The 72089-nt window shown below is 38.6% G+C and overlaps 1 protein-coding gene and 2 long non-coding RNA genes across 6 annotated transcripts; 1 reads left to right on the forward strand and 2 right to left on the reverse strand.

Moving 5' to 3' along the window:
• Positions 1 to 4384: 4384 nt before the first annotated feature.
• Positions 4385 to 36282, forward strand: LOC111588984 (uncharacterized). 4 transcript variants are annotated; one of them, XR_008604262.1, is made up of 5 exons: positions 4385 to 4692; positions 32754 to 32854; positions 33878 to 35822; positions 35886 to 36043; positions 36143 to 36282. It is a non-coding gene; the product is annotated as an uncharacterized LOC111588984 (long non-coding RNA). The 4 variants fall into 4 exon arrangements; XR_008604264.1 differs by lacking the exon at positions 4385 to 4692 and adding an exon at positions 31763 to 31846; XR_002748234.3 differs by lacking the exons at positions 32754 to 32854; positions 33878 to 35822; positions 35886 to 36043; positions 36143 to 36282 and adding an exon at positions 5442 to 5791 and having other exon boundaries at positions 4401 to 4522; positions 4612 to 4692.
• Positions 36283 to 36733: 451 nt separating this feature from the next.
• LOC129350760 (uncharacterized) lies at positions 36734 to 43609 on the reverse strand. Its single transcript, XR_008604265.1, has 3 exons — positions 43211 to 43609; positions 36903 to 37632; positions 36734 to 36854 (listed from the first exon to the last, which is right to left on the reverse strand). It is a non-coding gene; the product is annotated as an uncharacterized LOC129350760 (long non-coding RNA).
• An 18233-nt stretch (positions 43610 to 61842) lies between these two features.
• On the reverse strand, positions 61843 to 62703 carry LOC129350802 (paraneoplastic antigen Ma1 homolog). Its single transcript, XM_055018362.1, has one exon. The coding sequence runs from the start codon at positions 62701 to 62703 to the stop codon at positions 61843 to 61845; it is 861 nt and encodes a 286-aa protein (XP_054874337.1).
• Positions 62704 to 72089: the final 9386 nt, after the last annotated feature.

A 72089-nucleotide genomic window follows, 5' to 3' on the forward strand; every position in this document is an offset into this window, starting at 1 on the left:
TCATTAGTACGCAATCCACATTTTTAACAGCAGCCACCTACTCCACACCGGCAGAAAATTCTCTTCTTCTCTGCTTTAATCCATCTTCCTGCCTCCACCGCTGCTGCTGCTGCTGCTGCTTTTCCTTTGCTTCTTCGCCTTCTTTCTACCGTTTCCAGCCTCCCTTCTTATCATTCCTGCTCCACGAAGGAAACAAAGAGTGGCAGCGTTTTGGTACATCCCAGATCATGAATGAAATTCATCCAAATGTAAAATGTGTTTAGGATGCTGCAGTGGAATCATGTGAGATTTATTCATGCGCACTGCTTGAAGATTTGTGCATTTTTGTACCTCGAAAACAACATTTTGTTCATCAAATGACAAAACTGTCCCTTTATGTCTTGTTGCAGAAATGAAAACTTACATGACTACTACTTTTTACTACTTTACCACTGAAACACAAGTTAAAAACAACAGTTGTGCTGTCAATTCAGACATATTTACATGTCAGGAATAAATTTAGATGCAATAGAAAGTCCTGGTTCCTTTTCTTTTAAACATACTAATAAAAACTAATTATAGTCATATAGAGGTAAATGACTGTATTTTTCCTGATATCAGGATTTTGCAGGCAGCACCGATCAAGAATTGAATCTAAATTTGCCTGTTTAACTCCAACAAACCCGACTAGATATTTAAATAAACATGTTTTTAGAGGGTTGCTGCATCATTTTTTCTGCATTTAAAGCTTGTTAAAAGTACAATAATGCACTGTTTGCTGTCATTTATGCACCTTTTCTCATAAATTTTCCGGTACAGAAGCGATGCTCCTGTTTTTCTGAGTACATAACCTGCTTTTTGATAACTTGCCTCCTGCTGGGTTTGTATTCCGACCTCCAGCAGCTGAACAACAGACCATCTTATGTTGAATTTTTAAACTTAGCAGCGTAACGACCCTTTACTGTTACAGGCTGAAAATGGTAAATTGACTATGTGCTCGTGTGCAGTGTTTCCGGGCTTAATGTGGCGGTGGTGTAATGTAGCAGAGAAAATAAGTGAACTGATGTATCGCCGGCAGCTTCATCGGCCTGGAAGTACCTGGAAATATCTGACGAGAGCACAGGCGACAGGAAAAGACAGAAAATGTCGGAGAAAAGAAAGAGAAATGACAAGGAGACAAATGTGAAAGGACATTGTCTGCACCTCGCTTACTCCGGGTTTTCTCTGGAAGTGTGAGGAGCTGAGGAAAGGTGGTGAGGAGACGATAATGACTGAGACAGTCAGAAAAGTCCACAAATCCCGACGGAGCGTCTCTTCGCATTTGTTCCCGGAAGCCACTCATGCCAATCATGCCTGTCCAGCATCCTCTCAGGGTCTGCAGCCGTCTTGTTCTGCCGTTTTCTCTCAACCCCACTGTACCTGAAAACAGCTGGCAGCAAAACACAATTTACTATGAATCAGCCGTCACACAAACCCGACTTCCTGCTCAGGTTTCACTTTCTCAGGGAGTCCAAGGGAGAGTTTTCTACACTGGAGGAATTTATGCATCACTCTGAACAAAATGTGATCATCAGTTTTCTTTAATCCAGTTTAATCACCTAAGAATCACATTCCTATACAACTAAAATGCATTTTGTCTTTAAGAAAACTTATTTTCTGACATATAATGTGACAAATGAAAGTATAATCAACAAAACTTTTGCATTTTTTTTATTGTAAACTAATAATATATTAGACAAGATGGAAAAAGCTTCAGATATGTTGTGAAAAGTCATATTTTAATCCAATATGAGGTATTTTCATGCATGCTGCTGGAACATTTATGCATTTTGATACCATGAAAACAATATTATTGTTTCTCAAATGACAAAAGTGTACCTTTATGTCTTGTTGCAGAAATGTAAACTTCCATTACTACTGATTTTTACTACTTTACCACTGAAATATGAGTTAAAAACAACAGCTGTGTTATGAATTCAGACAGATTATGTGACAAATGAATATCTGATCAACATTACTTTGGCATTTTCTGCATTGCAAACCTATAATATATTAGGATGGAAGAAGCTCCTGGCAGGTGGACTGAGAACATGCAGTCATTTTACAGACTGGATTCTCAGGTTTTCTTGTTTTCTTGTACCTGTCATGCCTTGCTCAGGGGCGCCGTGCTGCAGAGCCACGGCGACTCTTCTTCACTTTCTCTGCTGGAAACGCTGCACATTCTGAGTCTGTGAGTTCTCCTTTGTAGTCATTAAACTTCTGCTACCTCAAAAAAAAAAAAAAGTACAATTCAGCTCCACAACTTCACACCTCTGCCGGCCCCTAAACATTCCTCCTGCAGCTCCTCGCCTTCCACTCCGTCAGCAGTCGGTTAGGATTGTAGTCTGCCGGCTCAGAACTAAAGGCATTAGCATTTAAATTCGAGTGCCTGCAGGTATCATAGATCAGAGTCTTGGATCTGCCTGTTTTGGAAGTTTGGGAGAGACTTGTTCATTTCACATCGACAGCAACGTCTCCAAGGCCGTCGAACAACACGAATAAAGCTGGGAGGATTTATAATAATGTGTGTCGCATGTGGACCCGGGGACGTTGTTTCAAGGTGTCGACATACATCTGAGCTCTCAGATCCAACATTCACTATCAGGTTTTTACTCGTTTCTATGCAGAACTGCTGCAGCACTGAGGTCATAAAATGATATTTCCCTGGAGAGCGCTATTTACTGTGATCACGGCACGAGCACTGAGCAACCATGGTGAATGAAGAGGATCCTCAGGGGCGTCATGGTCGCTGCATGATAGTTAGCGGTGGCTGTAAACACATTAGAATAAAAACAAGGAGAGAAACATGACGCTTCGTTAACTAGACCCAAAGTTACCGTCAGACGAGGCTGCGAGGCTGAAACCCGCTTTGATCACAGAGACTTCTGGGCTGCAGAGTTTCAACAGATCCAGATAAAGTTGACAGATCTTTTAAGGGTTTGTGTCGCACAAACATCAGAGCTTTGGTCCTTTTAATATCAGTGGCATTCAGTTAAAAAATCCACTATTTTCTCCAGTCAGTGCTGCAGACTAATATCTGCAGTTGCATCATTCACTAAAGTAGGGGAGGGTATAATTCTAGAAAATGCCGGTAATGAGTTCAAATTAACCTCATCTCCATAAAAACTCAATTTTTCACCTTTATTTTGTATTTAGAGTCCTCTTCTCTTGGCTACCGGTGTATATGTGCATTTCAACAACACACTGACAGCTTATTATCAAAATCATGTCAGCTATTATGTAGCCAAACTGAATGACTTGTGAATGTCTAAGATTTGAAGGAAAACTCTCCACTTGATAGACCATAAACAACAATAAGTTACCAATTTACCCACTCACAACCCCCCTAATTCTCCATGGATTACATTGCTTGCATTGTTGTAAGTCACAAGTGACTGTTTAACCGTCTCATCCATTATCTGTACACTGCTTTATCCTCATTAGGGCCATGGGGGACTATCTTCTAGCTGCAAGGCGACAGTACTAACCAGCACTCCACTGTGCAGCTCCTGTGTTTAACCAACATTGTCTAAACATTATGTCAATACCATAAACAAGCTACTATATTTTTGTATCCAGGCAGATCACACATCATCACTCTAGCTTTGCAGCATGATTGACATCGACAGACATAAATAAGTAATAAGAAGGAGGTTAATCTGCTGCATATAGAAGACTCAGTATTTTGGATTGACAACGCGAAAGGTGGACACATGTTGATGAGGATACAGCAGATGACCTAGAGACCAAGAGAATGACAGATGAAGGGATAAATGCCAGAGATACCTCAGTATCAGTACCTAGAACAAGCCATGTCTTCAGGATGTTCAACACTGAAGATGCTTCCTGCTGAACAGTTTGGTGACCACCTTAAGGTCCTCTTAGGAGGACCAAGGACAGGTCTACAGGGACACTGAGAGACTTTCATTTAGCCATGGAGCATCTCCCCTTATATTAGGTCTTGGCTGAATGAACGTAGCCTTTCGTGTGCCAGACATGTCTTTTTGTGATTGTTTTGTGGCTCTTTGTGGTTATTTTGTGGCTTTTTGTAGTTTTGTGTGTATTAGTGGTTGCTTTGTCCCTCTTTCTGGTTGTTTTGTGTAGCCAGGTGTAAAAAAACACACACACACAGTTATTTGAGTACAATCACAGAAGAGAGACTGTTTATTTTCTTTATCTTTATTTGTTTTGCATCGGTAAAGTGTTAGATGTCCTATTGCATATGAATGCACCGCTCAGCTCACGTGGTCCCACGTGGCGTACCTAGCTCTCAGCAGCCAATCAGAGGCTACGCAGGCCACGCTCAGCCTGTCGGCTCAGAGGCGAAGTGCAGGCGCGCTGCTCTTCCGGTCCCTTCTAGAAGCGAGGGCAGCTACATGCTAAGAGGAAGAGAAAACCAGGAGAAAACCTCAGAGTTTACCTGTGAAAAGGAAAAAAACAGTTGGAGCACTTACCCACTGGAGGTCCGGAGCCAAGTGACTGAACGAAGGAGAGAGTTACGTCGGTAAGACGAGTCAATTATCCGGCGGAGAAAAAAACCTTGTTGACGCTTACCGTCGTCGTCTATGCTAATGCTAGCTCTGTGCCTAACAGGCTAACCACTTGGCTTTCACCCAGAGAGCCGCGGCAAGGTCCGACATCGGCGTGCTCCGCCTTGATACACAGAGAGCAACGGTGAGAAATGTGCCTTTTTAGCTGCTCTGGTGCTATTTTCCTCTTGTTTTCGCGGGTGTTGAAAGAAAGCAGTGGTGATATTACGGTTATAAGAGTGAACTGAAGTGAATAATGGTGCAATACTTCTGGACATATGCACATTGTGTTTATTATTTTATGCTGATGTGTATGTAATTAAAGGGGAAGTGTTTTATTTTCCTAATGCCAATTTAAAGGGAAGAGAGAGTAATTTGGTATGTTGTGATGAGTGTAAAACAATATGTTATTTTGTACTATATGATTTATTGAAAACATTTATGTTATTTCAGCTGAGTTTAGAGTAACTAGAGGGTAATTTTTGGTGCAGTTCTCTCACATGAATAGGCCTATAGTGTAAGAGTAGTTTAAGCACACTTCTTTAATACCTCTGTGTCTAACTCAAGATGTGTACTGTTATGTTTTTTGCACATGGTTCTGATATGGTTATGATTAATGATATTTTGAATGTTAATGGTTACTTACCATAAGTATTATTGAAACACTGTTCGTATGAACAGGTAAATGTGTGAGCACTTTCGTGTTTAGTCCTCATAAATGATACTCTTAAGACTGAACGTTGTACAACTGAGACAGAGATTTAAGATTTGAATAGAAATGAAGATTCATGTCAGAATTAGATGTAATGGTGTGCATCTTTTGACATTTGATATCCCTGACGATGCATCTGAGAAAAGACGGTGTTGGATGTAAATTGTGTGACCTGTCTACAGGTCAGGTTTTTTGGAGGACTGAAGAGTCTGAGGTTCAGGACAAACTTCCTGCTGTAACAGATGGCGAGCCAACCACCCTGAAGAAAGATCAGCACCGAGAAGATATCCACGTACCCACTCATTCACACACACATTATACATTTACATTACACTACAAAGACCTCTGGAATCAGGTGAACTTGCAATAATCCTACAACAGGAAAACCTGCAACAACTCCTATTTTACTTAAGGGCCCCAACGGACAATTTTTTGTTTCAAGTGTGCACACTGGGTTTTTCTTATTGTCTTACTGTTTGGGTTATTATTTTGTATTCTGTACAAATCCGACAACTTGTTTTATCCACTGTTAAAAATTATACGAGTGGCTACTCAACTATTACCCCTGCGATTGCCTCATTATTGTTGCTCAGTACAGTGGCTCCTCCCGAATTTAGTGTCTTCTGATTCTGGTCCAGGTATTATAAATAGTCCAAGTAATTATTACACTGTAATTCACTTTTATATCCCTAAAGTTGGTTACATTTGCATCTATTAGTGGACGAAAGCAGAAGGTGCGTCCTCCTGAACAGTTTGGTGACAACCTTAAGGTTCCATTAGGAGGACCAAGGACAGGTCTACAGGGACACTGAGAGACTTTCATTTGGCCATGGAGCATCTCCTCTTATATTAGGTCTTGGCTGAATGAACGTAGCCTTTTGTGTGCCAGACATGTCTTTTTGTGATTGTTTTGTGGCTCTTTGTGGTTGTTTTATTATCATTTAGTGTCTCTTTGTGATCATTTTGTATCCATATGTGGTTGTTTTGTGTCTTTATGCGGCTGTTTGCATCTCTTAGTGGTTGTTTTGTGTCCTTTTGTAGTTTTTTGCATCTATTAATGGTTGTTTTGCATCTACTTGTGGTCGTTTTGTGTCTATTTGTGGTTATTTTGTGTATTTGTGATTGTTTGCGTCTACTAGTGGTTGGTTTACGTCTGTTTGTGGTTGTTTTGTGGCTTTTTGTAGTTTTGTGTCTATTAGTGGTTGCTTTGTCCTTCTTTCTGGTTGTTTTGCATCTATTAGTGGACGAAAGCGGAAGGTGCGTCCTCCTGAACAGTTTGGAGACAACCTTAAGGTTCCATTAGGAGGACCAAGGACAGGTCTACAGGGACACTGAGAGACTTTAGTTTGGCCATGGAGCATCACCCCTGACATTTGACTGAATGAGCCTTTCATGTCAGAAATGCAAGGATGCTTGCTGAATGTTCTCTGGAAAAATAACAATTTTGAGCACAGTTGTGGTATTTCATAAAATGTTAGTAGCCGCAAGAAGCAAAATTACACAGAAATAAAAGTGAGGATCTCTTCTTTTTCTACAATAAAGATTGATTTAAACTCATTAATGGGTGTTTTTCCTCCCAAAAAGCATTTATAGCCTCCCTCTAACTGAAGGACTTTAGTGAGGCTGATTCCTTCTTTACTCCATCGGTCCTGTTTGTTCATCCAACCTCCAGAACATCCCGGTTCAGATGATAAAAAGCTGCAGCGGCATCGAGACATCAAGATTCATGTGATAAAAGATGTGCTGTTGTGTTTTGTGGAAGCAGCCTTGAGTGAGTTATTGCTGTATATTTGGTATTTATATTAAGTATTCACATTTACCAGCTCTATGTATAACATCCTTGACACATAAACTTGTTAATCGAGGTTACCGATGTGATGCCAGGGTTTTTCCTGATTCAGAATGGACCTTCAGGGGGTAAATATACTCCACAATAAGCATCTTGAGCCACATATAGAAAAGGCAATGACCTGTGTGAACTTACTGCACAGGCTGGACATATTTTCTTGTTTTTTATGAATGTTTGACCACAGCAAACATCTGCAATGTCTGTAAATGAAACCCAAAAGGACAAAACTGGTTCAAAAATGTATATGTAATATTTTTTTATTTGAAAAAACTGTCAAAACACAAAACTGAAGTCAGATAGGGAGGTTTGGAGACTAATGGAAGATAATTTTGCTGATTTTATTATACAAATAAAGCCTCTTGGTTGGTATTAATATTAGAATACAGCAAGTAAACAACATCTCATTTTGGTAAACACACTTTTATTGAATTTCAGGTGTTTAAACCAATATGCTCAACAAATTTTATCCCTGTTTAGATATATTTATTATTTTTTTTAATACCTAAAGAGAAATAGACTGCAAGGCAATGCAAGTTTATTGATGTAACACATTTTAAAAACAAGATAATTCAAATTTACATAAAATATTTTAAAAAGCCTGAAGATAAACTGTAAAAGGAACAACATAAGCAATATTATGGTTGAATGTATTTTACGACATAAAAGAGTTAAATATGAAATACAAAAATCAGATAAAAGCAGTAAATGTTACAGTGCAGGTTTTCAGGTCCGAGCACATAATTTCAAATCAAATAATGCTGAGTTTGATGTTATTATTCATTGAAAAGTCAAACGTATGTAATTCCATAAATATCAAAGCTTATATCACTGTGTGTTTATGTGCATGTGTTGGTTACTCCAAAGAACTTCTAGGGCCTAAAATAAATTTTGTTTTGATGGAACATTTGCACTAAAGCTATTAAAATGGCTAATTTAATGAAGAAACCAGTGAATAATGGAAGATTTGTACCTGAAATCCACATTTGGTGCATCAAACTGGTCCAAACATGACATGAAAACCTACTTTTCAGATTTGATTTTCATTTTTACTCCGACTTAAATGTCCTCTATGCAGGAAAAACCTTGAATTCAGTGTTGCAGGCAGTTTCTTTCATAAGAGGTTGGACTAAAAAAAAGAAGCTTTTTCCTTTTTTTTTTTTTTTTTTTTTCTCAGTGCTGACTCATTGAATCAATGTCCGTTTGCAGGTTTCTTCTTGGAGTTTCCTTTTAAGGCGGTCTTTAGTCGAGCATCATTGAGCCGTCACAGATCAGCCTCGCTCCTGTCGCGTCAGCTTTAATCATTTTCATGCCGAACCACAATAAACTGTCTGAGGTAATTGGGGTAACATATGCGGGTTTTGTTTTAAGGTTGTGGAATCAAGGCCCTGTGCTGACGGATGCTTATTGGCAGCCTGTCTCCTCACCTGCTGAGTCAATCAATCTGGCTCAGTCTCTCTGTTAACAAGTCCTGTTTGTGGTGCTAAAAGAGAGAAGGGGGAAAAATAAAGGGAACTGTGGAACAAAACCGGTGTTCCAGTTAACTGAGCTGCACACAACCAATATGAGCCTGCAAATTAAGAGCAGAGAACATGATAGAAACTGTAAAAGTGACTGTATTTTTCTGCTATATACAGGTAGACTGAAAAACACTGCAGAGCTCTAGGGCTCTTCTGCCTCTGCTATTTATGAAATTATAAAAAGTCATTGCTAAGTCATTTTATAAGTAAATGTGGCAAATTCTGGTACAAAAAACAGCAAAACAAGCAAAGAGCTATTTGGTCCAAGAATATTTTTTGTTCCTATTAGCTTAATATGTTCCATAGTGTGCTTTTTTGTAATTGTATGTTGTTCTGCAATGTTTTGCTTTACCAATGAATCAAAAACATGACTTCTTCCTCTTTCCCTAAATAAAATCTGAGTTGAAGGGTTTCTGTTTAGGAGACTCAGCTGCCAGGAAAAGAGCAAGGCAGAATCCAAGTGTAGAAACACAAGTAGGTTGATTACAAAAAAGACAAACCTTAGTCAAGAAAAAGTACATGGTAATCAAGGCAAAAATAAGTCCAGAGGTGAAGACACGAATCCAAAAACATCATATTGAAAAACAAAGACATGAGGGAAGCAAATAGATTAAAAAGAAACTAAAGTGGATGAAGGTTGCAAGGATTCAGGCAGGAGAACACAAGTTAAATGAACAGTAAAGGGTGGAAGTAACACACAATCGTTAAAAGAGGAGGGAAACGGTCAAAGGGGAGGAAGTAAAGATACAAGTGTCAAATGATGAGGGAAACAGACAAGGTAGAAGCAAAGACAATTGTCAAAAGGGGAAGGCAACAGACAAAGGATGGAAATATAGATGAAAGTGTCAAAAGAGGAGAGAAACAAAGTAAAGCATCAAAAGAGGAGGGAAACAGACAGAGGCAGGAAGTAAAATTCAAGCGACACACAAGGAAATAGGATATCAAAATAAGATGTTTCTGAAGTAGGACTTTCAGAGAGCGTTTCAAGTGTTGCAGGAGCTCTGGGAGCAGAGGATTGCTGCACAAGGAGACTACAACCAAAGTGTACAACATTGATTTTTTTCGTAATAACAATGCAATATTTTTCAAGGAAACCTCGGGTCCTGGTCTTCATATGGATGTTATTTTGAAGCATACCACATACCCAAACACTGTTCCAGACCGAGAACACTCCACTACGACAATGTGCCCCAGTACACCTCAAAAACCGCTCAAGAACAGCTCAAGGAACACAACCAAAAGCCAAAGGCACTGACACAGCCTCCAAATTCCCTGAATTCCAATTTAGTGGATCATCAGTGTGATGCTTCGGAACAAATCCAATCAATTGAGGCCACTGCAACCCACAACACCCAAAAGATCTGCTAACTACCCAATGGATGCCACCAGAGATCCCGTATCTTTAACCAGACCTGTCAGAACTGTCTTGGTTGCATGAAGAACACCTACTCAAATGTTATGCTGGTGGTTTTAATGTTGTGGCTGACCGGCGTATGTAGAACTCCAAAATAAACCCATGTCCCACTGTGAATAGAGGCAGATTTCAGTGACAATACGAAAACTCCTTTTGTCACAAGGAAGAAATTAAGCTAACCTCAGACATTTTAAAATCAATCCATCTGCTCCAGCAGGAGAAGCTATGTTCAACACCCCCCCTGCAGTGACACATGTAGCCAAATGCCTCATCACTCTGCATCACCCTCACACATTCAGATCTGCTGCACGTCTTATCACTCTGCCCACAGATATGCATGAATGTGTGGCAGCCGTCAGACCCACACTTCACTAATACATGCAGGACTACAAAGCTGACACCTTCACAGCCACACTGTTCACCAACTGTGTGGTTTCCAGCTGTCGGCCAACATGTTCCTGCTCTGTCATTAAGAAAGTGTAACCACATCACACATGGAGGCTCTCACCGTCCACCGAAACACGAAACAAAAGCATCCATGGTCCAGATTTAATTGGAGAAATGAGAGAAATCATACTATGTGACCTCATTCATTATTTCAGATGAGCACTAATATCCATCTTTTTAATCAAGACAAAGAAGTGAAGGATGATATTTAGCTCCATTGAGAGCCAATTAAATCAGTCATAATGGCACAAAGTGGAAGAGCACGGCACCATTATTAGCTGTATTACCAATTTAAAAGCAGAACTCTGGTCTTTACCAACACATTCTTTAAAAATTGCCATTGAAGCTCTCAGAAGCTCTCATGGAATTGTCCATTCACCCACATTTAATAACAGCAGTGAGCACAGCCCTGGACAATATCACGTCAGATAATTCACCATCACATCACCGTACTTTAATCAGCTCACTTGTAGCTTGAGCTGTAGGATATTTGCTCTTATGTCAAAGTTAGAGTCCATTAACAGGTTAGGTTTACTATATTAAAATTAAATGCCATCTCCCCAACATCTTCTGCTCTGAAACAGCAACATATCATCCCAACAAAAAACGACTACAAAGAGACGCAAATTACGCACAAGGGGAAGCAAAATGACTACAAAGAGGCACAAAACGACCACAAAGACCCACAGAATATCTCCGTGCTTCACTGTCAGGACGATGCATCCACTGTGGTAGTCCTGGTCAGGTTCACACCAAACATCCATCTGACACCAACTAGTTCATCTCCATCTGACCAAAGAATGTTCTCCAACATCCATCAGGCTTCTTCTCATGTTCTTCAGCAAACTTTCATCTGGAAGTTCTGAGCAGCAACCAGGTTTAGTTCTTCTCATTGTCTCACCACAGATTTGTGTTTTCCGGCTAGTTCTACTCCTGATAATACAGTTATTTTCTGTTGAAGTGCTTGAAGTACTGGTCATAATTTCACTGAGTTGATCATATACTACCTATAGTATTTATATTTTACTGCCACAGTGGTTGAACTTTAAAGATCTAGAGTCGACTCACTATCACTGATATGAAGTTGGCCAACAGGAAGTTGTGAATTGTAACATAAGGAAAGATGTTCAACCAAAATCCAGTGAAATTTGCTGGATTTTGGTTGATTTTTTGTGAATGTTGTTAAGAAGCATTTTTAACATTTCTTTTTTCCACCAAAAAATGTTCAAAGATTTCCCAAAAATGTTGAAAATGTGGACATCAAAGTTTCACTGTGAAAGTATATTTTTTTCCACATATTCAAACTTTAAAACAAATCAATTTTGACTCACAAGACGACACCAGGGTTAAAACTTTTCACTCCACAAACTTATTTATTGGCAGCACTTTACACTTTTCCCGGAAGCTGTGTGATTCTATGGTGCATAGGATATTTCATTTTAGTTTTTTTCCTTGTTTGTTTTCAGAGATAGATTTGATCTTGAATTTCGCCCTTTTAATTTCCACTGACTGCCCGAGGATTCCAGTAATTGATTGGTGTATTTTATGATGCAATCAGGGCCGGCTGATGCACAGGCCTCATTAACGAGACTGACAGAAGTGATCAGGACAACAAACAAGGAGCCGATAACTGATCCTAAATCAGTCAGGATATCCTCAGAAATGTGTTTGTTTTATTAAACTTCTCACCTTTAGCCAAAGTCACGGCGATGTTGAGATGTGTTATGGTGTTCAATGACTGATTCCTCGTCTCGGTTTCTAACTCATGGGCTGAGAAAGCTGCTGTCACGAGGCGTTTGGTTTATTCACGGCTGCTGCTGGATCTTTTTCGGGGGTGGTAAAATCATCAGCTGTTGGGCATTTGACATTTATCGGGAGAAACACTTGAGATGTTGACCTTTATGTGGAATCATTAGCCAGAATGAGACAACAGTTTTAGCCCGGGCCTTTTCTTTGTTCTTCGTCTTCTGAAGTCTTTTTCTATTGAATCTCCTCAGCTTCTCATTTTCACTTGTCTTCTGCTCCGTAGCCTTTCTCTAATGTTTTATAGATACAGTCTATGAAAAGAAAGATTCACCTTCCTTTGATATTTTCCACCTTTTATTGCTTTTCAACATTGAATTGATGTACTGTAGTTTTTTCAACAAGAATTTACAAAAAAATAATGCAGATTTCTACAAAATAATTCTAATTATTTGAAATTTTCACATGTAAAAGAAGTGATTGCATAAATATTTACCCACGTCAAGCATTGATCCTGTTGGTCTCAATTGGTCTCATACTTCACATCATGATGCTGCCACCACCGTGCTTCACATCATGATGCTGCCACCACCATGCTTTAGTCATGATGCTGCCACCACCATGCTTCACATCATGATGCTGCCACCACTGTGCTTCACATCATGATGCTGCCACCACCGTGCTTCACATCATGATGTTGCCACAACCGTGCTTCACATCATGATGCTGCCACCACCATGCTTCACATCATGATGCTGCCACCACCGTGCTTCACATCATGATGCTGCCACCACCATGCTTCAGTCATGATGCCGCCACCACCATGCTTCACATCATGATGCTGCCACCACCATGCTTCACATCATGATGCTGCCACCACCGTGCTTCACATCATGATGCCGCCACCACCGTGCTTCACATCATGATGTTGCCACCATGCTTCACATCATGATGCTGCCACCACCGTGCTTCATATCATGATGCTGCCACCACCATGCTTCACATCATGATGCTGCCACCACCGTGCTTCATATCATGATGCCGCCACCACCGTGCTTCACATCATGATGTTGCCACCATGCTTCACATCATGATGCTGCCACCACCGTGCTTCATCATGATGCTGCCACCACCGTGCTTCAATCATGATGCCGCCACCACCGTGCTTCATCATGATGCTGCCACCACCATGCTTCACATCATGATGCTGCCACCACCGTGCTTCACATCATGATGCTGCCACCACCGTGCTTCATCATGATGCTGCCACCACCGTGCTTCACATCATGATGTTGCCACCATGCTTCACATCATGATGCTGCCACCACCGTGCTTCACATCATGATGCTGCCACCACCATGCTTCACATCATGATGCTGCCACCACCGTGCTTCACATCATGATGTTGCCACCATGCTTCACATCATGATGCTGCCACCACCGTGCTTCACATCATGATGCTGCCACCACCATGCTTCACATCATGATGCTGCCACCACCGTGCTTCACATCATGATGCTGCCACCACCGTGCTTCATCATGATGCTGCCACCACCATGCTTCACATCATGATGCTGCCACCACCGTGCTTCACATCATGATGCTGCCACCACCGTGCTTCACATCATGATGCTGCCACCACCATGCTTCACATCATGATGCTGCCACCACCGTGCTTCACATCATGATGTTGCCACCATGCTTCACATCATGATGTTGCCACCATGCTTCACATCATGATGCTGCCACCACCGTGCTTCATCATGATGCTACCACCATCATACTTCACAGTGGGGATGGTGTGTTTGTGTTGATGTTCAGTATTTGATGTCCATCAAACATATCATCTAGTCTGATTGACATAAAACTCCATCCTGGTCTCCTCAGACCAAAGAACCTTCTTCCAGGTGTCTTCAGAGTCTCCACATGTCTTCTGGTGAACTCTAGTCCAGATTTAATTTGAGTTTTTTTGAATAAAGTCTTTTTCTTTACCATTCTACCATAAAAGTCACAGTTGTCTCCGTGGCCTCCCTCACTAGTCTCTTTCTTGCATGGTCACTCAAAAAAGTGAAAACTTCCATAAAGGATGAACACTTTTTTGAAGGATCTGGATTATTTCCCTGTTATTTGGTCTCCTTTCTTTTCCCCATAGCTCTGTTGTCTCAGTGTTTCAGGTCAGTGTTGATAAAACACATTTCAGCTTGGATTCCTTCTGATTCACTAATTAACCAGGAGAATGTTCATACAAGCAGTCTGTGTTGTAGTTCCAGTAGAAGTAATGAAGAAGGGGTCAGGCAGCTTCTTAGTAGCTGGTGCTTTTGATTTAAACTAATTTGCAGCTTCGATGAAAGCTCTGACGTGTGTGATTAGCATCAAGGACGATTTTCAGCAGCCTAGCGGTGTAGCATCATGGTGGCTATACGTGGTTCTGAACCGTGCCAAATAGCTGATCGGTAATGAAAGAAATGTTTTATTTTTTTAAAAAAAATAGGTTCACTGATGACTCATCAGATTAATTTCATGCCTTTTAATGGCAGGCCACTGAAGGTAACACTGCTGCTCTATTAGCTGGTGGCGTCTGAATATGAATCCCAGCATCAGGGGGTCTAAGGTCTAAATATAATCACTGGCAGAACACATCGACGTAGGAGTGTCAAGGCTTCACCACACTTTAAATGTACATACATTTACATCCAAGGCCAGTCAGGATGCGTTCTATATGATGGCAGCTAGTCTTAGTGTCTTTAATGCATTCAGTATATTATTATTATAGATTTATATAGAATTGCATTATCAAAAAGCCTTCAGTTAATCAGACAGTACATAGTTTCTAAGAACACACAACCAATACATGTTTCAGTATTTAAAATGTTTAACCATCTGAAACTCAAACAGTTTCCAGTATATTTGAAAGGCAAATTTAAAAAATGCAAATGTTCTATTGTTTATCGGAGCCAGAAACTGTAAAAACAACAAAAATTGTTGGATTTTCCGCTTTCCTTTTCCACTTACAGGCCTTGAATTAATCATATGTGATGCATCCTTCTGTCAGAAAACGTCACTGCATCAAAGCTTAAAATCATGATGAGAATCATGTGTTCTGTGTTTCACACTTTGCCTTTTATGTTTGGTGAAAAAGAGAGTTCAGCCTTGAAACAAATTCCTTGAACTCGTTGGTTTTAGAACTGAAACGTCTTCAAGAAATACAATCAAGTTTGATTTCCTTTGTTTTAGCACTAGAGTGAGTTTAAAACTAGTCAAAGTGACCATAACACCTCAGTCATTACTGGTCACCTGTTGGTTTTTAGAAATAATTGTACGATTTTATTGCGTGTTTGTTAAGCTTCACATGGTGCCAACCTGAATTTGTGATCTCTAAACTCCTTGTGAGCCTGACGACTGATCCTGAATTGTGACCACATTTGCTATTTATGCTGTTAAGTGTGTAAATCCCTCCCATCTCACACTGTCAATGTCTTGTTTTAAAACAGGATTGAGACCATCCTAATTTGTTTAACCCTCGTGTCGTCCTGTGGGTCAAAATTGACCCGTTTTAAAGTTTGAAAATGTGAAAAAAAAAATTTCTCACAGTGAAACTTCTGATGTCCACATTTTCAACATTTTTGGGAAATCTGAACATTTTTTGGTGGAAAAAAAGAAATGTTAAAAATGTTTCTTAAGAAGAACGTTAACAAAAAATCAACCAAAATCCAGTGAGTTTCACTGGATTTTGGTTGATTTTTATGTGAATGTTCTTAAAGAAAATATTAGAAGTTTAACTGATATATATGGAATCACTTTAGATATTTTTAGGATTTTTTGGAAGATTTTTACTCATTTTTTGAAAATATTTACAAGAATTTTCTTGCCAAATTTGGGGGATTTTTTTAAAAAATAAAACTTTTAAGGCAAACTTTTAAGGAATTATTGGAATTCTCTTCCTGAAGGTTTCGCAAATTTTGAGAAATTTGGGAAATTTTTTTTGCTGAATGTTTGGATTTTTTTCAGACAAGAAAACTATGTTTTTTGGTGCCTGTAAATGAGGACAACAGGACGGTTAAGATAAACTGGGATGAATCAAGACAGGGTTCGTATGTTCAAGAGGTGTGTGTAACTGCTGCTTCTGTTGATGAAAACATAAAAAAAGAACCGGGCTTCAGTCTGAGTTGTTCCCCAACAGTTAGAAAACAAACTGACCCTATTAGAGACACGTAAAGACAAATTTTATCCACTTTACTTTATATAAGAATGCACTTAACAAACACTTTACCTGCAGTAATGACCTTTAACAGCCTTGTGGTTCTACAGCAGTTTGTGAAAATAGCACTCAGTTCCTCGCTGAGTTTTCTGTGAAGCAGTTTGTTTGAACTCGCAGCATTAACGTTTGAAATCACAGGCAGCGCTTAAAGCCTCAAACCCTCCTGCTTCCTCCTTCTTCTCTGCTGGACTCCCAGTCCTCACTCTGCTCCCTCTTCTTCAATTAACCACCTCGTATTCCTGGACTGTGAGCCGCTTAATTGCAGAGTTGAACTAATCATTATGAAAGAAAAACAAATGCTCCATTATATTTTCCAGATGCTGGGTAATTTTAATCAGCGCACATGAAAGAATAATATCTTGGTGGAGCTGGATAATGAATAAATGAGGATTTTTCATCTCTTAATGTGTGTGCAGCCGTGTGTGTGCTAACGCTCCCTAAGGAAACAGCTTTAGAGAGTGAGTTTATGTGTGGCCAAGCGCTGAGAACGTGCACGTTTAGCCGGGTGTGTGTTCGTATTTATGCAGCGTTTATGTGCCTGAGCCTGTGTGTCCTAAATTATTGCCCAACTTGATTATTGCATTCTTACTAAACTACATATTTCCCCACAGGCTGTTTCTGATGCCCGCATAATGATGGCTGTTTTGCACATTTGGGAGATGACTGGATGTGACTGCGAGTAGGCTGGTGCATGCTGGGATATGAATGGGTGTGATTTGGACAGAAGGCGGTGGGAGTTAGTGTCTAGTTGTTTTTCATGCTCCATTGCTTCGTTTGAGCCTCGCTTAGATCTCATGACGGCGAGTCGCGCTGCTAGACGAGGTGATTATCGCTTCGCGTGTAAACTGGGGATTCTTTATTTATTCAAGATTCCACTCAAGAAGTCTGCTTTATCATTGACAGGATGTTAACCCTCCTGTTGTCCTCATTTACGGACACCAAAAATATTGTTTCCCTGTCTGAAAAAAATCCAAAAAATCAGCCAAAAAAATTCCCAAAATTTCTGAAAATTTGCAAAACTTTCAGGAAGAAAATTCCAATAATTCCTTAAAAGTTTTATTTTTTAAAAAATCCCCCAAATTTGGCAAGAAAATCCTTGTAAATATTTTCAAAAAATTTGTAAAAATCTTCAAAAAAAATCCTAAAAATATCTAAAGTGATTCCATATATATCAGTAAAACTTCTAATATTTTCTTTAAGAACATTAAAAAAAATCAGTCAAAATCCAATGAAATTCACTGGATTTTGGTTGATTTTTTTCTGAATGTTCTTAAGAAACATTTTTAACATCTCTTTTTTTCCACCAAAAAATGGTCAAAGATTTCCCAAAAATGTTGAAAATGTGGACATCAGAAGTTTCACTATGAAAATCTATATTTTTCCCACATTTTCAAACTTTAAAACAGATCAATTTTGACCCGCAGGACGACACCAGGGTTAAATGAAGCATCGTAGATCACAAACACACATGCAATAAAGGATTTCAGTCGTTTCTTCTGCTGCTTGTTTGTCTCGTGGAGGCAGCAGGCCGGCAGGACATTCATCTGTCCATCCACGTCCTGCAGCTCTTCCTGGTGGATCCCGAGGCGCTCCCAGACCAGATGGGATATGTAATCCCTCCAGTGTGTTCCGGGTTTGCCCTGCGGTCTCCTCTCAGCTGGATGTGCACAGAATACCTTCAGAGCGAAGCATCCGGGAAGCATCACAATCAGACCCCGGACCACCTCAGTCGACTGTTTTCATCTCAAGAGGCGGCGGTTCTAAGAGGACGAAGTGGGAAAGATCACCAAGGTGCTGCTGGAAAACGCCGTCCACACGAAGATAGGACTGTAGAGGTGGATTTACAGCACAGGTAAGGGTCTGGAAGGTCAAGTTAAGTGGAGGAAATCACAAAAATAATGTTTATATCAGGCATTTTAAAGGTCACACGTTCTATAAAAGATTTTATACTTAAAGAACAGCAGAGATTTCTGCAGAGTTTAAGAAAGGAGTCAATTTATTTTAACCTCCAAACCAACCAAATGGCATCATCTTTACTAAATCATCAGTTACACCATTTATCAACTAGAAACTGGAAAAACATAAACAAAAGTCAGATTTTTAACTTTCTTCTGGGCCTTGAACTAATTCTGCACGACACAAATGAAGCCAATCTTTGGTTCTTTGGCGGTTCTACTCTGGACTCCTAACAGATGTTTCCTAGAGCTTTACCTGCTGGAAAGTACACAGACTGAGTGCAGGCATTCAACATGTGTGAGCATCACTGTCATGAGTCAGGATGGTACATGATACTGTGCTATCATCTAAATTATATACTAAACTATCGACACTTTTATTACATGTGCAATGCACACCAAAATAGAGTTCTAGTTTAACATCTTGAAGTGTCTGAGGAACAACATTGAGAATAAACCACCAGAATGGTGGCACTATGCCATGACTAGGAGCTGTTTTATTGGCCACATCAACACAATCAACAACCTAAACCAGCCTTCTCTCCAGATGTGGCTCCCTGCGACGTTTCCTCTTCCCCAAAATTAAATTTAAATTGGAGAATCTCAGGTTAGGAGGTTCAGCGTTTGATGCGTTTACCAGAAACATAATTCAGGAGGCTACAGTGGTTGTCTTTTTGTTAGGAACAGGCTTGTAACTTTTTAATCAGCCCAGACAGATCAACACGTCCTGAGCTTCCCCTTTAATGTCCAATTCCACCTCAGTAATCTGGAGCAACAATCTGAACTGCTGCTGCATTACAACCCACCTGCTGCTCTCTTATTACACAACCTCCTCAGTCAACAAACCCGGATACGTTCTACTGATGTTTCATCAGTTCTACGGCCTCCGTCTAACAGGTGCTGATTTACAAGAACAAATAATCCATTTCAGCGGTGCCACTAACAATTATTTTCCAATCTGTTATTTTTATTTGGCATCTTTACTGAGAAATTCTGGAATCCCCGCGGAGCCGTGGTACAGTAGAGGCAGATCTGAGTAATGCACAGATAATATGCTGACAGTACGGGGATGAATAAGCCTTTTGGCAAAGCGATGACAGTAAAATGTTTGTAGACGGCAGTCAAGAAAACATCTCGCCTACTCTCTCTGCTGTCAGATGAGCCCTGCTGATTCACTCCAGAAATGAAAAACAGAGGATTCAGTGTTTTAGGAACACATTTTTAGAAAGAAACTGCATGATTGTACACCCAAAACAAAGATATTTTCCATATACTGGGACTTTGTGCTGCTGTGGTTGGTGTTTCTGCAGCTGCACGTCATTATGTGGACATCAGAGGTCAAATTCCAGTCCATGAAGTACTAGAAAGCAGAGCTGGTGTCAGAAGTTTTCATGAAATCTTTATTCTCTGAGTCCCATTATTGCAGATCAAACAGTATTTATACGGAGAAATCGATTTAAAGTTCACATCTCATCACGAGTATGAATCATTAATGCAGAATTGAGCTGCACTTTCAGTTAAATTAAGGTTTAAATGAGAACTTTTGTTCCATCACCTTCAAGAAAATGATCACTGCAGAAGTAAAACTAGTTCTGCTTAAAGGTGTTTTTGTTGCTTATGTCAAAGAAAAACCAGAACAAACAGAGACACACAACTCCATGAATGACTACAGCTGCATAGTAGCAGAGAAAGAAATCTAAGTTAAGGATCATTCCAGAACTGGAGGACATTTGGGCTTCGAAATGTTTGGAAAATAAACCTTCTCTTTTCCAGTTTTCTGCTCCATATTGATCAATAATGGGTAATAAACTATTAAAGGCTTGATTGGCTCAGTTTACACATCAATGGTAGCATTTTTATTCCATGTTTTCTGTGTTGTTTGCTAACCCTACTCTAATCACAGTAACAGGGTTGCTAATCCATGCTAATGTGATCTTTTTCTCAGCAGTAGAAGCTAGATATTTAGCTGCTGTTACTGCTGACCAAGAGGACAAACTGACTGATGGAAAACAGTCCAAAGAATGAGTCTGATACTGATAATATGAGGTAGAGTGAGACATTCAATCAAGGCTGACAATGTGAAGAAGATATGAAAAATAGAAGAGAGGACATAGCTTTGCTCTGCACATTCTTCATTTAACTGTTTGATGATGGATCGACAAAAAACTGTTGGATGATGTAAACGAGAGAAACGAGACACAAAAGACAGAAATAAGACACAAAATGACAAAAACAAGACACAATGACAAAAACTAGACACAAAACGACAAACTAGACACAAAAGACAAAAACAAGACACAAAAGACAGAAATAAGATACAAAACAACAAAAACATGAGAAACAACAACAAACACAAGCTGCAAAAGACAAAAACGACAGAATACAACAGAAATGAGACACAAAATGAGAAGAACCAGCAGATATGCAGGAATGTACAGAAACAGAGGCGCTATGGCCATAAAAAGACATCAACACATCACTCACACTCAGTCACTTTTAAGATGAGGCGGATGGGATGAAGCCGTACGGTTGTATCACCGCCTGGCCGAGTTCAGCCGTCTGCTGGGGAGTGTGTGCATTTCAAAGTGTGTGTCCAAACTTATCCAAGAGCCTCTTATTCTGTTTCAAAGAGGGAAAGCTGAGAGGTTGGAAGAAAAAAGTCCGATAACGCCTCACATCTCTGCTCTTATTTATGGATGTGGTTAAACCCCATAATAACAGGCTGCCATGGACCCTTCTTAGAAAGTGTTTCAGCGCTAAGATCACATTTGGTCCTAAGAGGAAGTGGAAAGATCACCAAGGTGCTGCTGGGAAACGCTGCCCACACTAAGATAGGACTGTAAAGGTGGAATTTCAGCACAGGTAAGGGTCTGGAAGGTAAAGTTAAGTGGAGGAAATAACATTTATAGAGGTCACATGTTCTCAAAAAGGTGGTATACTCCTAGAACATCAAAGATATCTGCAGGATTTAAGAAAGGAGTCATACATTTGCAATTTATTTTTAACCTCAAAACCAACTAAATTCTGTGTTCTCTTTTAAAAATCATCAAAATGACACTTTTAATCAACTAGAAACTGGGAAAACATTAATAAAAGTCAGATTTTCAACTTTCTTCTGGACCTTGAGCTAATTCTGTGATGAAAATTAGCCAAATCTGAGTTTAAAATCATGAAAGTTCTACATGTCACCAAAAGTAAATCATTTTAACCAATGAAATTCTGTTAAAAGGGAAAAATTCAGAGTTTATCAGTGCAACTGGTATTGCAGCACATGTAAGGGTCTGGAAGGTAAAGTTAAGAGGAGGAAATCACTAAAATAATGTTAATAGAGGTCACATGTTTCTCAGAAACATGGTGTACTTGTAGAACATCAAAGATTTCTGTAGGGTTTAAGAAAGAACTCACATGTATGCAATTTATTTTTAACCTCAAACCCAACCAAATGGTGTGTTTTCTCTTAAAATCATCAAAATTACACGTTTAATCAACTAGAAACTGGGGAAACATTAATAAAAGTCAGATTTTGGACTTCCTTCTGGACCTCATGAAAGTCTTTTTTCTGATTTCCATCATTCAGTCATTTCTTCATTCTCTCTCCTTCTTCATGTTGTTCTGTTTCCATAGAGAACTTTATTTCTTTTATTGTATTTTTGCATCCTGTAGTTGGTATTTGGTGTCTCTTTGTGTGTATTTTTGTTCATTTAGTGTGTTTTGTTGGTTCTGTCAAGAGCAAAACGTGGCCAAAAGCCAACAGTTGGCTTTACTTGACATCAGGGGACGGTAGGATTGGTTCCTACTGCCTCTTGTCGATTATCTCCGAGCATTTTTGGGTTGATATCCAGCACTTTAATGTCTTTCTATCTTGAACACATACAGACTTTTTTGGAGTTGTCTCTTGGTCAGGTAGTTTTTCCAGGTGTTAAATGTTCATTTTGCATCTATTTTATGTTGGTTTGTGTCTCTTTCAGGTCATTTTGTGTCTTTTTGCTGTGTTGTTCTATTGTCTAGTTGTTCTTTAGCATCACTTTGTGTTAGTTTTACAAAGAAATTCAACTTTTTCCCAAGACATTTCTGAGTTCTCTCTCTTTCATGTTGTTCAGTTTCCGCAGAGCTGCAGGACTTTACATCTTTTACTGTCTTTTTACACCTTGCAGTTGCGATTTATTGTGTCTTTGTGGCCATTTTTGCGTATTTTTGTTTTATTATGTTGTTCTATTTTGTTATTTAAGTTTCTTTTTGAAGTCAGGTAGTTTTTTCCAGGTGTTAATGTTCATTTTGCATCTATTTTGTGTTGGTTTTCATCTCTTTCAGGTCATTTTATGTCTCTTTGCTGTGATGTTGCATCGTCTAGTTATTTTTTTACATCTCTTTATTGGTAATTTTGCAAAGAAATAATTATTTTTTCTTTAATATAATTTTCTAACTGCGTCCTTCTGGACAGAGGTCATTTCTGAGCTCTTCTTCATGATTCTACTGTTTCCATAAAGCTGTAGGACTTTATGTTGCAGTGAAAAGTGAGCCGACGGTGAAGAAAAATGATCCAGGAGCAACAAAGACGAGCAGAAACTGCTTCAGTGTTCTCCAAACAAAAGACAAAACCGTGTCAGTCGTCCACCGGATCTGGATTATGGCGCCCGTTTGTAGCCGTCTGACTGTAAAAGCCTCAGAACGGCTTTAAAACGGGAGGAGAGGAGGAATCTAAACCTGATCTCCAGCTGTGTGTCCAGTGTTTGTTCAAGCAGAGCTGCAGACGATGACGGAGGGAAAGGAGGACAGTGGAGGCTGCAGGCTTTAAGGTGGAGCTGCATGAATGAGCCTCCAGGGACGAGAAGAAGGAGGGAACAGGGAGGAACACGACACGAAGAAAGAGAAAGAAAAACAAGAAGGAGGAGGACAGAGAGTGGGAGTCGTGGTTGGTGTGAAAGGTGGTCTTTGTTTGAGCTAAAAATACGCCGTCTGGACCGGCACAAGACTGTGTGAGTTTAACGGATCGTGTTTCTGCAGGGCTGAGATTCAGGATTAACCCCGGGGGTCACGTCTTCACCTCGCTGCCACCCACGCAACAAACACACACAGTCCAGCGCCCCCGCAAAGCACACAACGCCAGCTACACACCGCTACACACCGCTACACACCGCTACACACTGCGCCCCTCCGGACTCATTGTGCAGCTTTAAGCGCCTCTTTGAAGTGAGTCTAAATGGGCAGGATTAGTGTAATAGTCTAAAATTACACTGACATACTTCTGGCCACCGTATATCATCGCCTCCCCGACTCTCTGCACCCAAAACACCCAGATCAGCTCTTTGATTCTCATTATTTAACGTAAATATACAGGTTTGGCTCATTTCCAGTTAGTTTGGCCACTTTAGAACTTCAAGAATTCAAGTTATGAGAGACAAAAGTAGCACATGTGCTAGCTAGACTTCCCAGGATGCATTGCTGGAGACCTAGAGAGCAGGTTTTAAAACTAAACTCAACAAAAGTGGCTGCTGAACTGGATAAAAGTCTGTCAGTAGCTTCTGTCCATGTGACTGGTTGATTTAACTCAGTATTTTAAGTTTAGTGAAGTCGTTTTTTTCAATTTCAGCTCATTTAATTTAGAAATGTTGGCACTTCTGCAACTCATAAGATGATTTTGAACAAAAACAACAACAAAAATATCAAGCTAAATGGAGTTAAATTACTTTTTTTTAGGGGAGTTGCATGAACTCATTACTTTTGGTTAATTCTGAACACCAGCTGTACAAATGCAGCCTTAAAGATCACTGAAGTTTATTCTGTGAGATTACAGAACTATTTAACCTCAGAAAAGAAAATAGAAGATTTTTCACATTTAAAACTGCTCACAATGTTTTCAAAAAACAACTTTTTTTTTTTTTTCATTTAGCAAATTTAGGCAGTAACCTAGAATAAAAAAGATCAAATCTACTGGAGCTGTTTGTTTTACTTTTGTTAAACGGGAATTTACTCTGTTTCCATTTTTTGTTGTTAATACCATATTGATAGTTGCTACGGCCTGTATAATGTTTTATATTTTTTGTTAATGAATCATTTGTCCAGTTACTTGCTCCTTTTTTGAACATAAATGCACATTAAGGCATACATGACATTCTTTATTTTTAAATGTACTTTATAAGTTTTTTACTTCCTTCTGCCACCCTTTCATTCAAAAATTTTTTTGTATATGTATTTATGTTGTATTTGTTTTTGGTGAATGAATGAAATAAATGAAATGTGTTTCAAAACTGCACTGTAAAAAATGTCTGAAATTTACTGAAAATTACTGGAAAATAGTGACTTGAAAAAACTGTAAACTGAAAAACAATAAAACACTGTTCAATTAACAGCATTTTTTAGTGAAATGTTTTACCATACAATACTGTTATTTTTACAGACACGATGTTAAAACAACCAAATTTCTTTGTAGTTTCAACACAGAAAAACTGCAAAACAAAAAACAAGACAATACAGTTAAATGTACAGCATGAAATTAAAATATAAGCAAATAAATAAAATATTGTAGTTTTCTATTCTAACAATACATTTCATTTTAGAAATTGCCATGGTCACCTGAAAATCATTGTTTTCAATTCCCTTTGAAGAGGAAATTGAAAACAATAGCTAACCCTAACCCTAAACCTGCAACTAAATCCCCATTTTTACTGAGGACCTGTTTACACTGCCATGTTCAACCCCAAAACACAAAAGTATCACCTGTGTCTTGTTGGGTTTACATGACAACGAAGTGAAAAAAATCTGCATTTCCACTGGAACGCTGTAGCATTGATGCCAGTCCGGTAGTGGAAGCTGTAACCTGCGTGACCACTATCCGTTCCTCCACAGGCCAGAGGAAGTGCAGCCAAAGCCAGCATGCATTCAACATACAGGAGGTCCTCGACTTACAGCGGAGTTCCGTTCCTACAGATTGATGTAAGTTTCACTATAAGTCGGAACTCCGGAGAAAATGTAAGCTGTGGCTCAGGTGGTAGAGCGGGTCGTCCAATGATCAAAAGGTCGGCGTTTCGATTCCCGCTCTGTCCTAGTCATGTGCTGTTGTGTCCTTGGGCAAGACACTTTACCCACCTGGCCTCCAGTGCTGCTACTCACACTGGAGTATGAATGCGTGTGAATGTTGGTGGTGGTTGGAGGGGCCGTAGGTGCAGATTGTCAGCCACGCTTCCGTCAGTCTGCCCCAGGGCAGCTGTGGCTACAAACGTAGTTTACCACCGCTGAGTGAGAATGTGTGAGTGAATGAATAATGGATTCATTGTGAAGCGCTTTGAGTGCCTTGAAAAGCGCTATATAAATCTTATCCATGATCATTATTGTTATTTTTTGGGAAATTTTTTAGATTTCCTAAATTAAATTAATAATTAAATGATTTTGACTTAATTTTATTTGTGTATTTAGTAGTTATTTTTATTTTTTAACACTTCTTTTGCAGCGTGACTGATCACTATACAGGCTAAATACACGTAGAAAATACATACAAAATGTGATTTTTTTCCCCCCTTTCATTACTATTCATGTCATTTGACGTGTTTTGTGCTTTATCTCAAAAATCAGTGGAAATTACAAACGCTGCACCCTTCTTTCATGTGCAGAAAAGATAAAAAGCACATGAGAGTGGAAAGTAAAGAAGGAGGGAAGGTTGTAGTTTGAGAGTGAAGATAAAGGTTCAGGTTCCAGCAGCATCACATTCAGCTCTGCAAGGGTCCAGACGTCTCTCTGCCCCGGAAACCAGCATCCCAGCCGAGAAGCCACGAACACATCAATAATGCATCCACGCACACACACGTGTGCACACATGTTCAAACACAACCCGCATAAATATGCAGCCAAACAAAGCCACTCATTATCCTTCTGTGTGTTTTCAAAGCTGACCTCTTAACAGCAGAGAAACGGTTTGAATGGTGATCTCAGGAATCCCAGCGGGAAGCGAGAAACAGTCAGTCATCACGGCTCCAACGGAATAAATAGAGGAGAAGTAAAGCAGAAACGCTCCCAGAAAGACTGAAATATCTGCTCTGAGACACTGAACCGTGTAATCAGACGTCTAATCAGTGTTGTTTTTTTTTTAAAAAAAGCTAAAGGCCGCCGCTGCTCCGATCGCCGTGTTTTCTTCACTTTTCATGTTCAGGAGTTCGTCCTAATGGAGAAATTACACACCAGTTTGTAAAGTGCAGCTTCTCGAGAGGTTCGAAGTGTCAGACGAACCTGAAAACATCACTCATGTCACCGTCTGTATAGAAAAGCTCAAAACATGAGCAGAAACAGGATTTAATCTCTGACATTTTCTCACCTCAGATTTTCTTCACATCAGTAAGTGACAGTCACCTCAGCTCAGCTCAGTCTCAATAAAATAACCTGAGAGCATCTTATGAACACGTAAACAGCAGCAACAGTTACCTTTAAATACACAAATCCAAGCTGGAAATACCACGTCCTTAAAAACACTGTCATCTAATGGTGCATGTGTGTGAAAACTCACAAAAAATATCTCCCCTTATTGTTGTCAAAATCTTGTGTTTGGTTGTTGGTTTTGTTTTTTTGCGTTTGCATCTGTGTAGCTTTCATGTCCCTTTTCAGCTACTTCCTGTTTTATTTCCGAATTTTTGATTTCGTTTTTGTTGCATTTTGTTTCAGTATTTCCTGTGTTTGAGTACTTCCTGTGTTTGCCTTTGTGTGTCTCTGTTATTTCCTGTTTTATTTTGAAATTTTAGTTTTTCTGTTTTCGTTTAACTACTTCCTGTGTGTCTCCTGTGATTCCCAGTGGGTTTCTCGTCCCTAATCAGTTACTTCCGGTCTTATTTTGAATTTTTATTGGTGTTTGCTATGTTTGAGCACTTCCTGTGTGTTTTTTCCTGTTTTTAAATCAGCTGTAAACATCACAGATATTTGTGGTTATTTTCACTATTTTTAGCAAAATTTTTATGGAACTTTAGCTGCCAGATATTCACCATTTATTTATTTTACAGATTTTTCTTTGTTTATTTAAGAATTTATAGAAATTTTGACAGATTTCACCTGTTCTGTTAAATTACAGCAAATAAACTAGTAAAATCACATGAAATAAATATTTATGAGCATGGCATTCCTTAAAAAAGCAGCAAATGATAGTAATTTGTTCTTTTCCAGTGTAATTATTGACAGATTACTAGAAATATGTACAAAACTACTTGAAATTGGACTGAAATTACTCCAAACATGTCCAAAATGACACTATTTTTCCCAAGAACAAACTAGAATTGCACAAAATGACTTGAAAACATCAAACATTTTATCTAAATTGTCCAAAATGTTTCAAAATGTGCCTAAATTACTTGAAATACATTCAAAATTACTGCAAATTTGTCCAGAACAACAAAAGATTATGCAAAGTCACTTCTAAAACAAGCTAAAATCACACAAAATGACTCAAAATGTGTCTAAATTGACAAGAAATACATCCAAAATAACTTGAAATTGGACTGAAATTATTCCAAAAAATTGTCCAAAATGACACTTTTTTCTCCAAAATGAGCAAAAATTGCACAAAATTACCCAAAAACCTCAAAAATGAGATCTAACTTGTCCAAAATGAGTCAAAATTTGTACAGAAAGACTTCAAATTTGTCCAAAATTACTTGAAATTGGACTGAAATTATTCAAAATATGTCCAAAATGATACATTTCTTCCCCAAAACAAGCTGAAACCTCACTTGTCCAGGCAGAATAAACACACCTGAGTCCTAATAAAGAAAAAATAAAGAAAAGCTTCTCCCCTTTAAGTCCAAACCTGCAGCTCTTTGCTGATGAAACCAAGGCTTTTTCATTTTACTTAAGTCCTGAAGTATAAAGGATTATATTTTGGACGAGGAGGAGTTTTATTCCAACAGACAAACGATAGAAATGTAGAAATTAGAGGAGAGAATAAAAAGCTGGAAGTGAACGGATGTGGTGACCTAAAAGAGGAAACATTTCTTTCTTTCTTTCTTCCTTTTATTCCACATCTGTCACACAATTAAACATCCGTCTGTCCACACCAGCAGAAATGTGCATATTTGGCCCGACATCACGGCGTTCTCTCCTTTAATTTCTCCTCTTTCTGCTCCCTCCATTCATCCCTTTCATGCCAGCTCTTTTCAGCAGTAATGAATGCCATAATCTGGAGGGGAGCCGGTTTCATCCAGAGCTTTTAGCTGCTGGACTGAGCATGAAAGCTGGGCTGGGAGCTTCCAGCGAGGCCTTCCCTCCTCCGGGACGCCGTGTCAACACGACTGGCTTCACTCTCAAAGCACAAATGTTTGTTTTCTGACCAGAGAGAATCAGAGCGTCGGTTTGCGAGGGACACAATTAGAGCTCTGTCATAACGTTATTTATCTCCTCTGATGCTGAAACATCATCAAGTCAAGAATGAATCAGATTCACACAGAAAAACACAAATCTTTGGTCACATTTATAGAAGCAGAGACATGTTGAACTGGGATTCTTCTCTATAGGTAGATTTTTCAGTGATCAAAAGAAAGAACTGAACTTTTATTTCCCAGATAAGACTCTAAAAGTGTGTCTCTTGTATGTGTTTGAGGAAAATTAATGCATAACTTTGTTAAATATGAACTTTGATGTCGGGCTGCACAGTGGCGTAGTGGTTAGCACTTTCTCCTTGCAGCTAGAAGATCCCTGGTTCACGTCCCGGCTTTCCCGGGATCTTTCTGCATGGAGTTTGCATGTTCTCCCTGTGCATGCGTGGGTTTTCTCCGGGTACTCCGGCTTCCTCCCACAGTCCAAAAATATGCTGAGGTTAATTGATTATTCTAAATTGCCCGTAGGTGTGAATGTGAGAGTGATTGTTTGTCTCTGTATGTAGCCCTGTGACAGACTGGTGACCTGTCTAGGGTGTCCCCTGCCTTCACCTGAGTCAGCTGGGATAGACTCCAGCCCCCCCGCGACCCTAGTGAGGATTAAGCGGTGTATAGATAATGGATGGATGGATGAACTTTGATGTCTATGAGCTGCTGTTGGCTCCGCCCCCTTCAGGAAGAAGACTCTCTGAATCTGTGATTGACTTTCTGTCCCTTCTAACTTTCTCTCTGATGATTATCTTATATGGACAGCAGATTTAACCTGCAATTGTTTTTTTTAAACAATATTTTGCAGAATTGACTTCGTTTATTAAATTACAGCAAATAAACCAGTAAAATCACACAAAATATGTATTTATGGATGTGGTATTCCTTTAAAAAAATCTGCAAATAATGTACTAAAAAGTCTATATTCATTCTTTTAAGCATGATTGAAGAATTACATTTTTTTTGAACTTTTTATTTATTCCACATAGGTAAAACAGATGAAGATGTACAAAAGTAACACCAACACAATTTACAGACTACTCAGTCCATATCTTGTTACCTTCAGTCATAAATACATATATGTCCTTTCTGTACAAGTCATAGACCAGTCAAGATTACATATTTTACATAGATACCAACAAGTCTTGTTTTCTGACCTCTGATATTCACTGGCACGGGTAAATAGGCAACCGAAGAGCTACTTACATAAATAAAATAAATACATTGCGGAGAAATGAATGAATGAATGAATGAATGAATGAATGAATGAATGAATGAATGAATGAATGAATGAATGAATGAATAAATAAATTAATTAATTAAATTTTTAAAAAATTTAAAAAGGAGGCATTTAGAGCTCTGGCATCGCTTGTATAATCGGTTTCCATCTTCTCTCAAATTTTCCTAGTTTCAGTTGTAGTCTTGCTGTAATTTTTGCCATCATAAAAACCTTTTTTACTCCGTCTGTCCATTGTATTATGTTAGGGGGATGTGGTTTCAACCAACTCATTGTGATCATTTTCTTTGCTATCAAGAGCAGAACTCTCAATAGGTATCTACAATCTCTGTCTATCAGATCCTCAGGTAATATCCCAAGTATATACAGGGTTGGGTCAAGATGGAGATCAACACCCAGAATTCTTTTTATTACTGTTTTCACACACCTCCAAAAGTCTATGATCTTCGGGCAATCCCAAAATATATGAGTGAAATCACCTACCATGCCACAATTCCTCCAACACAGATCTCATGTTTTACTATATTTTGCGATAACAGATGGGATGTTAAAGTAACGCATCTTCATTTTCCACTCAAACTCCCTCCATGTTGGACTGTTTGTTAATTTATGTCCAGATCTGAACATTTCCTCCCAATCATCATCTGTTATTATTACGTTTGCTTCCAATTCCCATCTTTCTTTAACATCCGTATTATTGTCATTAGATTCATATTGTAGTGCTTTATATATTTTGAAATCAACCCTTTTTTTGATTCTTTCTCTGAAGATGACATAAACAGTTCTTCAATCTTTTTTTGGTCTTTCTTTCCCATTCACTATGTTTCTGGAGATAATGTCTCAATTGCAAATATTTATAAAAATCATTATTTGGTAGATTAAATTCCTGTTTGAGTTGTTCAAATGATTTCAATATTGGCCCTGTAAAAACTTGTGCTATATATATTAACCCCTTGTTAGCCCATTTCTTAAATCCTGCATCCATAGTCCCTGGTGCAAAGTCTGGGTTTTTGTCTATTTTTGTTGCTTTACTTACAGAGCTTGATATATTTAATTTCTTTTGTATTGTCGACCATATTTTCATTGTTTCTATTATCAAATCGTTTAGAATTACATTTTTTAAAAACATATAAATTGTAAATAAATTAATAGACATTTGTTGTTATTTGAAAGAAAAATTGTGTATATTAAGAGTGAATATGTATTTTAAACGATGTCTTTTGTTTAATCACAGAAAAAAAATTCATGAAAAAGAAAAAAGAAACAAGACAAACTGTAATAACCATGTTCACATTTTATAATTAATAATTTATTCTTTTCCAGTATTAATATTGATTAAACTATTTTCTAAATCAGTTAAAAACATCTTCATTTTACAGACATTTGTCATTACTGGTCCGTGTATTTATCTGGCAACTGGATTTTCCGTTCTGAAACGGGTATTGAAAAACAAAAAACAAGTAGTTATTTGATTTTCGTTTTAAAATACAAAAATTAAAATTGAAATACAAGGCGTTTTTCCTTTTCATGATCAAAAGGGGATATACGAAATTTCAAAATGCTTTGATTTTCATTTTATATGTAGAATAACAAAAAATAAAATCAGTAAGAGATAGAAACGAAAAAAGGTCCGTTTTTTTCATTTTCTGAGACCGGAAGTGGTCATCAGCAAGTGTGGCGCCAGAGAGCAGTGATTGGTCAGACTGACAGAGCCAGAGAGCAGTGATTGGTCAGACAGCGCGCTAGCGGATCTAGTCTGCTGTATGTATCTATGGTTGGGACGTCTGCTAGCGTCTCTGGCTGCTGTTGACCTGGTTTTTGGAGTAAAACACGGTAAGAAGATAAATACTTCTATCCAGTAGCGTTGTTTTGTTGTACGTTAAGTCAGCGACTTGTGAAGAGTTGTGTTTTGTCGTGTTTGTGTTTGAGCAGTTGGTCCGTACGCGTTAGCTAGCTTAGCGGCTAAGTTAGCTAGCGGGCTAATTAACACAGGTGGCTAACTTACCGCTGAACACCTGTGTTAGTTGCTGCTGCAGCTGTCCTCATTATTAGAATGACCTTCTCAACCTGTATTTCTCTGCTGTGTATTTTAGCTTTTAAAATTTTTTTTAACTTTAAGGTTAACTGAAACCCGTTCAGCTGCACTGAAGTTTAACATTCAGCTGCTTTGAATTAAACCACGCTTAACTTAACATTGCGCAACATTACCTCTCTGAATCTCCATAATGTCATTAAATTTCTTCTCTCTTCCACTGCTCAAGTTCAATCCAGTATATAAAGTGACATTAATAGTGAATAAACTAACAACCAGCCATTGTATTTATTTATTATTGCATGTATTTGTAGTAAAACATGAGTTGAAACATCCTACTTTTGGATCTAGAACTGCACAAGCCGTTCATTTTCAGTCACCTGATGAGTTAAACTCCACTTTTTATGTGAGGTTGAAGCAGAAAGTCTGACTTAACAAAGAAAGTTGTTTATAATCTGTGATACCTGTTATCTCTGACTGAGGCTTTAGTTTTTGTTGAGCTGATTTACACGTAGAAACTTTGTTCAGGAAGATTTCTCAGTAGCTCAGAGGACAGGCTGCTTTTTACACAACCTTGTAAGAGAATGTCTGTCAATGCTTTCAGCAGAATTTAGAAACGCAACACTTCCTAAACAGATATTTTGAGGCTGTGAGGTTGAACGTTTGAGAGTATATCAGTGTGTTTGTTTGTGGTCTTTCTGTTTCTAGGTGGAAGCTGAATTAGTGAGGATGACTCCTGCTCCTGTCATCTCTAAGCTCCTCACACATCTTTACCTGCACATGAGGAAAATCACTCCTGTAGAATGCAGGTATGTTTGTCATTATTATAAAAAGATGTTGCCTGGTGACCTGTCAGAAACCCATTATACAGAGTCAGCCAAAATAATGTTTACACACATCAGGAAAAGGAAAACTTGCATAAATATTTCAATACCAAATTTATTCAGACATCAGGAGATTAATAAAAGTTATCTTTGGCCTCTACAATTACAAGAGGTGCTCAAAGTGGTGCCACTGGCTTCCAGACATTTCTGTTGTGTTGTAGACGTCACTTGTTGATGCTCCATTCATGAGGGTAGCGCCATCTGTTGGGAAAACATCATACAACAGGACACAGAGTTATCGTGATTTGTTTAGGTGGTGGTACATGTCAAACATCCACATGAATGTCAAGGTTTCCCAGCAGAATGTTGTGGCTGATGGGTGGATCTGTCTGCCTTTACTCTGACATCCAGAGTTATACAAAAGTGTAGAATGTGTGCAGTGCAGAAGAGATTTACTTTATTGGATGCAATTTTAGTGGTTCCATCAGAGAAAATCATATCCATATACAGATTTTTATTAATTCCAGGGCAGCTTTAGTAAAGATTATAATAATAACTACATTAGATAATTCTTTGTTGCAGTTGGAATTTTGCAGACTGAGAGTTGGTTGAGAAGGTTTCAGTTCTTGTTTTAGCAAAATATGTTATAATAGAAGATCTTTATTGTCATTGTACATGAAATTATCTGCAAACCAGCAAAGTGCATCAGTCTGAGGAATCTAAAAATAAATAAGTAAAGAAAAATGCTTCTAAAGCCAATAATAAACAGAATATTTTGAGGGAATATTGTAAAAAGGAAAGAAAAGCTCCATTCTCACTCCTCCCAGGATAAACTGTCATTAAAATTGACTTTAAATTTAGCTTCAACATGAGATAAAAACATTTACGTTCATTACTGATGTTGTCAAGTTTTAATAAAGTTCATGCTACTTTTATAAAATGATGAAAGTGAATAAATTGTATTTGTGTGATCTGTGTTTGATTTCTGTCTTTTCTCCTGTCATCCAGATGTTCAGAGGGAGATGATGCCACATCTGGTCCAGCTGATGGAAGGTCTTGAAGTTCTCTGACTGGCCTCGACTGAAGATGGTCGTCTCACTGGATTTAAGGTTCAGATGCTCAGTAGCAAACTCCACCAATGAGCCAACTGGGAAGCATTAGGTTTATTAAATGTTGCTATGAAGGTTTCGCTGTTTTTCTTTGTGAATGCAATGAGCTCCAACTGAAACTTGAATTAGAACTTAGAAGTAAATCCTTCCATCTGAAAGGATTTAGTTGCATTAATAACCTCATAACATTCTAATTTTTATTCCAGTCTTGGTTGGAAATGGAATCTCTGTATTGATTCAGGTAAAAACTGAACTTCACAGCATGTTGGAGCAAAACAACCAGATGAAAACTGTGATGGTGTTGGATTGTCAGACCGTAATGTTGCAGCTCAAAGCAGCTTTTCTAGCTCAGTTCATTCTGACATTCAGCTATGAATCAACACAGCAGATGGTGATCCATGCTGTGGAAGTCTCACATCTCCTGATTTAATGGAGCTGCTTTGCACTTTTTACACTGTTTATTCACCAACACTTTATTTAATAAAAGTCCCATCTAGTTTTTATGAGGAATGTGATGTTTTAATTTCTCTGTGAATAACTGCAGTCTAATGGAACAGCTGGAATTGTAACATCTGTCCTGATATTGATCATGAAGTATTGATCAGAATACTTATGGTCAGCAGTCATCCCTGAAGTTTTACATTAAAATCTTTACTTGTGTTGTGAACTTTGGTAAGAAGCAGAAACTTTAGCGTTGCCATGGATACATGAGTGTTAAATTCTGTCCATGTTTCCATTTTTGGAAATTCAGTCCAGCAGATGAGTTTGTTTTTACTGCCAGCTACATTCAGTCTGAGATATTAAGAATAAATAAATAAATGTGCATAATGTGGAAATGAACAGATTCTATTTTTATTTATTCCTACAGCTGCTACATGGAAAGTTCCAGAATGTGGAGGAATTTAGTCTCACAATCACAGACAACAAATATTATCTGAAAGTCGGGTTATTGTTGTTTATCAGCACAATACAAAAAGATTCATGTTAGAAATATTCCAGTTAAGACTCTAGAATATCAGGATTTATGTAAATTTACCTCAATAATATGATTGTTCAGGTTAAGATTGTACAGTGATATTTATTATGCAAGTTTAGCTGATTAAAGTTTATGACTCTGCACTACAATATTATTTATTATTTAAATTGACATCATTATTATAATATTTAGGGTCAGACTCTACAGTATTGAGATTAAGAAATCAAATATTCTATAAAATGTAAATACACTGAACTAATCTGGATATATTTAAGTGAGACTCTACAATATTATTTATGACACAAATCTATCTAAATCAACATTTTAATCATTTTTTACTCCAAACATTGACTGGACTGATTTAAATATTAAAATCACTCCTTTCTAATCCTCTGCTGTACGTTCAAACCTGAGGCCTTAAATAGAAACACACAAGTATCTGATTGAAGGAACTTCTGCAGAGTCCTGGTTCCAGAACATGATGATAGAATTATAGACAAACTTTAACAAAAGCTGCCTGAGAGTTTACAGGTTTTTATGTTAGATTTCTTCAGTAATTTAATGAGAGTTATCAGCAAAAATCAGGTGTTCATTTGATGAACTTCATTTCCTAAAACATCCAGAATTGGAGCTCATATCTTTGGCAGCTGTAAAGTTTCTGCTCCTTCAAAGTTCACAACACAATGAATGAATTCCTAAAACACTCTCAATGCTGGAGAGCGTTTGATGCTGAAGCAGTGACCAGTTTTTCTGTTTCTTCTCTGGAGATGCACAATGAGGGACGTCTGCAGAGACTGAGAAAGAGTCTCAGACTTCATTGAAGACTACAAGGAGAAAAACTATCAGACAGCAGACGGCTGCATTCAAGGTGAGATCTGAACATTTGATCTGGAACAGGAATTCAATAATGGCAGCATGAGCTTCATTTCAGTCTGTAGCTGCTGAATTCATGGATGAATCATCTGGCACTAGAGAGGAAGACCATCAAACATCCACATCAGCTGATGGAGGTCCAAGAGTCTCACCCAACAAACAACCTACAGAGTGAAGACCTCCAATCTGATTGGACGGCCTCCTATTCAGCCACATGTGAACAAATGCCTCTAAGCTGATTTGTTTTCTAAAATAAATCTAGTTTAAGTCCTAATCTATACCTGTGTGTTTGCTTCTTTACACTGCTGTTAACAGTTTAGGCTGTTAGATTGTTCCAGATAAGACAAGTACAAGATTCTTCAGAGCCGTTCTACCACGAGCCTGACAGGAAGAACTCCAACAGCTACTGAATGTTCCTGTGGTCCCCTCAAGGCTACAGGAGGAGTCCTACGAGGACGAGCTGGTCCACCTGATGGCGGCCAGTCGCTGCGGTTCAAAGCCAACACCGACTACGTGGACTTCTACTGGACCACATCGAGGCCTTCAAACCGGACCAACAAGTTCAGCGACTCCCCGACTCGTGGGTCTGAGGACGCCGCCGAGCCTCGGTCCAGCCGGCCTCCTGTCTGTGGGTGTTTGAGTGCTGAGAGGTTTGTGGATGCATGTGAACGTTCTGTGTTGAAACAGCAGCTTTGGACTCAGTAACGCCGGGAAAAACCAAGAGCTCCTTTATTTGTGACTTCCACTAAAAAACTGATGAAAATAAGTTTGTCAGGGTTCTGACTGATAACAGATTATTAAATAATGAAAATAATCCTTTAAATATTCCTTTAAACAATCCTTTTAGGTCTAAATTTCCTTTACACTGACTTCTTGGTAAGTATCAGAAGGTGGTTTTCAACTTTCTTTGTTAACTTTCTGCTTCAACTTTAAACTAAATTTCCTTGACTAACCCCGCCCTCTGGACTTCCAGGAAGCTGTGTTCCTATTGGCTGTCCAGGTGGCTGCTTGGTGTTATCAGGAACACCTGAGCAGCTTGGTGTTATCAGGAGCAGCTTGGTGTTATCAGGAACACCTGAGCAGCTCAGTGTCTTCCTGCTTTATTTAGCTGCAGACAAACATTTCCTCTGTTTCTCTTCACCAGTGAACTGGGTTTGGTTCCATTGCTTTAGTTTGTTCTTTAGGCGTTGGCTTGCAGCTTCCAGCAGTAAAATCGTCTTTAATGTGTTTCTTGGTGTGTTTTAGGGCTTTGTACTGGATAGTTGTCTTGGTAAAGGTGGTTCTTTAGCCACAGTTAGCACATGGTGCTAATGTGTGCAGTGATTAGTGGATTTGGTGCAGCTGTGTCTTTATCTTGGCTGTAGTGAGTCTTCAGAGGTTTTTGGTCAGACACATTCTGTATTCTTGTTTGAGAACCAGCGTTGGTTGTCCAGAAGGTAAGAGTTCCTGTCCTGATTCTCTGTTCTCAGAGGTTCTCTGGTAGGCTGCAGGAGACTTTAGTGTTTGGGTTGTGCTAGTTTGGTTTTTGTACGGTTTCATTTGGACGACTATCTTGAGGCTCCTCCATGTGGTTTAGTGAGGTTTTCTGGAACAGTTCTACAAAGCAACCTGCAGCAGAAGAGACTTTGAGAGTTTTTAGGAAGTTCTGGAGACCAGACTTTAGAGTAGCAGAAACATTTGTCAGCAGTTTGAGCAGGAGAAGGTGAGCTTCAGAGTAGAAATGAGATGGAAACCTTCTTGACCCGTGTGGTGAGGTCCTGTACCAAGAGTTTGAGCAGGTTGTGAAGAGTCTGTCGTTCTTTGGTCTGAAAGCACAAGAAGAGTCGACTCATTAAAGGAGAAAACAGGAGATATTGTTGGTTCTTCTGTCACTCTGCAGTTTCCTTAGACTGAATATCAAGTTTACATTTTAAATGATTTCCCATGTGAGCCCAAGAAGACTTCAATAAACTCCCTCCATCCCCTGAACACAACACATTTTATTACCATGTTAAATCTTTTTTTAAAATATGTTATTGAGTTTTAATCATAGTTTTAGCATAGTTTTTCTCTTTGTTTAGTTTTGTCATCTGTGTAAAAGGTGCTGAACAAATAAAGTTGAATTGATAAACTCAATAATTGACTAACTCATGATTGTGACAACAGAAATATTTTCATTGTGATTTAAGGGTTTGTTTCATTTTTAAGGTTGGGGTTAAAATCTTGACAGAAAAAAGATTAAAGAAATAAATTACATTAAAAAAGCAATTAAAGGAAAAAACATTTAATACAATAAAACTTTTGAAAAGAAAATTAAACATTAAATACAATTATATTAAACAGACAAAATATTTAATTAGATAATTAAACAGAAGATACAAAATGTAATTATGAAATTAAACAAAATTTTTAAACAAAAATATTAAACATTAAAGATGAAATATTTTAGACAATGAAATTTTTTTTAAAATATAATAAAAAAAATTAAGCGTTTAAAAAACTACTAAACATTTAGATTATTAAACCTTTAAAAAGACAAAACATTTAATTAAAAAATTCAATGTTTAATTAGAAAATTAAACAGAAAATACAATGAAGCATTTAAAAAGAAAATTAAACATTAAAAGGTGGTAAAGCATTTAAAAAGAAAAACCTTAAAGATTTAATCAAAAAATTAAACATTGGGAAAGAAAAGGAAATTTTTCAAACTAGCCGATAAAACATTTGAAAAAACAACAAATATTATAAAGACAAAACATTTTGAAATCAAATCAGACATTACAAAAGAATAAAAGGTGAGAAAAGAGCAAAACTAAACATTTAAGAAGAATCAAACTAAAGACAAAACATTTGAAAAGACACCAGTTAGACTTTAGAAGATCAAATTAAACAGAAGAGACAATAAAACAATCAAAAAGAGCAAAAACAGATAAAGTACTTAAAGCGTTTTCTAGTCTGAAATGAAAACAAGTTGTTTCTTCAAACATTTCCTCTTTCTATGTTCTTGGTTTGATTGTGGACAGATTTACTAAGAACTCATTTCAGAAAACTGCTTTCCAGATAAAGTCTACTAGTAGTTGAAGGCATTTATCAAACTAATGTTACCTTCTGATCTCCACAAACTTTACTGTTCAGTGAAGAGAATCAAAGTTTGTTGAGGATTTCTGAAAAACCCACAGGTGAAGGTCTGAGAAGAACTCAGATGGATGATCTAAATGTGAAATCAAGACTCATGGTCACAAGTTTTAAGGCTTCTGTTAACCAGAAAGTTCAAACTAACAGAGAAGTACTGAGAAACTTTTAAAACTTCAGTCCTCAGACTGTCTGAAGGTTCAAACTAACAGAGAACTACTCAAGAACTTCTAGGATTTCAGCCCTCAGACTGTCTGAAGGTTCAATCTAACAAAGAACTACTCAGGAACTTAGAAGATATCAGTCCTTGGACTGTCTGAAAGTTCAATCTAACAGAGATCTACTGTGGGACTTAGAAAATTTCGGCCCTCAGACTGTGTGAAAGCTCAGGTCCTGAGGACTCGGGAGGTGTGGAGGCTTTGGAAAGTCTTGGAACTGAGGGTTCAACCCTCCAGCACAAAGGCTGAAGTCCCACCTCCTGAGAAAAACGGTCGAGTCGAGACTCGAGTCAAAAAAAAAAGTCGAAAACCACCAAAAATAGATGACAAATGCGCAAAAAAAAGTAGAATTAGTATCTGAGCGAGTAGCTCAGGGGGATAAGAGGATAGACTACCAAGCGGAAGGTCGCAGGTTCAAGACCAGCCACCGGCACTTTTCTTTCTTTGTCTTTGTCAGGATTTTGATAAAACTTAAGAAGGGTCTGGTCTTGAACCAGCGACCTGCAGCTCCATAGGCAAATCCTTAACTCACTGAGCTACAGATCAGATGAAAAGAAATAAATTCGTCGTCCCTTTGACATCGTAGTTCCTGAAGTGACCACATGGGTGGAGCCAAGGCGGAGTCTGGGTGGAGTCAGGGCGGAGAGTAGGTGGAGAGGTGGGTGGCGGCCTCCCCCCTCGCTCCCCCACCACCCCCCACCACCCACCACACCTTCCCCCGCCCCACGAGTTCTTCGAGTCTCCACGAGTTCTTCGAGTCTCCACAGGTTTTCCCGAGTTTCTTGAGTTTCCACCAGGTCGGAGGCAGAACAACTTGTCATGAAGAGGTGTTGAAGTCGGCCAGGATGGACTGACTTTTTACAGCGACTAGAAGGAAGACCACTAGAAGAGCAGGTCTTTAACCACCATCCATAAAATCCATGGAGTCGCTCCAGAGAAATGAAGGGAGGTCAACTTTTATCAACCTCCATCCACATGTTCAACTTGATATCTTTGACATTTTTAGCACCACAAACCTTTAGTATCACACTTTATTATCATTTATTAGGACTTTCATGGAATCCACCAGCAGATTTAGTTTTTGTTGACAAACTTTATTCTTGTCGTCGTGGGACTGCAGTATTTAAAACTCTTCCATTTGACCTCATGTTTATTAGTTTTAGTGGAGAAACTTATTTTAATTGTCCATTAGTCTCTTAAAAACCAAATAATAAATTGGATTCGTCAAGAGCTTTACATTTCTTACTTTGTCATATTTTAAATATGACAAAAAACATTGAAAATAAAGTGTCTTGAGACAATCTGACCTGTAATTGGTGTTATATAAATAAAATTGAATTAAAATTGTATGTATCTTGTAATGTTGGAGTAATTCAGCCATATATGTTGGAAAACACATTTTCTTTGTCCATTAATCTGTTGATTGTTTTCTCCACTAATTCATTTCTTCTTTTGGTTTATAAAATGTCAAAACCAAATATATTCAGTTTACTGACATAAAAACCAAAAAGATTTACATTCATTATGCAGGAATCAGGCAGTTTTTCACTTTTTATCTTAGTTTAGTCAGAAAGATAGTTGATAATGTGTGAATTGTTGCAGCTTGTGAGCCGTAAAAGGTTTTAATCTTTAGGGCCGAGTGTCAGAAAACATTTAGAAACCAACATTAACAAAACACTCAACAAAGATTTGAACATCATTAAAGGGAACTCCAACTTTTGCATGACAATGTCTAATTAAAGGACATTTATTTCCAACGTAAATGTGTGATATTCATCCTCTGGAGCTTTCTCTTCACATCGTCTTCCACCTGGACTGGTTTGGTCGGGAGCATGTGCAACAAACATTTGAAAAACTGCACTTTAACATCAATGAATGACACTGAAGTTTAATCTCTACATAAATGAGACTGAGTCTGGATGTGCTGCTCTGTCATTAACTCCTAAGTTTAGGGAAAGTTAAAACAAAAGAGGACAGTTCAGATCAGACTTGAGAATGAACTTATTTTGAACAAACATCTCAGACTTTCTGAGCTTCAGCACCTCTAGCAAGATATTTTAACAACAAGCAACTCAAGAGATCCACAAGTTGGAGAGAGTTAGCTTTAGCTGAGCCAAAGAACATGTGGGACGCTAACCTAGCAAACATTTCAGACTTTTCTCTATGAATTCTGAGAAATAATTTCCTATTTAATGACAGAGCTACACATCTTAACTCAGTCTCATTAAAACAGACTCTAATTCAGTGTCATCCATCCATATTAAAGTGCAGTTACCCAAAATGTTTGTTGCATGAGCTCCAACAAAACCTGTCCAGGTAGAAGGCCACTTTGACAAACAGGAAGTGGAAGATTCCAAGCAGATTTATAGAAGGGGGAATCGGACTGTACTAAGTGTGGTGGAGTATAGAGGGGTGTTTTGTGGGTTTTTAAGGCTGATAATGATTATTAGTGAGACATTTGGAGTAGATATTCATTTGCAGTAAATGAAAGTATTTAAAATCTTGGAGTTAAACTTAGAAGAACACAAACTCTAACAGAAAACTTTGTTGATACGTTTTTGTTTTGTTTACAGATATTAAGTTAAAGGAGTTTTATTCGTTACGTATAACCAATCAAATCACTCCAGAAGACAGAGCGACCACAGGTAGATAAAGGTTCAGAGCCAAAGTAGCGCCATTTTTAAATGTATTTATTACCGTAAATCAGTAAAAAATAAAATACTGATAATCAGTAAATCAGTCAGCCCACAATTACTACAATTCTACAATGTATGTCTCTTTCCTTTGACTTGTTATTTATACAATATACTATGTATATTTTATACTATACTACTATGTTTGTTTCCTCCTCCTCTGTTTTCTGGATTGTACTCAGCTGCATGCCTTCGTCCACCAGGCCTCCGTTGACTCGTCCCGCCTGCCGTCTCTGGAGCTGAAGCTGGATTGGAACAGACCAAAGTACAGTCCAATCACGATGCCAGCTGCCTCTCAAAAGGCTCCTTCATCTGGCAGGTGGCAGCACTTCTTCTGAGGGGAAGCTGAGCTGGTCCAGCAGAACTTTGGAGATGTGTTCCAGTGGTTGGTGGATGTGTGGGGAGATAGAGAGGGACCTTTGAATTGTTCACAAAGGAAAACAGGAAACCCATTGGTAGTTTTAGTTTAGGGTGCTACTGCGGTGTGTTTTTGGGTTTTAAGAGGTGAACAGGAAGAGGTTTTTTTCGTATTGATTATCTTTTACTTTGTTCCTGGTTGGAATGCCCATCAATGTCAACGTGAAGTTCACTTTTAGTTCTGTTTATTTATTTTTATTTTACTAACACCCATTTGCTTTTAACCCCCTCACATGTTGTGTTGTTGTAAACTTACTCTTTCAAATAAATACTGGTCTAACCCTCTGGAAACCAGCGTTTGGACTGTTTTTGTGTTGCTCCTCACCTACTTCAGACAGCCGGGACATAACAACGTTTTTTGGACTAAAGGCTTTTCTATGACCTTTTTAGAGCGACATGCTATATTATGACGTTTTTTTAAGCGACATGCTATAATGCAATATGATGAAATAATGTAAAGCAGGCTGTGAAAAACACTCCAGAAAGGTTTTCTTTGAAAAAAAAAATCATCATGAATTTTGGTACAAAAAAACGAGCAACTCAAGAGATCCACAAGTTGGAGAGAGTTAGCTTTAGCTGAGCCAAAGAACATGTGAACATGCTATACTATGACGTTTTTAGAGTGACATGCTATACTATGACGTTTTTAGAGTGACATGCTATACTATGATGTTTTTAGACCAAAGGCTATACGATGACGTTTTTAGAACAACATGCTATACTATGACGTTTTTTTGCCGACATGCTCTACTATGAACTACAGGCCATACTATGTTATTCTTGAAAAGTATACTACACTTTGACATTTTCTGAACTACATCCTATACTATGGTGTTATACACAGAGTGCTTTGGTTACATGTTGATTTATAATCTAGATTTTTTTCTGTTTTGTTTTTTGATGGGATTACCACAGACCTGACCATGAACACCGTTGACACCCACCTGAGGGAGACGCTGCCTAAGATCTCAAGGCTGCTTGGTCGTGGTCTTTCTGGTCCTGCTCCAGAACGCCTTCATCAACTACGTCTTCTTTTGAAGAGGCCCTCAGATGCTGCAATCTCTGACCTTCAGGAGGAACTGCTACTTTCACTCTGTAACGAGACGGCGGTTATTTTAAAGACCCAGCTCCTGGCAGCTTTGAGTGAAAATTTAACATCCATCAAAACAGAACTACAGACAGTTAAATCTGAGCTGTGGGTCAGTATTTCAAACATCAAGTCCGATCCGGCTGCCCTAAAGCAGGCTGTGGATGAAACAGAAACTTCACTCTCCACATCACCGACGACATCGTCACACTCCAAAGCAGAGCACCTGTCTGCTGAACTTTTAAAAATGGACTATAAATGTGAAGAATGTGAGCAGCAGCAGCCTGTGAGCAGCGGAACAGATGTGATCAGAAAGAAGTCATTTTCTTTTTTCTTTTCTTTCTGGTTGACTTGATGCTGTCAGATGCAGATGTTGGAGCTGATTCTGATCTTTCAGGATAAAAAGCTGCTTTTCCGGGGCACCCATATAGCTCAACGGGTTAAGCAGGCGACCCATGTACAGGGCTGGTCCCCGACGCAGCGGCCCGGGTTTGATTCCCGCTCGCGGCCCTTTGTTGCATGTCTTCCCCCACTCTTCTCCCCTGTTTCCTGTCTCTCTCTATGCACCTAAATAAAGCCGAAAAAAGGCCAAAAAAAACCCTTAAAAACAACAACAAAAAAAACTGCTTTTCCTTCACAGGCTTCTCAGGAAATTATTCTCTCAGGTTTTCTCTGCTATTTATATTTTTATTATCTGTGATTATTTCATTATTGTAAAATAAAGTTTGAGGCATAAAGACTCTTAGTTATTTTATTCCTGAAATCTTTGATGTAGCAGAACTAAACTTCCATTTTCCTTCTTGTACTTCTGATACTAGAACTAAACGTATCTTCAACACAGATCATCTGGTTTTAATGAATCAGCAGCAACATCACAACAAATGAGACAATTTTCAACAAATTCATGAAACTGATGTCATTTAAAACTATCGGAGTCTGTTTTAGTGTCAAATTAAAGCTGATTACTGACAACTAGAACATTAACGTTACTATTTTAATCACATTTAAGTTTCCTGAACGTTACATAAATGTCAACCAGCCACAGTTTTATGAACTTAATGAACCACATTACAGGAACACAACACACTTCAGCTGTTTACATGAAACTCAACACAAGCATCGTTAGCTTAATGCTACGTTAGCTTAATGCTACGTTAGCTTAATGCTACGTTAGCTTTAATAAGGCTACATCTGAGCAGCTAGCTCAGTTAGCATCGCTAACATTAAAACTAATATTTACCGGATGCTAACTCTCTTCTCTGGTCAACACACACAGAAATAAACTCCACCAACATCTGGAGTGCATGGCACACATTACATCTGACACTAAAGCTGCATATAAAGTGCACTAAAAGCGGCACCGATATGAATATAAACATTAACTTACCGAACTATCAGAGTCCTTTCAGTGTCTGCTGGTGGAATCAGCTCAAGGCAGAAACTGGTTAAAACAAGCCAACAGGCAGGAAAACTGTCTGTGGAAAATGTTCTGCTGCTCCACCGATAAATAAACCAACAGTTATTATATCAGAATTAATCCAAACGAGGAGAGCAGAGTCTCTGCTGCCTCCTCCATAGGACCTGTCAATCATTCCAGACCAGACTGTCAATCAAGTAGTCCCGCCCCCTGGCTTCGCAAAACTTTAACGCTCTTTAAAAAAAAATCAATATTGATTTATTTTAAGATCAGCCACCTGATCTCTCATTTTGACCATGAAAACTAACGAAAAAAAATTACTGTCTATGCACCGTCCTCTGTTTGGTTCCACACTTGCTGATGACCACTTCCGGTCTCAGAAAATGAAAAAACGGACCTTTTTTCGTTTCTGTCTCTTACTGATTTTACTTTTTTGTTATTCTAAATATAAAACGAAAATCAAAGCATTTTTAAAAAAATCGTATATCCCTTTTTGATCATGAAAAGGAAAAACGCCTTGTATTTCAATTTTAATTTTTGTATTTTAAAACGAAAGTCAAATAACCACTCGTTTTGTTTTTCAATACCCGTTTTAGAACGGAAAATCCAGTTACCAGATCCGTACAGGGACCATTACTTTCACTGTTTTTGGCACAATTTTTTGGCACCTTTGCTGTCAGATATTCACTGTTTGTTTACAGATTTAAAAAAAAAAAATTCTTTAATAGCTTTTTATAAAGAGTTTATTGAAATTTCACAGAATTTACTTGTTTTGTTAAATTACAGCAAATAAACTAATAAAATTACACAAAATAAGTATTTATTGACATGTTAGTCCTTTATTCCTTTAAAAAAAAATGCATTCATTCTTTTAAGCATGACTGTAGAATTCCAAAGGAATTAAATATAGATATTATCAATACTTGTTGTAATGTGAAAGAAGAATTGTGTAAATTAGGAGCAAATATATTTTTAAACAGTGTCCTGTTTTATTTAATCACAGAAAAAAACATTAATTTACATAAGGAATAAGAAAAAGAAAATAATCAGGACAAATTATAACTATTTTTTTCCTGTTTTTAAATATCAGCTTTTTACATATACTTGTCATTATTTTTACTGTTTTTAGTATTGAATGTTTTAGTATTCCACTATTGTTAACACATTTTTTCTGGCACCTTTACTGACGCCTCTCGTTCCTCTTCAGCCTCTGAGTGAAGCTGCCGTCAGATAAATCACGTTCTGTATCTTTAACCTGCATTGATTTGAGTGTCTTGGTGCTGAAACAGGAAATAATGGCTCGTGTTATTTGACTAAAATGTCAGAGCTTTATAGAGGTCGAGGCTTCGTGGACAGAAAGACGGATGAGGTGTGAATACTAAAGAACAAAAACAAAGACTTTTTAGTCAAAACGCAGCTTTTAAACGAGTCCTAGTCTTGAAATCAAGTGTAAAACAGTTAATAATGTGTAAAATATCTCACCTGAAAACAGCAGTTGGTGTTAATTTATGTGTTTCAGAGTGAAAACATTGCAAACTAAACTCTTCTGACGCCATACAACCTTTTTGTTGCGTTTTTCTTATCGATTATCCTTCTTTTGCGAGAGAAATAGTGATTTTAAAAAGCTGACTGCATGATTTATGCTGTGTGTTGGTCCATTCATCAAGCACAGCAGAAGAGTCCAGCAGCAGCAGCAGCAGCTTGTGTGTGTCGCTCACATGAGGCCTGATGTGTGGGCTGCTCAGCTGCTAAGCGTGGCCGCTGCTAAGCGCGTGGCCGCTGTAAACGCGGCCGCTGCTCAGCGCGGCAAGCGCGGCCGCTGCTAAGCGCGGCAAGCGCGGCCGCTGCTCAGCGCGGCAAGCGCGGCCGCTGCTAAGCGCGGCAAGCGCGGCCGCTGCTTAGCGCGGCAAGCGCGGCCGCTGCTAAGCGCGGCAAGCGCGGCCGCTGCTAAGCGCGGCAAGCGCGGCCGCTGCTAAGCGCGGCAAGCGCGGCCGCTGCTAAGCGCGGCAAGCGCGGCCGCTGCTAAGCGCGGCAAGCGCGGCCGCTGCTAAACGCGGCCGCTGCTAAGCGTGGCCGCTCCTTCATGCTATTGATTTCCTATCTGGTGGTTGGACACGGCTGACCCACTCGCTGCTTCACCGCCAGCCTCTAATCTAATAGAGATATCTGAGCCTTCAGACACTCACAAACACCCAAAACTAAGACAGACAGCTCAGCAGCGCAAAAAACACTTCAGATAGGAGAAAAAAGGGCAAAATAACAGAGAAAACTAGAGTACTTACACAGAAAACTACATGAAATACATTCATGGGGGAGATTTTGAGCTTCAAATGCATCATTTTCTGCATTCTGGTCACCTTTTATGCACTGACTGGTGAACCTGAAGTTTGTGGAGTTTCCTTAGGAAAAAGGTGCTGTTGGCATGTGGAGAAGCTGCTTCACTGTTTGGTTGGAAGCTGAGTTTGTGATCAATGGTTGTCCTGACTCAACTCTCTGTAATGCCTGGTTGTTGGCTGACAGAGTGGGGATGATGGCCAATTCTTTAGTTTTTGAGGTCCATCTCACCCTGTAGTCTTTCAAAGCCTTTCATGACCAGAGATGTTAGTGCTATGGGCCGGTAGTCGTTGTCACAGCTGGGTTTGCTCTCTCTATGGGACAGATGGTCGAGGACTTCCAGAGTCCAGGGACTGAGTGTTCAGATAAGGAGCAGTTAACCAGATGGCGGAAGACAGCAGCAAGGTTTAAAACAACAACAACAACAACAAAAAGAAACCATATATGCAGTGTTATCTTCATTTTAAATGTCAAAAGGGTTCTGTGGCTCCTGGTGTTTTCTATTCTGAGAGAAACGGGTCCAAATGACTCTTTGAGTGTTAAAGGTCGTTGACCCCTGTACCAAACACTGCATTGTTTTAATCCACTTTTTTCTATTCTAGTCTCTTTTAACTTATTTTTATTATGTATTTTCTACCAGACACTGCATTTCTCATGTTTTATTCCACTTTTTTTCTATTCTAGTCTCTTTTAACGCAATTATTTTTATTGTATGTGATGTATTTTCTACTTGACACTGCATTTCTCATGTTTTAATACTGGGTGCTTTTGTGCATTTTTATCCAGGCTTTTCCATTTTAGTGCATTAACATCCATGTGTTTCATTTATACTAAGTATAAAGTTGACTATTTGTGTGTTTCTGGCTCCATAAAAGCATCAGATTTTACCTTTTTTTTCCACCATATTTTGCAGACAAACTGTCTACTCCTGTCAGCCTTGTGCTACAGTGCATGTTTTGTCTGCATATATTTGCTCACTCATCCTCAGAGTTCATCCTCCAGGTTTCCCTGATTGCAGCATCCTCATTCTGATGCCTGTTGGTCGGTTTCGTCACCGTCTGCCAGCAGGACTACTTAGCAGAAAACCTCTCATAGATTTCAGACTCATGAATTATTCACGAAGGAAAGAGTCTATCCTCCCGCTTCCTTTATTCAACCCCCCAACACCGACTCGCTCGCCGCCTCCCATGTATAATGACATTAGGGTGACTGGGATTGCACTTCACACACCGGTGGCAGAAAAAAGGAAAAGAAACCCACAGTCGTCTCCGTCTTCCTGCACTCCATTTTCAATAATCAAGGCACATGGTGTAATAATTTCACGCTGCAGAATTATTTATTAGAACATGTTTGCAGGTGAAGTGTGAATCACTGAAAACAAACAAATTCTTTTTTTTCTCTTCCCCGCACCTGTAGTGTCTCTGTCTTCCCCTGAATATTAAAATAAGAGGCAGAATCGGCAGCTAAAAGGGGAATTTCATTAGCATAATGAACAGCAGGAGCGAGGAGGGGACTGTTTTTCATTAGGTCCTGTGTATAATCCACCCAATTTGAAAGCGAGGTTAAGCGGGGATGTGTTTAATTGCCTGCTTAGAGGCTTTTTTTGTAAATTAATTGCTTTGGGAGCAAGAAAGGTGTTGGCATGAAGTTATCCTCACAAATTGATGTGTGAAGATGTTGGCAGACGTCTTCATACCTGCAGGTGTGAGCACATATTTGCTTCTCACAGAAAGAAAACAGAAATGATTTCTAAGAACAGAAGGTGAATTTATAGGAAACGAGCAAACATGAGGAGAGAAATAGCAGATTTACCAAAAACTGAGTTCCCAACTCTACGTCTTTTATCACTGTGGTGAAAATCAACAATAAATTCAGCAAAAATGAAAAGTGAAGTTTGATACGAGGGTGAGAAGATCACATAGAAATCAGTTAAATGGTCAAACTTTATGTGAAAATATGAGGCCCACCAGTAAAGAACCAATGGTGAAGGAAATCCTTCCATCAGAGAAACAGTCTTACAAAACATGAAATGCAGTGTCTAGTAGAAAATACATCACATAAAATGAAAATAAATGAGTTAAAATAAAAGTCAAATAGAAAAAAAAACTGGATTAAAACATGAGAAATGCAGTGTCTAGTAGAAAACAATAATATATGTGTAAGATACATTTTTCATAAACAAAGATGATTCCACAATAATTCGATGCAGAAAATACACAAAAATCTTCATATTGTTGCAAAAAAGTATCAAAACATGGAAATTAATGCATCAAAATATGAAAAACCTGGATAAAAATGCACAAAAGTAGCCAAAACCTGGATGTTAATGCACCAAAATATCAAAAACCTCAATAAAAATGCACAAAAATGTCAAAAACCTGGATAAACATACACAAAAGCATCCAAAACCAAGATATTCATGCACAAAATTATCAAAAACTTGGATGCTGTTTTGCAAAAGTCTCAAAAACCTACATATTATTGCACCAAAGTATCAAAAACCTGCATATTAATATATTAAAGTATCAAGAACTTGCATTTTATTGCAGTAAAATATCAAAACCCTGCATTTTGTTGCAGTAAAACATCAATAATCTGCATATTAAAACAAAAAGATAACAATAACACAGACATCAGCATATCTATTTTGGATATTTGCTGCAAAATCTCTCCAAAAAGTTGCAGAAAAGCACCATAAAACCCATAAAAGCCTGCACCCAAACACATAAACAGCTGGCTCTACTCAGGCTGAACACACAAACAGAAAGTCAAGAGCTGCACTGAGAGTCCTGACCACTAAATGCTTTAACACACTCACACACACGTGCACACAAACACACACAGACACACAAACACACTGAGCGTCCCGGCTGCTAAATACTTTACCCACCTGGCAACCCAGAGCTCTGCTAGTTAAAAGCTTTCCGATTAGATGTACACGGATCCAGTTTCACTTTAAAGAGCCTGCGGGAAGCAAAGCCGCTCGCCATCGGCGGGAAAACATCACGCTTTTATTCCCGGAAAGTCGGAGAGAATGAGGCGATGACCGGCAGGAGAGATGGATGGATATAGACGGAGGAGGCAGAGTGCAGGAAGAAGGGTCGGCTGGAATTAGTTTATCTCATATCGCTGCACTTCCATCTCTGTCATGTTCTCTCCAAGTCACTGCTGCTCTCTGACTGCTTTCTGCTCACTCCTCTCATTAACACACTAACATTATGCACAGTTGGTTAGAGGGAACAATGTAGATATTAATGCATAAAGGTATCAAGCACCTGGATATCAATGCACCAAAATACCAAAACCTGGATACTAATGCACCAAGACATCAAACACCAGGATATTAAGGAACTAACAACCTGGGTATTAATAAACAAAACCATCAAAAACTTTGAAATTATTGCACAAACGTCACAAAAATCTGGATATTGTTGCACCAAAACATCAAAAAACCTAGATATTTTTGTACAAACATATGAAAAACCCAGATACCAATGCATCAAAATATCAAAAACCTGGCTATAGTTGCACAAAAGCTTCAAAAACTTGGAATGCTCTCAAAGACCAGGATATTATTGCACCAAATTAACAAAAATCTGGATATTATTGCAACAAAACAAATGATTGCACAAAAGTGTCAAAAATGTGGATAATAATCAAAAACATCCCAAAACTGCATATTAATGCACCAAAGTATCAAAAAGCAGGATGCTGCATATTATTGCATAAACTTATCAAAAACGTGGATGCCAGTGTCCAAAAAAACCTTTATTTTCCCTCTCCAGACTTTCTTTGTACCTCTGCTTACCTTCCAACTTCCTGCTCTATTCATCCCTCCATCCAGCCATTCATCCATCCAGCGTAATGTGTCTCTAAGTGAGTTACCCATGGAAACAAAGTGGGTCACATCATGGCTGGAATCATTACATCACCGGCTCATATTATGGGCTGGATTGTTTATACTCGGGGAGCTCATGCTCCACTGTTCCTGTGTTTTATAAGGCCGGCGCTGTTTGCTTTATGGGGTTATCAATCCCGACGCCTGCTCTGAATCAGTGTTGTGGTAATAAGCCGTGGCATTTTCATGTAAATAAACGTCCATTTCACTGCACTCAGTAGTTCAGAGGAGCCTCAAATCACCGCTTTCCATCTGCAGGAACAGTGGTCTGGAAAAGACAAAAAAGGAGACAGAAAATATTAAATAGGTATAAAACCTGGATGTTAATGCACAGAAGTATCAAAAATCTGAATATTAATGTGCAGAAATAGAACAAAAATGGATATTAATGGACAACGAAATTTTAAAAAATGGATATGGACAAATATATTTCCAAAAAAAATTATATTAATGGACAATGATATAAAAAAAAACTGGAATTAATAGACAAAGGTGTCAAAAATCTGGATTTTTCCACCGAAAATGTCAAACTAGAGTCGTAGGTGAGCTGCTGTGCTGGAGCTACAGTATAAAGCTGCATCATTTTAAGTCATGTTGAGGTAGGAAATGATCAGTTTCATGGAACAACCTTCTACATCTGTAGCTTTGATACACAGAGGTGAGATTTTAGGGCTTTAAATTAACAGTTTCACACAACATTTGTGTTTGATTGTGTTAAAATTCCAAAAGAAGAACTTAAATTAATGCTGAAATGTTGAATTAATGCAAAAATAAACACAAGATAACCACAGTATGGTCAAGACAAAGAGAAAAGAGTGAATCCTTAAAGGATTAAAAATCCCAAACACAGTGATGGTTTTCAGGTATATTTGGCAGATTTTGATGTTTTAAATGAACAGTTGAGTCATGATGGATCTGTAGAAGAGTAGAGTTCCATCCAAACATCTGATTATTATTTAACCAGTTCAGTCGAGATGATCTGACTTTAACAACCAGGCAGAATCTTCTCTGCTGGATATTTTCTGGACATTTAAAGCTTCCAGCAGAGCATTTAAAGACAGAGAGCTGCCTGAAAGTGGAACCCTTTGGTCCCGAGGCAGTTCACCTGGTGGGGATGTTTGACAGCCCAGAGTGATGGAGAACATGGGATGGAGGAGGAGGGTCACACATCAGGAGCTCCAGACTGAACCCACATCTGGAGGTTTGGATCTACGAGGTCTGAGGGTTGATCTGCTGAGGATCTGTAGCCTCACATGTTTTTTAATATCCGTCCTGATCGTCTTAGAGGCTGAAGGCAGAGCAGCGACTACAGAGACCGAAGGAGGGAAGCAGTCAGCTGATGGAGACCATTTAAACTCAGTTTTCATTCAGCTGATGCTGCTTTTAATATTACTGCAAGGTTAAAACATGATGAGGAAATATGGCAAGAAAACATGTTAAAATGGTAGAATAATGTAATATTTAGCAACAAAAGCAAGCAAGCAAAAAACTGGAAATCTGGCAGCAGAGGTGCAAGAAAACAGATATAAAATGAAGGATACAATGCTCAAAACTGTAAACAACAAACAGCAAAAACAAATGGAAATCTGAAAGATGGCAGAAAAAATACATCCAAAATGTTATAAGAATACACCAATATTAAATAACAGTTTTAAAAAACAAAACAAAACAAAGAACAACAACAACGGTGTAAATTTGTCAAAGATGCGAGAAAAAAATGTTTTCAAATGATAGAATGATATAATGTTAAATGATAATGTGGAAATCTGGCACCAGAGGTGCAAAAAAATGTATAAAAGACAGGGTGCAATACTTAAAACTGTAAACAACAAACAAACAACAAAAACAAATGGAAATCTGGCAGCAAAGGTGCAAGGAAAAAAACATCAAAAAATGGTAGACTAGTCTAACATTAAATAATGACAAAAACAACAATAAAAATAGTGGAAATCTATTGAGGGGTCAGAAAAAATCTTTTAAAATGGTAGAATAATGTAACATTAAACAACAAAAGCAAACAAACAAACAAAACAACAGAAATCTGGCAGCAGAGGTGCAAGAAAAATATGCAAAAGTAAAACTGTAAATAACAAACACAAAAAAATGAATAAATTGCAAAAGTGCTGGAAAAATACATCAAAAAATAGCAGAATATTCTAACATTAAACGATTAAAGAAAATGTCATGAATAAAATAATATAAAATTGGTCAGAAAAATGCCAGAAAACAATGTGCTGAAGTTAAAAATGTCAGAATGCTGCAACATTAAACAACTGGAAAACAAACAAACAAAAAACTGTTGAAACCTGGCAGCAAATACGGCCGAAAGTTGGAGTTATCAATTTCACAATGGAGTTTTAACCAACTAGATCGTCATGGTAACTGATGCTGCACATGTAACTTTCTAGATCGCCATGGTAACTGATGCTGCACGTGTAACCTGCTAGATCGCCATGGTAACCGATGCTGCACGTGTAACCTGCTAGATTGCCATGGTAACTGATGCTGCACGTGTAACCTGCTAGATCGCCATGGTAACTGATGCTGCACATGTAACCTGCTAGATCGCCATGGTAACTGATGCTGCACATGTAACCTGCTAGATCGCCATGGTAACTGATGCTGCACGTGTAACCTGCTAGATTGCCATGGTAACTGATGCTGCACGTGTAACCTGCTAGATTGCCATGGTAACTGATGCTGCACATGTAACCTGCTAGATCGTCATGGTAACTGATGCTGCACATGTAACCTGCTAGATCGCCATGGTAACTGATGCTGCACGTGTAACCTGCTAGATCATCATGGTAACTGATGCTGCACGTGTAACCTGCTAGATCGTCATGGTAACTGATGCTGCACATGTAACCTGCTAGATCGCCATGGTAACTGATGCTGCACGTGTAACCTGCTAGATCATCATGGTAACTGATGCTGCACGTGTAACCTGCTAGATCGTCATGGTAACTGATGCTGCACATGTAACCTGCTAGATCCTCATGGTAACTGATGCTGCACATGTAACCTGCTAGATCGTCATGGTAACTAATCCTACACATGTAACCTGCTAGATCGCCATGGTAACCGTTTGCTGCACATGTAACCTGCTAGATTGTCATGGTAACTGACGCTGCACGTGTAACCTGCTAGATCGTCATGGTAACTGACGCTGCACGTGTAACCTGCTAGATCGTCATGGTAACTGATGCTGCACGTGTAACCTGCTAGATCGCCATGGTAACTGATGCTGCACGTGTAACCTGCTAGATCGCCATGGTAACTGATGCTGCACGTGTAACCTGCTAGATCGTCATGGTAACTGATGCTGCACGTGTAACCTGCTAGATCGCCATGGTAACTGATGCTGCACGTGTAACCTGCTAGATCGCCATGGTAACTGATGCTGCACGTGTAACCTGCTAGATCGCCATGGTAACTGATGCTGCACGTGTAACCTGCTAGATCGCCATGGTAACTGATGCTGACAACCTGTTCTGTCCAGAGTTCAGGATTTTAATCAGAAGCAGTTCTTTTATTCTCTCGGAGCGTTTCAGAATCGGTAAACGTGTCGCGCTGTACATTAGGAATCAACACTGTAGTTACAGCAGGACAACTGGATGCATCGTGTTGCTACGGTAACCCACATGCATTCAGCAGGTGATGCAGAAAACACATTAACATGTTTTCATGTTTGCTCCTGATTTGCTGCTCAGTTCTTCTACACTGCAGCTGGTAGAACACATCGATCTATTTGTATTTATCAGACAATATTCAGTCAATAACATGGATTTCCTTTGATTTAGCTGAAAGCTGAAGTGACTCCTTGTTCATGCCAGACCTAAATGTTCAGCATCGTATTTAAAAAAACAATATTTTACATAATTGACACATTTACATCACATACTGACGAATCCTGAAAACTCTCAGGTGAATAATTAACACCTTCTTGCACAAAGTGAATATTTACTTTTTTAAAAAAACAAACAAACAAACAAACAAAAAAAAAACTTATTTTCACCTTTCCTGACTTACTAACTGAATCTCACATGTTCTTTTTTTTTTTTAATTCTTCATTCTTATTTCAAATTTCTCCACTTAGATGACTTATTTAAGTATCCCCAGAGGGAAATTAGGTTGTTACAGCAGCACGAATTTTCAGAAAAGAAAACACAGAATGTTAGGGGATAAAGACAAAAAAAATAAATTAAATTAATTAAATTAAGATAGAATAAAATAAAATAAATAGACATAAAAATATACATACAATAAGATTAAAATTAAATAAGATTAAAATAAAATAAAATAAGATCAAATAAGATAAATCAAATAAGATAAAAATAATATAAAATAAAATTCAAATAAGATAAAAAATTAAAGATAAAAAAATAAAACAAAATTAAATTAAACTAATTTAAATAAAGTAAAATACAATTTTAAAAATATAGAAAATATAATATAGAAGTGACAGTATTTTTTTTTATTTATTATTATATTATTTATTCATTAAGAATATACAGAAATGTGCAAATGAGAATTTGCTTGGATGTGCAAATGATATAAGAAGGTGCAGATAAGTTTACAGATATAATGAATGAACTTGTCACTATTTTGCACTAAAACATGTTTGGTAATTAGGGCTGCCACAAACGACGCGTCGACGAATCGCCTGAGCACGATACGTCATCAGAAGCGGAAGTGAGCGTGCAATGCAACAGAAATCACCGTCCGAGTGGAGCGCGGAACACGCATGGACATCCGCGTTTACGATGCAGCGCGGATGTCCGCGCTGTATCGTAAACGCGGATGTCCACGCTGTATTGTGCATATATAATATATGCATATACTATATATACACGATACAGCGCGGATGTCCATGCGTGTTCCACGCTCCACTCGGACGGTGATTTCTGTTGCATTGCGCGCTCACTTCCGCTTTTGATGACGTATCGTGCTCAGGCGATTAGTCGACGCGTCGTTTGTGGCAGCCCTATTGGTAATAAATAAATTCTGGCCTTTTCCTACTGTATAGTGTAGATGTTGGACTGTACCTCTTTCAGTTGTGTTTCTTTGTTTGCCAATATATTTTATGAGTCATATTTCTGTGTGGATCTGGGATTATTTCATGTTTTCTTAACATTAGGACATTCGAATTTGGAACATATGATCAGATCTTCATGTTTATGAAAAGAAACTGACACTAAAGCTGAAGTTTCTTGACACATTTTCAGACGTTTTCCTGTTTTGGACGATAATCTGTGGACTGTAAAACATTCCAGAGCAGCGGTGAAGCAGGAGCTGATGCTCAGAGTCCATCTGAGCTGCAGACTGACATCCAGCAGATGAGGATATTACAGAGAATCAGTGGAATGCTAATGTTTACCCACCCAGGGGAGAGCACAGACACTCACACAAGCCAATATGAATTTCTCAGCTTTTATGTTTGCATCAGCTTCCCTCCTGAGGACATAAAAAAGAGCAGAAAGCTGCAGCAGAGAGTCTCTTTGTGCTGCTCAGCCTGATTGTATTTTCCTCTACGTGACTAAACGCCGCTGTGTTCTCCCACCGAATTACAGAATCTCAATTAAGAGGAGTGTGTTTGTTAAGCAGGAAGCAGCGCTGCGACTTCCTGCATTATTGGCTGTGCAGTAAAATGCTAATTTAGAGACAAAAGAGGCTCAAGATGGTCACAGCGCTGTGATGTCATGTGACCTGATGGAGTTATGGATCAATAGTTTGTTCTGTGTATTAAATAAAACCCTACAACCAATGGAACAGCACATATTTTGGTTAACTTTATTAACTAATTAGCATGTTTTGCATTTAGAAACAATGTGCCGAAACGATATATCTTTTAAAAAAAAAAAAACAAAAAAAAAACTCAACTTTAAGCTGCAACCACAACAGCAAAAAACTTCTCAAAGTCAATAAAGTACAAATTACTTTTGATTAAACATGAGCATGAAAGTGGCACAAGATGAATTTTGGTCATTTTTGGTCAAAGTTCTAACAAATAACGTGGTCAGACTGGTGACAACGAGCCTCAGTTTGATTCTAAATGACACAAAGCATTTGTCGATCAACAAATTGCTCATAAAATACAAAGAAAACCCCATAAGTGTTTGTTAATTTGCATCTTTATGCTAATAAAATGACATTGTTTGACTAATCAGCGATAAAATGCTGCAAAGAGAGTCATGTGGACGACAAAACATTGCTCTTGAAAAGTGGAAGATATTTCTTTGCACTATAATGACAATAAAGCTTCTAATTCTAATTAACAACCAAAAACAAAATGTTGAAAATTCAGGCCCTAAAGTAAAAACTGAAAGTAAACTGAGCAAAAATTTGATTTCCAAAGCTGTGAAGTTCCTAAAATTGGGAGAACCTGCTCAAAGAGCCTTGTTTGTTTTGGGGTTTCTGGAGGAACCTTTAACTTCATTTTATAATGAAGAAACAGGCTAAAAGTACCAATTATTCTTTATTTTAGTCAAGTTTAAAAACATTTCTAGTAATAATCATAATTTTTTATAAAAAGACTTCAAAATGGAGCCCCAAACCCTACAAAATGGATATTTGGAGAACCTTTCTGAGGGATTTCCGGTCACATTGCTCCAAATATGAGCCTCCAAACCACAGAAAAAAACCAAAAACAACACAGAAAAACTTATTTTTCCAATGATTAAACAGCAATAATACAGTGGAGCATCGTGCTGCCAGCAGAACTCACTGTTCCTCTGGTTCTTCGTCTTCTTCTAGGTTCATTGGTAAACCAGCTTTAGGTCCATTAAAACGAGCTACTGGACCTGAGAGAGAAACAAAAGACTGGAAGAAAAACCAAAAAGAAAAAACTGCATCCTCTTCATCAACTCCATGCCTTTAATACATTTTCATCAAAATGCTTCTCCAAGGAGACTCTCCAGCTTTTCAACTTTCCCTCCTTCTCTCCCAGTGGTCGTATTTATAAGGAAGAGACCAACTTCCCAGTTTAAACCGACCAATCAGATCAGAGCTCCAGAAGGAAGTTAGCAGCAGCTACAAAAGATTTTCTTAAAATTCATCCAACCACAACATCTGAATCCACAGATCAACAATCAGTCATCATTAATGTACATAAATATTTCTGTCTCCTTCAATTTTCATCTCATTTACTTTGAATTTCATCACACATCTATTGTCCAATCAGATCTGAGACAGCGCCCACTCATCGACCAATAGAAGAGCTGCTTTGGAGCTCCGCCTCCTCTATGACCCCCAGGATAAGATGACTTCCAGCACTGTGACAGATGAGGACTTTTAGAGCTTAATGGGTTTTTTCAGCTTTAAGGAGAATTTCAGACAAATCTGCAGCTTTTTTAACTGTAAGATTCAAGTAACAAGTAAAATAACGTGTGGTTAACATCCATTTTTCTGAACAAAAGCGCTTGAATGTAGTCAGGAGGAGCTGCTGCTTCCAAACAGATCATTTAAGGATTTATTCCTGATGTTTGTGTCCACAGAAGGCAGAAACTCAGAGCTGTATTAATCTTCTGATTTCCAAAAACTCGCTGGCGGGTTTGAAAGGTCTTTCCAAGAAATGACACCATTTTTCTGAGAGAAGCGTTGAACATCCAACATCCCAACGGTCCATGAACTACTCATCTGAGCTTCAAATTGTGATATTTCATCAAAACTCACTTAACTTTACATGTCTTGATTTAAAAATTGGTCCAAAATAAACCATTTGCTCAACAAGATTCTCTAAAAAATAAGGACATTCTGCACAACGGTGAAACTAACTGCTGCAAATAAACCACCAAATGTCCTCAGAAGTAGAAGAACCTTGAAGAACTTTTTGGGATTCCTCTTTATTGTTGCTGTGGAGAAACATTTTCACATTTCAACATGGAAGCATTGTTGCAGAGGTAGCTCCAGAAATCCCTCAGAAAGGTTCTCCGAAGACCCATTTTGTAGGATTTGCAGTTCCATTTTGAACTCTTAATTGCAATTATTACTAAAAATGATTTTATTTTGTACTAAACTAAAACCTTAAAGTGCTTTAAACAAATTAACCAAAATGACTTTATTGTATATTTAAATATTGGAATGTAGACAAAGAAAATCAAACATCAGTAACTGTAGAAGAAATCCTCCAGGAAACCTCGTGAGTTATAAAAGAGTCTGATTTGAGCTGTAAAAAGTTCATCCAGGATGTCACAACCAATCGAAGATCCTTGAATATCCTTAAAGTTCCTCCAATTCTAAGAGTGGGACAACATTTGGGGGATTTGCAGTTTTGGAAATCACAGTTTAATTTCAGTGGATTCATTGGGTTGCATCGAGTTTCTACTTTGGGGTCTGAAGTTTTAATATAGTCTGTCTTTGTTTTTAGTTCTTTAGAATTGGAAGTTTTATTGTCATTACACTGCAGCAATGAAATGCTATTTGGAAGGCAGGATCTGATTAAAATGTGCAAAACAAAAATCATCTAAAAAGACCTTGCAAATAGTACAAAAAGACACTTTCTAAGAGTCTATAAAGGACATTCTCAAAGTTAACAACAGGGCAATTTGGAGCTTAATAAACACCTAAAAGATTCATAAGAGGAAATCAAGAAGGCAACTTATAAATAACCACCAATTGTTCTCAGAAGTACAAGAACCTTGAAGAACTCCAAACTAACTAACCCAAACTCCAGAATTCTCTTAGAAAGGTTCTCCAAAGACCCATTTCATGGGGTTCGTGGTTCTATTTTGAACTCTTTATTGCAGTTATTACTAAAAATGGTTTTATTTTGGACTAAAATAAATCATTGTAGTACTTTAAATGCATTAAACAAAAGGATTTTATTATATATAAGTTTATATACTGGAATGTAGACCAAAAACATCCAAAGGCAGGTGTAAAATATCGGTAACTATAGAAGAAATCGTCCAGGAACCCTTGTGAGTTATAAAAGAGTCCTTGAATATCCTTAAAGTTCCTTGAGGTTCCTCCAATTCCAAGAGCGAGGCAACAGTCGGGGGATATGCAGTTTTGGAAATCACAGTTTAGTTTCAGTGGATTCATTGGGTTGCTTCGAGTTTCTGTTTTGAGGTCTAAAGTTTTATTATAGTCCGTCTTTGTTTTTGGTTCTGTAGCATCTAAAAAGACCTTGCAAAAAGTACAAAAAGTCTACAAGAAAAGACATTTTCTGACAGTCTATAAAGGACATTCTCTAAGTTAACAACAGGACAATTTGGAGCTTAATAAACACCTAAAAGATTCATAAGAGGATTCAGAAATGCAGTTATTGATGCACTTTTGAATGATTTCATCTTTTAGTGATGTTGCTCAGGGGTGCACTGTTTCCTGTGCACGCATGCATGATTTCACGAGTTTTAATGCTAACACATGCATGTTTTGGTTGTTCTGAGCTGACATTAGCTCCTGTTGTCAGTAACCTTCAGGTGAAACTGATCACGTCCAGTCAAACACAAACATCTCGTCATCGCTTCGTCTTTTCCCTCCAACACTAACAAACCGTCGGCTCTCTCTACAGCGGCGTTAAAGCCTTAATCTCATTCATTTATTTCTCATCAGCGTGTGACGGGAAGAGAAACTGTTGCGTCACGTTTCCAGGAAGCTCTATTAAAGAGGATGTTCGCTCTTTCTCCTCGCCCCGCTGCCGCTATTTACCCAGAAGTCTCGGTAATCTGTTTAGAGGGCTCAGAAAGTGCTCTTTCCTCGCGGCCGCCGGCTCATTTATCAAGCGAGATTAAGAAAAGTCCAGAAAGTGTTTTGAATACGCGCTATCAGACACCTCCCAGCTGCAAATTAAATTGTACCGAGTCGTGTGTTGTGAATGCAGCGTTTGAGCAGCATTTCATAAAACCTCGACCGCCCGCTTACTATTATTCATTCAGTCAGTCTGCTGTGTGCTCAGAGTTTAAAGTCAAGTTCTTCTCTCCAACACATCTTCATTCTGAGGGTTTTCTCTGGGATATTAAAGCAGACAGAAACTGCTGGTTTTATCTTCATTTCTATTGATTTATTTGGTTATTTCTTGTAAAATTCATCAGAAAAACATCAACTAAGCACCACATGTGATCATTTTAAAGTGCCCATATTCTGCTTTTTAGGTTCCTTTAATGTTATTTAGATTATTTTTTTTGTGCATTTTAAAGATCTGCACCAAAAAAAGCACCAACTCTGACCGGTTAAAACAAGAAGGCAACCATTTATAGTAGGAAATTACAGGTCATCCAGATCTTTATGTCCTTACTTGCTTTGAATTTCTGACCTTGCTTGTATTTTCTTTGTGCTTGCAGCAGTTTCTGAATAACTTTGGGGTAGTTCTCTGGAGCAGCACATTTAGTTGCATAGTGTCCATCTTCGCCACACTGATAACAAAAGACATCACTTGAGTCTCTGGGTGCAGAGGATCTTTGCTGCAGAGGCTTTGACTGAGTCTCTCTTTGGTGGGGCTCAGGGGCTGGACTATACTTGGGCCTGACTGACATGGCAGAAACTTGCTTTCGGAGCTTTACCACTTCTTTCTTTAGGGCTTGGATGTTCATGTCTTCTGAGCTCTCAGTCGCGGCAGTGACTGATGGCAGAGAGCTTGTCGAAGGGGGACTGAGCATAACTGAGGGTGCAGTAAGCTCACTTACTTGAATTCTAAGTTGCTTTATCTCCGCTTTCCAGTCTTTCAGTTCAGTGTCAGATGTTATCACTGCACTTTTAGCATGAACAGCTTTGGGTGGATGCAACCTGCGACGTGAAGCTTCATGCTCTTACTCCAGACGTATTTCATTCAGCAGCTGTAGGAATGTTGGGGGGGTTGTCTCTGCGCTCTCTCAATCTGAGGTTCAAGATCATTAGATCAGATCTGGTGGCCCCTTTGATGAGTTGATTTAGACGGACTATTAGCTGTGGCTGACTGAAGCCCGCCTTTTTGGATAACTTTAGTCAGAACTCGTTCCAGGCATCTCAGGAATTCAGAAAGTTTCTCAGCAGGATGTTGACACAGCATTCTGAAAGCAAAGTAGAGTTCTTCACCACTTTCCGGTGTGCCAAAGGTGTTCTCAAGAATGTCACGGTAGTCTATAGACATGGCATTAGGGTTGTTGAATCTGACAGCTTGCAGGATCTCTAGTGCAGGCCCCTTTACACTCTCCATGATTTTCATCCTCTTCTCTCTTTCAGATCCATGGCATTCTTCAATCATTAGTCTGGCCTGTTCGACCCAGTTTTCCAACTGTTCTTCTCCAGGGGGTGTGACCCCTGAGAAAGTCCGCAGCCTCCTGTGTTGACAACTGTCACTGCTTGTGGGCCTGCTTGTTTTTTGCAGAATATCACCAACTGCTCTGATGATAGCTTCAGGAGTAGAAGCTCGTAGTGAACACACATCTTGACCATCACCAGCATCTGGAACCGGTGGTTTTCCTTCCTGCTCCTGTTCAGAGAGTCCAAAGATTCTCCATGACACAGCAGACCCCTCAGGCAGAACATCCGGAGGAATAGCACTTGTATCCACCTTCTCCCTGCACTCACATAGCACAGTTAAACTTTGGGACTGCGGATCATACATTCTTCCTCTCACTCTGACTTTCCCAAGTGCTTTGATAGTCTGCAGCGTTTCTTCGATGAAATCCACTGCAGCATCTGGAGGTACATCTTTCAGCAGCAAAGCTTTCACTGGATCTATGCCTTCTCCAACACACCAGTTCATCAGTTGAGCCATCCCCACACGTTGTGTAGTTACAGTGGTCACGATCACTTGTTCAGACTAAATTTATGCTTAGTTTGTTTGTCCTGATTCAGGTTTACCTAATAAAGCCTTAATTTTACAGTTGGAGAGGTTTTAGTTTACACTTAGGTTTTAGTCTTAGCAGGTTAACAGCTACGGAGTATATGGTTTTAAATTATTTTTAAGCAAAATTCTTAAATTTCTGGGTCAATATCACTTTCACAGCTAGTTATAAGCTACTTTTAAACTAAATTTAGCTCCCAGCAGTGCTTCCAATTTTATGTAGCACCCGTATGCAGCGCTGTTTGGTCCACAAAACATTGAGTGCGGTGAAACATTCCAATCCGAAGGATGCTAGCCGCCGAGCTAGCGTTAGCCCCGCTAGCCGCCGGGCTAGCGTTAGCCCCACTAGCCTCCTGTCGAACTCATCATAAACTGCTCCTGCAGTCGGTCCTCCGTCCTCCTCCTCACCATCTGCAGCTGGGCTTATATGTCCTCAGCCCCGTTCTCCAAGCTTCCTGCTTGGGGCTGCTGAGTCTGTGCTTGGCTTTTTCTCAAGCCAAAAAGAATCCACACCGCCACGTTCTGCCTCCTGCTCCGCCAGAGACCATAGAGGAAGAGCGTTCCTGCACACCTGCACCTCCTCAGTGTCACTTCCTCGGGTCAAAAGTACCCACCCAGACACACTCACAACCAATCACACAATAGCATACAGCCAGAGTAAAACAAAGCAAGATTGCCCACAGTAATTTCCCAATTACCACCCGGCTGCACATAAAACATTAAGAGCATTACAGTGAGGTGCAGATAGTTAAACGATATTGTGCAGATTTCATGTATGGGTGCGTGACAAAAGAAATGTTTTTAACCTGGATTTAAAAGTGTCTATATTTGGTGAGAGTTTAATCTCCACCAGCAGTTTGTTCCACTTATTTGCAGCAGAACAGCTAAATGCTGCTTCTCCATGTTTAGTCCGGACTCTGGCCTGGACTAGCTGACCTGAGTCCTTGGCTCTAAGAGCCCTGCTGGGTTTGTATTCTCTGAACATATATCAGATGTATTCTGGGCCTAAACTGTTCTGGGATTTGTAAATGATACGATGGAGATTGGTCGTTAAGAGCTTTGTCTGTCAGGAGAAGGATTTTAAATTCTGTTCTAGATTTCACTGGAAGCCAGTGAAGAGAAACCAGTACAAGGGGTCCTCAACTTATATCAGAGTTCCGTTCCTACAGTGTGATGCAAGTCCATTTTTGCTGTGAGTTGGAACTCCAGGGAAAATGTAAACAAAGCCGATACGATATCGATAGTCATTAGCTCACACTGAAACACAACTCGGCAGGAAAATACCGGTGAAAATGTAAACTGTAAGTCTGACTTACTCTTGGGAGCCTTAATGAAGTTAACAAATGTAGCATAATCCAGTTTAAACAAAGCCATCTGATAGCACCGCATGGTTACTGTACATACGGTATTCATCCGCTCTGCTTGCTGCGTGACGACGTATTCATCCGCTCCACCCACCAACTACTTCCACTGAACCAGTTCTGACGGAGCGACGAAACGCCGTAGCTTAAACCGAGGAGCGGTCTGTAATCTGTTCCGACATAACGACGAAACAATGTAAGTCAAGGACGTCGTAAACTGAGGACCTTCTGTAAAGGAGAAATATGATCTCTCTTGCGAACTCCCATCAGAACTCTTGCTGCAGCGTTTTGGGTCAACTGTAGGTTCTTCAAAGAGCTGTTGGGACATCCTGTCTGTAGATTCTATTTCTACGCTTTTAGGGGCATTGTGTAGTCAGAAACCTGTGCAGGATCTTAAATCTGTCAGCAGATATTCAGACCAAACACCACCCAGGAAACACACATGATGAGAAACCAGCATAAAGTAGAAACGACGTCCATGAAGTCTGTCAGCTGACTCACGTGCTCAGAGCTATGACCTCTTCAGCAGCTCCTCCTTTTATTCCTCCATGAAGAATGAAATCCTGAGTGTGTTTTTATGTTTGCATTATGAGAACCAAATGTTCTCATGAGAACCAAATGTAGTCAGGAAACTCTACAGGTTGTCTGGCGGCTACAGGAAATGAAAGCTGAGTGTTTAATGGAGACTTTTCAGATTCATTCCAATAAATAATGTTTCAGTTGAACTTTTCACCCCAGACCTTAGTGTTATGCTAACTTTAGAAGCCCCTCTGCTGCTGCTGTTTGTTTTTGTCCTGTTTTGTTTCTCGTTTGTTTCCTCAACACTTCTTGCTGTTTTTTTTTTTTGTGTGTTTCTCTTGCAGTCAATCTTGCTCTTGTTAACATATTTAATCCTCAGCGGCGGTGGTAAATTAGCATTTGGTTTGTGTCCCCTGTCACAACAAATATTTGTCCGTGGATTGTTTTGCTGCTATTTGACAGCAGATCATCGGTGGCTCTGTGTTGTTCTGGGAGATCCGGTTGTTGCTCGTCCACATAGCGCTCCTCATGGGCAAACTGATGCCTAGATTCTATTTTCAGCCTCGTTCTGGATTATTTTTTATCATGCATGAAGTTTTAACTGTTGCCGAAGACCAAAGTTTGTGCAGAAACTTGATTTTCAGACGTCTAGAATTTAATATTTGCTTTAAATGTTGATAGTTTAACTCCTTTATTCTTTAAAATAACAGAAAATGTTCCTTTTATCACCTGTCAACAAGAAAAATAAAAAACAAACTTTTTATTCTGCAGTAACTTGATTTTCAGACGTCTAGAATTTAATATTTGCTTTAAATGTTGATAGTTTAACTCCTTTGTTCTTTAAAATAACAGAAAATGTTCCTGTTTTATCACTTGTCAACAAGAAAAATAAAAAACAAACTTTTTATTCAAGTTGTTTATATTTTTGGCTGCATTTTCATTTTTGTTGTTTTCATTCTTTTTTCATTCATTCTTCTTTTTATAGTTAACTAAATGCTGCAACCAATACATATTTAGCTGTAATAAATAAATAAATAAATAGAAATTTATCTGCAACTTGGTGGGAAATTTAACCAAATTTAAGCTTTAACAATTTTTTCACAATTTTTACTTTTTTCAAGAAAGTTTGAGTCATTGGAACAAGTCTCTAGTCAGATTTGAACATTTTTAAGTCATTTAGGACACATTTTAATCATTTTAGAGAAGGTTTTTGTCATTTTGGGCAAATTTTGAGTAGAGGAAGACATTTTAGGTCAATTTGTACAATTTGTGTCAATTTGTACAAATTTTAGATCATTTTGGACAAATCTCATAATTTTGACATTTTCAGTAATTTTGGATGAGTTGTGAGTCACTGCAGATGTTTTTTGAGTCATTCAGAACAGATTTTAATAATTTTGGACAAGATTTTTGGTAATTTTGGGCAAATTTTGAGTACCTTTAAACAATTTTCAGGTCATTATTGGTTAAATATTGAGTAATTTTTGAAAATTTACAGTAATTTAGGACATATTAGAGTCATGCTGGACAAATTTTAAGGATTTTTTGAACATTTCCAGTGATTTTGAACATTTGGGTTTGATTTTGCTTTTGTGTGAAAATTCTTGGATGTTCTCCTGCTGGAATATTCCTCTTCTTCCAGCTTCTGCAGACTGGTACTCATCTGGTTGGCCAGTGTTGTGGTTTATCATCTCATCATACTTGCACCTCCGTGCTTCACTGTCAGGACTATGCATCCACTGTGGTAGTCCTGGTCAGGTTCTCACCAAACATCTGGACTCCATCTGAGCTCAAACCTCCTGAGTTGATCTTCCTGGATCATATTCCAACTTTATAAAGTCTCAGTCAGAATTTTTTAGATCCTCTATTCAATTCTTTTCCCTCATGAAGTCATTTTGGACAAATTCTGTGTAATTTTTTGGAAACTTTTGATTAATTTTGGAACATTTTGGGCAAATATCGAGTCATTTTGAACAGATTTTGAGCCACTTTGGGAAAACGTTGAATCATTCTGGACCATTTTTACTTGTTTTTGAGTCATTTTCAGTCACTTTATATCTGTTTTCAGTCATTTTGGACAAATTCTGAGGTAATTTTGAACATTTTTCATCCATTCTGATCACTAATAAACAGAAACTGAGCCTGATAACTTTGGTGATTTCAGCGGATATAACATTTATGGAGTTTTTATGGTGAAAATGCACCAAACGGAGCTTTACAACCTGTAGATTCAGTAGAATCTGTTTGTAAACTAAATGCATAAAGCATGACTTGGCCTTACGTCACTAGAATCCTCTAAATGTTGGCTTTCATTCCTCTTTAAGGGTAAATTTGTGGCTGCACCAGCGTTAAGCGAGGTGATAAAGTCCTGTTCTATGTGAGATAATGATGTGTGATATCGTTGTGTTGTTGCATGGATCCGATCAAGGGTCTGTTGTATAAATGTTTGCTGTGACCGTCTTTTACTCGGGTCAGGAAGCGTCTCTAGTCGTCTTTCTGCTCCGTCACGTCTTCCTCGGCTCCTTTTCAAGGCTTTGTTCGCTGCCATTGTGTCGTTGAACCGCAGCGTTTCTCAGCTCTTTGTGATTTTTAGCTTTTTAATCTCGCTTCGGTTTGACGCTCGTCGGTTTTAATCTTCTCAGCTCTGCGTGTAAACAAATGTTCAGGTCAGAGTGTTTCTGTTTCCTGGTAGTTTATGAGGAACAGACGAACGCTCGTCATCAGAAAATAACTCAGAAGAGATGATTCTGAGGCGCTTTCATGTCGACGTCTGTCTGTCCTCAGTGGCTGATTTAGACTAAAACCAAACAAACAGCAGAGTTTGTCTGTTTTCATTCAGTACTGTCTGTATTTGTGAATATTTATGAGTGTAAAACCTCTAAATGTGACCTTTAGGCCCTACAGATTAGGTCTTAAAATGCTTTCATGTTTTAGTGACACCTTTTAAATTCTGTAAATGTTTATATTAAACAGCTTTTGTATTTTAAGTATATTATAGATATGTATTAAATAGAAAATATCTTCCAAGTAAAGAAAGAACACTGAGAAAGGTGTTTTTCCAGCTTGAAAAATCATCATATTTACGTTTCCATGCTTCACTGTCAGGACTCTGCATCCACTGTGGTGGTCCTGGTCAGGTTCTCACCAAACATCTGGATCCATCTCAGCTCATGAGTTGATCTTCCTGGATCCTTTGTCAACTTTGTGAAGTTTCAGTCAGATCTTTTAGATCCTCTGTTCAATCCTTTTCCATTGTGAAGCCATTTTGGACAAATTCTGAGTAATTTTTTGAAAATTTTGATTCATTTTGGGATAGATTCTGAGTCACTTGGGCAACATGTTGAATCCTTCTGGACCATTTTTACTTGTTCTTCACTCATTTTCAGTCACTTTTGAAATGTTTTGAATCATTTTGGACAAATTTTAAGGTAATTTTGGACTAATTTTGAACATTTCATTTTTCAGATTGTGCAGTTCTTTTCTATGTGGATCCACAAGGCAGACATAGATAGAAGCAGTCCATAGGTCCAGAAGTGAGAACGTTCTGCTGTTCACAGCTCATTTTAGAACCATGTTCAACAGTTAGACTGATTGAAAACAGCTGGATTCACTTTGGTTGCATTTACTTTGTGAAGTCCTTGGTTTTGATTGTTCATAAGAGTAAATATTCAAACATTAGACTTGGAAAGAATGAAATTCTTGACAGTTTAGAGCCATTTGACATCTAACTGACATTACAACTTGTGTTTTATATTGAATATTTGTCAAATAATCCTCAAATCTGACACAAAATCCAACTAAAAAACCAACATCTGCACTTTTAGATGAACATATTTTCACTTATTTCCCCTTAAGAACCAGAAGCGGAGGCCTGATGTTAATCTGAGTGTGAGGAAATATCGAATGAGTTTAAACTTCTCCTGTTGTTCCTCCCACATCATCAGCTGGTCATTGTGAAGCAGAGACCTGGGAGAGGCTCTTCTTTTTTCATTTTTTGGATGGATGTTGCCTCTAATGGTGGAGATATTGAGCTCACAGGGAGGCTAACTCTGTCCTCTCGGTTCCTCCCACATCATCAGTTAGTCGTTATGAAGGCTGAGTCATTAGCATCAGACAGATCGTTAATGCAGAGACGGATCGTTATGAGGGACCAGCTCATTGTCCTTATTGAACGGGGAAGGATTATTTTCACACCTGAGTGTCATTCGTCTTCGTGACGGTGAACGGAGGAGCGGCGGCCGATTTATGGACGGCTGGAGTCTGAAGAAGACGGCGTTGTCCGATATCTCAGAGCTAATCTGAAGGCTAATTATGAGGCGGGACGACGTCCTGATGCTGGCAGGAGACGCTTCAACATTCACTCTGGATTCCTTAAGAAATTTAATAAGTCAGGCAGCAAACTCTGAGCTTTTTTATGTAGTTTTTGTTTATGTTGTTTATGTTATGTAGTTTATGTTGTTTTTTGTCTCTTTCAGGTCATTTTGTGCTTCTTTGCTGTGTTGTTGCGTTGTCTAGTTGTTCTTTTGCATCTCTGTGCATTTTTTAAAAATTTTCTTTCAGATAATTTCACTCATTTTAACCGTTTCACTGACAGAAGACATTTCTAAGTTCTCTCTCCTTCTTCATGTTGTTCTGTTTCCATAGAGCTGCAGGATTTTATATTATAGTAAAACAAACATCCAGTTCAGATGAGTAAAATTGTGTTTATATAAAATATGATAATGTTTGGGCTTTACTTACAGTTCTAATCCAATTCCTCGTTCTACCAGCCATCTCTCCCACTTCACTCATGAGCTCTTGAATTGAGACACATTTACATGCACCATTTTTATTCCACTCCAGTCCATATTTAAATCAAAACCTGCCATTATGTCCCTTATATACATGAGAAACAGCTCTGATCATACAGTGACGGATACAATAACAATAAACATACATATTCTACCGCTGTGTACAGAAACCCTGCATTACTATTCAGTCTCCTGCTGATGTTTGAGCAAACAGACGATGTTTTACTGCTTATTGTTATGTATGTATAGATTTAACCCTCTGAATTACAGCCTCTGGGTGATTTTTCACTGCAATCTAGAGTCCTGCAGCTCTACGGAGAAGGAGGGAGAACTCAGAATAAACGAAGCAAACAAAAGTTGTATTCCTGACAAGAATCACAAAAGAACAACTAGACAATGCAACAACACATCAAAGAGACATGAAATGACCTGAAAGAGAGAAAAACCAACAATAAATAGATGCAAAATCAACATTATAACATTCAGAAACTATTATTTCTATTATTTCTTTTACAAAATTTGCAAAAACTTGCTACTGTGCAGAGATGTTAAACAAACAAAAAAAAGGCAATTTTTCCAAAATAAAATAAAAAAAACTTTGACTCAGAAAGTTTTCAAAATGAATTAAAATGGTCCGAAGTAAGAAGAAAAATTTGTACAACTTAGGACACATTTTAATAATTTTTTAGAAGATTTTTATCACTTCGGGCAGATTTTGAGTAATTTTAACTAATTGGATTGGATAAATTGAGTAATTTTTGAGCATTTACAGTAATTTAGGACATAATGGTGTCATGCTGGACAAGTTCTAAGGATTTTTAGAAAATTTCCAGTCATATTGAACATTTGGGTTTGACTTTGCTGTTGTGTTAACACTCTTGGATGTTCTCCTACTTGAATATTCTTATAGAAGGAGTCATAGTTCCACTAATCAGGAGGTCTAGAAGGAGTCACAGTTCCACTAATCAGGAGGTCTAGAAGGAGTCATAGTTCCACTAATCAGGAGGTCTAGAAGGAGTCACAGTTCCACTAATCAGGAGGTCTAGAAGGAGTCACAGTTCCACTAATCAGGAGGTATAGAAGGAGTCACAGTTCCACTAATCAGGAGGTATAGAAGGAGTCATAGTACCACTAATCAGAGCTCCTAAAGATGAATATAAGCTTATATTTGGTTTGTTTCCTTGAAGAAATCTTGCATGACTCATCAGAAAGTGGAACTTCGTTCTGTTACTGCAGTTTGTTTCTAATAAAAGGTGACATTTTGGTGATTTATTTAAAGATCTTTTAAACCTACAGGCAGGTTTTGAGGAGCATAAATTAACTGGAATGAACTCAGTTTAACACCTAAAGATAGACGTTGTCAGGGTTTTCTCTACGTTACATGTTCCAGGTGTTTCTTTTGTCCATTCCGGTTTGTTCCAGCAGGAGTCTGAGTCTGATGGAGGAAGTAAAGGGCAAACAGAGTTTTTTTTTTCTTGAAATCAAAGCATATTTCCCTGCGGTGAGGAGCGTCCCCACAGCTCTGAAAGCTGTGGACAGAACCCCCGCGGGGTCTGAACTTTCACCAGCTGGTTGTCTCTGCTCTGACATGAAATGGAATCGATACGGCCGCCAAGCAGAAGCTCTGGCTTCAGGTTCACTTCCTCCTGGTCCACCTGGAGGAGGGGGAGGGGCTCACGCTGCTCCATCCAACCGGGACGCTCATGTGCACGCCGTGCATGCCGTGCACGCTCATCCAAGCAGCGACTTGAGTAATGAGTGGTTTTAGTGGAGGGGACAGCTCACCTTCTCAGCGAGCTCCTCAAGGAGACTTCTGATCATCGCTGTCAGCCTCTGATTTAACCGGAGACGAGCTCCGAACTGAAGCACAGTGTGTCGACGTTTCTGAAAGTGTGTGTCAATATTTCTGAGAGTGTGTATCGACGTTTCTGAGTGTGTGTTTCTGAGAGTGTGTGTTGTTGTTTCTCAGAGTGTGTATCGTTTCTGAGAGTGTGTATCATTTCTGAGAGTGTGTTTCTGAGAGTGTGTTATTTCTCAGAGTGTGTTGTTTCTCAGATTGCATGTTGTTTCTCAGAGTGTGTTGTTGTTTTTCAGAGTGATTTTCAATCTCTTTGGATCTGTTTTCAGTTATTTTGGACAAATCTTACATAATTCTGGACAATTTTTTACAAATTTTCAGACAAACATCAGTTATACGAGGAAACCAAACTGAATACAGAACAAACCAGCAGCATCTTGCTAACAATTTAGACCATCCATGACAACAAACCTGATAGGTTCTCTTTTAAAGCAGCAGATATGCGAGCGTAGTCTGTTGTTGGCTTTTAAACTCATGCCGACAGTAACTGAGCCCAAAAGTTCCCGTTCATCCATGTTTCAGCAGCAAATCACAGTCACAGAAATTCACCAAAATAAAACCGCTTGGAGGAGCTAGATCTGGTAAAAACACGAAAATCCTGATCCCCTCGAGGCAACAAAAACAGCCACGAGTTACTCAGCTGTGACAGGAATTCAGAAACCTTTCGGCTTAACTGCAGGCAGTGTTTACTCAGAATTAGTGATTGAGAGCAAAATAAAATGTACATTAGCAATAAAATATACGCAGCATTTATTAAAAACAGTAAAGTTGTTGGAGGATACGGTCACC

Source organism: Amphiprion ocellaris, chromosome 16, assembly GCF_022539595.1.
Source record: "Amphiprion ocellaris isolate individual 3 ecotype Okinawa chromosome 16, ASM2253959v1, whole genome shotgun sequence".
In the NCBI taxonomy this organism is placed as follows: Eukaryota; Metazoa; Chordata; class Actinopteri; family Pomacentridae; genus Amphiprion; species Amphiprion ocellaris.

Excerpts from the sequence above, each read along its gene's own strand:
- LOC129350802 (XM_055018362.1), bottom strand. The coding sequence starts at position 62,703 with ATGGCTCAACTGATGAACTGGTGTGTTGGAGAAGGCATAGATCCAGTG.